Raw genomic sequence first — 72,089 nt, 5'->3', positions numbered from 1 at the left:
GTCCATAACAATTGACACCCTAAATGATTGAAACAGTGTGACAATTGGCGCTAACTGAGGCGAGACGCGAGGCGGCAGAACGTGAGGCGATGATAAATGCCCAAATGGAGGAAATGAAGAAGAGACAAATTGAGATGGAGGAAATAATGCGGCAATTGCTCTCACAGCAAGGGAACCAAACAAATAGTTCAATGGGTGGTGATGTGGATGATGATGATGATGATGTGGACGAAGCTATGAATGATGATGAGGATGATGATATTTGTTGATTTTTTTATTATTATTTTACTTTTAAATATTATTTTTTGTAAAATATTTGTAATTATTTTGAATTTAATCATTTTAAATTGAAGTTTATATTTTTAATTATTATTTGAAAATATTAGTATTTTTTATTATTCATTGAAATTAATATTTTTTATTGTAAATAAATTTAGAATTTTTTTATTATTAATTTCGTAATAAATAAGTTTATAAATAATTATTATTGATTTTGTAATTAATAAATTTATAAATACTTTTTTTAATAAAAAATTAATCTGTGACATGGAAAACACGAAGCTAATCATAAATAATTTTTCAAATTAGTGGCGTGGAAAACACGTCGCAAAAATGATATTAGTGACTTTAAATTCACGTGGCAAACCTACAATCATGACCTGCAAACCTAACATGCAACAGAGTAGAAGCAGAATTGCAGCAGGATTTTGTGACGTGAATATCACGTGGCAAATGTTTGTGACGTGAAAATCACGACGCAACATTGTGACGTGATTTTCACGTGGCAAAAAAGTGATCACAACTGCTACTGCCTCGTGAATAATACGATGCTAAATTTGCTTTGTGACGTGATTTTCACCTATGACGTAAAAAATTGCAACATACTATTTTTTTGTAGTGAGAACTGTACCAAGTCAACATAGCTTCATTTTATTTACATAGCATGAAAATTTTATCAGACAAAATTCTTCCACTCAATTGATTTATATAGTATAAGATACATTTCCTAACAATGACCTACCTCACAAAAATCAATGCCATGAAAATCAAAAATTAAGTATAAGCTAATTTCACAACTCCATATTAAGTAATGTTCATTTTACTTGAAGAAGAACATTATTAGTTTCAGAAACAACAATGGAGAAAAAATCCATATCTTAATTAAGTCCAATAACAATTGACTCAATGTTGAATCCTTTTCTCGCAAATACTCCAGTAATTTGGTTAATCATTTCACTCTCATCGCCTACTAACACCGAAATCGCGTGTCGTCGAAATCTGCATTACAATTCATTTATCGAGAAGGGGAATCGAACCCCAAAAATTAAAACCTTAAAACTAAAAAACTGAAATCTAAATCAAATCTGAAATCGAAATCGAAATTGAAATTGAAATCCAAAAACCGAAATCGAAATCTAGAACTTGGAATCAATTCATGGGAAGAATTTGAAGCTGAAGCAGTTACAATCACTCGGTTACGTGGGATGAATTTGAAGCCGAAGCAATTACAGTCACTCGATTTAGATTTTCAATTTCATGACCCATAATCTGAAATGGTGTTGGCAAGCGAAGGTTCACATTTCGTTCAATGTTCATCTTCAGCAACTTGTTGATTTTCCTTTTCTCCTAATTGACCATTCATATATTTAATTTGTAAATTATATCAAAAAATATGAAGTGGCCTAGTGGAATACTATCTTGCTTAGCAACTAACTTGACCTTGGTTTGAATCCAAGGTGAAGGCATGTTTTTGGAAATTATTTTTGGAATTTCGATGACCCTTGTGAGTTGGTGATTAGCATATGCCACATCAGTGTTAGGTGTATGCCAAGTGGCAATTTATTTTGACTTTGACTAATAGACCTAACGGAAAGGACTAATGTGACACTGTTTAAATACATAAGGGACTTAAATCGTCCTTTTTAAAATCGAGGGACCAAAATGAACCCCGGACTAAAGATACTGGACTAAAACGGGTATTTTGCCAATATCTAATTCATCTTGAATTTTGTGAACAAGATGATATAACACCGTACTTGACATTATTTGAAACAGAAAGCCATCAACAAAAATCAGATTGATCATAATGACACTTTTAATGTTGTTGACATCAGTACTAGCATCTTGACAGACTTCCACATAATCAACCTTCTCAATGACACCATCCATGTCAGTAACATCATTACTAACATCCTGATTGACTGCTACATTCAAGTAGCTATTGAGGAAGACACTTTTCACATCCTCCTAATAACATGTGAACATGATGAAAGTTCGCCGTTGCATGAATTTAGTCGAAGAATCGGATCAAAACAAGTGAAAGATGAGCTAAAATGAAGAAGGACCAAAGAATTAGGAAAAAAAATAGCTAAGTGTGAAGAAATTGGACTTAGTGAAAATTTGGGTGAAAAGGGGAGCAAAAGAGTGCAAATTTTTGGAAAATTACATGCACCATCAGGCAGCATCGCATATGATTCACACGCGTAATGGTCCATTTTTTTAGCTTTTTATGACGCATTTGATCCATTATGAGCTCTTTTTAAGGGGAATTTCTGCACTTTGATAAGGGTTTACGAATTTTGGAGAGCAAAGGACGATTTCGAGAGCATCAAGGGTGATTTTTAAGGCATTCGAAGTCATTGAAGTCCATTACTTCAAGGAAATTCATTTACTATTTTCATCTATCGACCGTGGGATTGTAATCTGAATTATGAGTAGCTAAGCTCCTCTAGGTTAGGTTGTGTTATGATGAACTTATTTCAATATTGTTGGGTAATATGTTGATTTGACTTTGTATGAACCTTTTGGTCTATAATGAAATTCAATTGTGTATTGTTCTTAATGATTTTTATGTGAGATACTCTTTTAAATTAATTTTGGGTACATAGGAAATACTAACCCTTAACCTATGTGTTGGACCTAGGGCAATTGTTATACTTATGCTGGTTGAATATGAATAGGAGATCCTGAGTAGTGGCACAGAGAATTAATGTTATGTGCATTGCCTAATCCTGCTTACGTTGGTGGATTAGGGATAGGAAGCTCTGAGTAGTGATTAGTGAATTATTTCGTGAGGGAACGGTTATAGCAACTTTGTTAATTTGCACTGGGGTTATAACGACAAAATAATTCATACAAGGAATCAAACATCAGCAATAGAGAAATATGGGATTCTAAACACAACATGGTCGCTTTCGTACTTATGTTTAAACTCTTATTTACTTTCCACATCCCATATGCTAACATAGTGGGTTCTTTGATGTATGTTATGGTTTGTACATATTAGGTTCTTTGATGTATGTTATGCAGTAAGTCTTGTAAGCAGGTACATGGAAAATCCTGGAAAGGCTCACTGGCAAGCATTGAAGTGGATTCTAAGGTACATTAATGGGTCTCTGAATAGAGTCCTGATTTATGGCGGAGCATGTGGTGAAAATAGTAAAGTAGAAATCAAAGGGTATGTCGATTCTGATTATGTAGGTTGTATGCATTCCAGAAAATCTATTGTTGGATATGTGTTCATTATGCTTGACACATCAATCAGTTGGAAAGCAATACTTTAAAAGGTTGTTTCCTTTTCAACCACTAAACTGGAATATATCGCCCTAACTAAAGTAGTGAAAGAAGTATTGTGGCTTGAAGGTTTTGCTAAGAAGCTGAAACTTCAAGGTCGAGTTATCACTGTTAAATGTGATAGTCAAAGTGTTATACACTTGTCGAAGAATTCATCCTATCATGAGCGAACCAAGCACATCGATGTGAGGCTGCATTTCGTCAGAGGGATAATTGAACATGGAGAAGTCCAAGTGCTGAAGGTTTCGGCAGATCACAATGTTGCTGATATGATCACCAAGGCATTACCAAGTTGCAAGTTTTTCCACTGTATGTAGTTGATAAAGTTGCATGAAGAAAGCTAGTTTTTTCCCTTTATGTTATAGATTTTGTTCCAAGGTGGAGATTTGTAAGATATTGGGTCGAACTCTAGTATGGTCTAAGGGTAGCTTCTTGGTTCGACAATTCGACAGAACCTTAGCATGTCTTCGAAGTCTGTTCACATGTTGTAGTCGAAATACGCTAGGATTATTAGCATGTCGAACTGGGACTGTTTGTTATGCTCAATTGTTTAAGTTAGCTTGCTCTCTAAGTTAGCTTGTGTAATGGCCTTGTGTGTAAAAGCTCATTAGTTTAGTGTGTTAGTTCTCTTATAAATAATATACTAGTCTTTCATCAATGTATAACGTAAATCCTAATTAGAGTGAGAGATGTTATTTGCTAATCTGTAACACTTGTAATCTTGTTTCAAAGAGAAAGTAAAGAATAACAGTTTATAACCAACTTGTTGTGTTCTTCCTGCTTCCCTTTTTTCTACCCTTGTGGGTTTCTTGTCGATCAAGAAACTAATTATACTTTGTTATCTCGGTATCATTTTCACAACAGATTTAATTTTTTTCTTGTATATGCAGAAGGACTTTGACACATTACTCGTAGAATTTTTAGTTTAAAATCCTCAGTATACTCTGATAAGTTCATACTCGATTGATGATCGTGTGGATCTTTATATTTGGAATTTAGTAATTGGAGGGAAAGGGCCTTACGGGTGTTTATTTGATGTTGGATCTTTGGTCGGAAACTACAGACCAGGAGGGAATAGAATATCATTTGAAAAAGTTGCAGATGGGGAAGGATCGTCACGTCCATAACAATTGACACCCTAAATGATTGAAACAGTGTGACAATTGGCGCTAACTGAGGCGAGACGCGAGGCGGCAGAACGTGAGGCGATGATAAATGCCCAAATGGAGGAAATGAAGAAGAGACAAATTGAGATGGAGGAAATAATGCGGCAATTGCTCTCACAGCAAGGGAACCAAACAAATAGTTCAATGGGTGGTGATGTGGATGATGATGATGATGTGGACGAAGCTATGAATGATGATGAGGATGATGATATTTGTTGATTTTTTTATTATTATTTTACTTTTAAATATTATTTTTTGTAAAATATTTGTAATTATTTTGAATTTAATCATTTTAAATTGAAGTTTATATTTTTAATTATTATTTGAAAATATTAGTATTTTTTATTATTCATTGAAATTAATATTTTTTATTGTAAATAAATTTAGAATTTTTTTATTATTAATTTCGTAATAAATAAGTTTATAAATAATTATTATTGATTTTGTAATTAATAAATTTATAAATACTTTTTTTAATAAAAAATTAATCTGTGACATGGAAAACACGAAGCTAATCATAAATAATTTTTCAAATTAGTGGCGTGGAAAACACGTCGCAAAAATGATATTAGTGACTTTAAATTCACGTGGCAAACCTACAATCATGACCTGCAAACCTAACATGCAACAGAGTAGAAGCAGAATTGCAGCAGGATTTTGTGACGTGAATATCACGTGGCAAATGTTTGTGACGTGAAAATCACGACGCAACATTGTGACGTGATTTTCACGTGGCAAAAAAGTGATCACAACTGCTACTGCCTCGTGAATAATACGATGCTAAATTTGCTTTGTGACGTGATTTTCACCTATGACGTAAAAAATTGCAACATACTATTTTTTTGTAGTGAGAACTGTACCAAGTCAACATAGCTTCATTTTATTTACATAGCATGAAAATTTTATCAGACAAAATTCTTCCACTCAATTGATTTATATAGTATAAGATACATTTCCTAACAATGACCTACCTCACAAAAATCAATGCCATGAAAATCAAAAATTAAGTATAAGCTAATTTCACAACTCCATATTAAGTAATGTTCATTTTACTTGAAGAAGAACATTATTAGTTTCAGAAACAACAATGGAGAAAAAATCCATATCTTAATTAAGTCCAATAACAATTGACTCAATGTTGAATCCTTTTCTCGCAAATACTCCAGTAATTTGGTTAATCATTTCACTCTCATCGCCTACTAACACCGAAATCGCGTGTCGTCGAAATCTGCATTACAATTCATTTATCGAGAAGGGGAATCGAACCCCAAAAATTAAAACCTTAAAACTAAAAAACTGAAATCTAAATCAAATCTGAAATCGAAATCGAAATTGAAATTGAAATCCAAAAACCGAAATCGAAATCTAGAACTTGGAATCAATTCATGGGAAGAATTTGAAGCTGAAGCAGTTACAATCACTCGGTTACGTGGGATGAATTTGAAGCCGAAGCAATTACAGTCACTCGATTTAGATTTTCAATTTCATGACCCATAATCTGAAATGGTGTTGGCAAGCGAAGGTTCACATTTCGTTCAATGTTCATCTTCAGCAACTTGTTGATTTTCCTTTTCTCCTAATTGACCATTCATATATTTAATTTGTAAATTATATCAAAAAATATGAAGTGGCCTAGTGGAATACTATCTTGCTTAGCAACTAACTTGACCTTGGTTTGAATCCAAGGTGAAGGCATGTTTTTGGAAATTATTTTTGGAATTTCGATGACCCTTGTGAGTTGGTGATTAGCATATGCCACATCAGTGTTAGGTGTATGCCAAGTGGCAATTTATTTTGACTTTGACTAATAGACCTAACGGAAAGGACTAATGTGACACTGTTTAAATACATAAGGGACTTAAATCGTCCTTTTTAAAATCGAGGGACCAAAATGAACCCCGGACTAAAGATACTGGACTAAAACGGGTATTTTGCCAATATCTAATTCATCTTGAATTTTGTGAACAAGATGATATAACACCGTACTTGACATTATTTGAAACAGAAAGCCATCAACAAAAATCAGATTGATCATAATGACACTTTTAATGTTGTTGACATCAGTACTAGCATCTTGACAGACTTCCACATAATCAACCTTCTCAATGACACCATCCATGTCAGTAACATCATTACTAACATCCTGATTGACTGCTACATTCAAGTAGCTATTGAGGAAGACACTTTTCACATCCTCCTAATAACATGTGAACATGATGAAAGTTCGCCGTTGCATGAATTTAGTCGAAGAATCGGATCAAAACAAGTGAAAGATGAGCTAAAATGAAGAAGGACCAAAGAATTAGGAAAAAAAATAGCTAAGTGTGAAGAAATTGGACTTAGTGAAAATTTGGGTGAAAAGGGGAGCAAAAGAGTGCAAATTTTTGGAAAATTACATGCACCATCAGGCAGCATCGCATATGATTCACACGCGTAATGGTCCATTTTTTTAGCTTTTTATGACGCATTTGATCCATTATGAGCTCTTTTTAAGGGGAATTTCTGCACTTTGATAAGGGTTTACGAATTTTGGAGAGCAAAGGACGATTTCGAGAGCATCAAGGGTGATTTTTAAGGCATTCGAAGTCATTGAAGTCCATTACTTCAAGGAAATTCATTTACTATTTTCATCTATCGACCGTGGGATTGTAATCTGAATTATGAGTAGCTAAGCTCCTCTAGGTTAGGTTGTGTTATGATGAACTTATTTCAATATTGTTGGGTAATATGTTGATTTGACTTTGTATGAACCTTTTGGTCTATAATGAAATTCAATTGTGTATTGTTCTTAATGATTTTTATGTGAGATACTCTTTTAAATTAATTTTGGGTACATAGGAAATACTAACCCTTAACCTATGTGTTGGACCTAGGGCAATTGTTATACTTATGCTGGTTGAATATGAATAGGAGATCCTGAGTAGTGGCACAGAGAATTAATGTTATGTGCATTGCCTAATCCTGCTTACGTTGGTGGATTAGGGATAGGAAGCTCTGAGTAGTGATTAGTGAATTATTTCGTGAGGGAACGGTTATAGCAACTTTGTTAATTTGCACTGGGGTTATAACGACAAAATAATTCATACAAGGAATCAAACATCAGCAATAGAGAAATATGGGATTCTAAACACAACATGGTCGCTTTCGTACTTATGTTTAAACTCTTATTTACTTTCCACATCCCATATGCTAACATAGTGGGTTCTTTGATGTATGTTATGGTTTGTACATATTAGGTTCTTTGATGTATGTTATGCAGTAAGTCTTGTAAGCAGGTACATGGAAAATCCTGGAAAGGCTCACTGGCAAGCATTGAAGTGGATTCTAAGGTACATTAATGGGTCTCTGAATAGAGTCCTGATTTATGGCGGAGCATGTGGTGAAAATAGTAAAGTAGAAATCAAAGGGTATGTCGATTCTGATTATGTAGGTTGTATGCATTCCAGAAAATCTATTGTTGGATATGTGTTCATTATGCTTGACACATCAATCAGTTGGAAAGCAATACTTTAAAAGGTTGTTTCCTTTTCAACCACTAAACTGGAATATATCGCCCTAACTAAAGTAGTGAAAGAAGTATTGTGGCTTGAAGGTTTTGCTAAGAAGCTGAAACTTCAAGGTCGAGTTATCACTGTTAAATGTGATAGTCAAAGTGTTATACACTTGTCGAAGAATTCATCCTATCATGAGCGAACCAAGCACATCGATGTGAGGCTGCATTTCGTCAGAGGGATAATTGAACATGGAGAAGTCCAAGTGCTGAAGGTTTCGGCAGATCACAATGTTGCTGATATGATCACCAAGGCATTACCAAGTTGCAAGTTTTTCCACTGTATGTAGTTGATAAAGTTGCATGAAGAAAGCTAGTTTTTTCCCTTTATGTTATAGATTTTGTTCCAAGGTGGAGATTTGTAAGATATTGGGTCGAACTCTAGTATGGTCTAAGGGTAGCTTCTTGGTTCGACAATTCGACAGAACCTTAGCATGTCTTCGAAGTCTGTTCACATGTTGTAGTCGAAATACGCTAGGATTATTAGCATGTCGAACTGGGACTGTTTGTTATGCTCAATTGTTTAAGTTAGCTTGCTCTCTAAGTTAGCTTGTGTAATGGCCTTGTGTGTAAAAGCTCATTAGTTTAGTGTGTTAGTTCTCTTATAAATAATATACTAGTCTTTCATCAATGTATAACGTAAATCCTAATTAGAGTGAGAGATGTTATTTGCTAATCTGTAACACTTGTAATCTTGTTTCAAAGAGAAAGTAAAGAATAACAGTTTATAACCAACTTGTTGTGTTCTTCCTGCTTCCCTTTTTTCTACCCTTGTGGGTTTCTTGTCGATCAAGAAACTAATTATACTTTGTTATCTCGGTATCATTTTCACAACAGATTTAATTTTTTTCTTGTATATGCAGAAGGACTTTGACACATTACTCGTAGAATTTTTAGTTTAAAATCCTCAGTATACTCTGATAAGTTCATACTCGATTGATGATCGTGTGGATCTTTATATTTGGAATTTAGTAATTGGAGGGAAAGGGCCTTACGGGTGTTTATTTGATGTTGGATCTTTGGTCGGAAACTACAGACCAGGAGGGAATAGAATATCATTTGAAAAAGTTGCAGATGGGGAAGGATCGTCACGTCCATAACAATTGACACCCTAAATGATTGAAACAGTGTGACAATTGGCGCTAACTGAGGCGAGACGCGAGGCGGCAGAACGTGAGGCGATGATAAATGCCCAAATGGAGGAAATGAAGAAGAGACAAATTGAGATGGAGGAAATAATGCGGCAATTGCTCTCACAGCAAGGGAACCAAACAAATAGTTCAATGGGTGGTGATGTGGATGATGATGATGATGTGGACGAAGCTATGAATGATGATGAGGATGATGATATTTGTTGATTTTTTTATTATTATTTTACTTTTAAATATTATTTTTTGTAAAATATTTGTAATTATTTTGAATTTAATCATTTTAAATTGAAGTTTATATTTTTAATTATTATTTGAAAATATTAGTATTTTTTATTATTCATTGAAATTAATATTTTTTATTGTAAATAAATTTAGAATTTTTTTATTATTAATTTCGTAATAAATAAGTTTATAAATAATTATTATTGATTTTGTAATTAATAAATTTATAAATACTTTTTTTAATAAAAAATTAATCTGTGACATGGAAAACACGAAGCTAATCATAAATAATTTTTCAAATTAGTGGCGTGGAAAACACGTCGCAAAAATGATATTAGTGACTTTAAATTCACGTGGCAAACCTACAATCATGACCTGCAAACCTAACATGCAACAGAGTAGAAGCAGAATTGCAGCAGGATTTTGTGACGTGAATATCACGTGGCAAATGTTTGTGACGTGAAAATCACGACGCAACATTGTGACGTGATTTTCACGTGGCAAAAAAGTGATCACAACTGCTACTGCCTCGTGAATAATACGATGCTAAATTTGCTTTGTGACGTGATTTTCACCTATGACGTAAAAAATTGCAACATACTATTTTTTTTGTAGTGAGAACTGTACCAAGTCAACATAGCTTCATTTTATTTACATAGCATGAAAATTTTATCAGACAAAATTCTTCCACTCAATTGATTTATATAGTATAAGATACATTTCCTAACAATGACCTACCTCACAAAAATCAATGCCATGAAAATCAAAAATTAAGTATAAGCTAATTTCACAACTCCATATTAAGTAATGTTCATTTTACTTGAAGAAGAACATTATTAGTTTCAGAAACAACAATGGAGAAAAAATCCATATCTTAATTAAGTCCAATAACAATTGACTCAATGTTGAATCCTTTTCTCGCAAATACTCCAGTAATTTGGTTAATCATTTCACTCTCATCGCCTACTAACACCGAAATCGCGTGTCGTCGAAATCTGCATTACAATTCATTTATCGAGAAGGGGAATCGAACCCCAAAAATTAAAACCTTAAAACTAAAAAACTGAAATCTAAATCAAATCTGAAATCGAAATCGAAATTGAAATTGAAATCCAAAAACCGAAATCGAAATCTAGAACTTGGAATCAATTCATGGGAAGAATTTGAAGCTGAAGCAGTTACAATCACTCGGTTACGTGGGATGAATTTGAAGCCGAAGCAATTACAGTCACTCGATTTAGATTTTCAATTTCATGACCCATAATCTGAAATGGTGTTGGCAAGCGAAGGTTCACATTTCGTTCAATGTTCATCTTCAGCAACTTGTTGATTTTCCTTTTCTCCTAATTGACCATTCATATATTTAATTTGTAAATTATATCAAAAAATATGAAGTGGCCTAGTGGAATACTATCTTGCTTAGCAACTAACTTGACCTTGGTTTGAATCCAAGGTGAAGGCATGTTTTTGGAAATTATTTTTGGAATTTCGATGACCCTTGTGAGTTGGTGATTAGCATATGCCACATCAGTGTTAGGTGTATGCCAAGTGGCAATTTATTTTGACTTTGACTAATAGACCTAACGGAAAGGACTAATGTGACACTGTTTAAATACATAAGGGACTTAAATCGTCCTTTTTAAAATCGAGGGACCAAAATGAACCCCGGACTAAAGATACTGGACTAAAACGGGTATTTTGCCAATATCTAATTCATCTTGAATTTTGTGAACAAGATGATATAACACCGTACTTGACATTATTTGAAACAGAAAGCCATCAACAAAAATCAGATTGATCATAATGACACTTTTAATGTTGTTGACATCAGTACTAGCATCTTGACAGACTTCCACATAATCAACCTTCTCAATGACACCATCCATGTCAGTAACATCATTACTAACATCCTGATTGACTGCTACATTCAAGTAGCTATTGAGGAAGACACTTTTCACATCCTCCTAATAACATGTGAACATGATGAAAGTTCGCCGTTGCATGAATTTAGTCGAAGAATCGGATCAAAACAAGTGAAAGATGAGCTAAAATGAAGAAGGACCAAAGAATTAGGAAAAAAAATAGCTAAGTGTGAAGAAATTGGACTTAGTGAAAATTTGGGTGAAAAGGGGAGCAAAAGAGTGCAAATTTTTGGAAAATTACATGCACCATCAGGCAGCATCGCATATGATTCACACGCGTAATGGTCCATTTTTTTAGCTTTTTATGACGCATTTGATCCATTATGAGCTCTTTTTAAGGGGAATTTCTGCACTTTGATAAGGGTTTACGAATTTTGGAGAGCAAAGGACGATTTCGAGAGCATCAAGGGTGATTTTTAAGGCATTCGAAGTCATTGAAGTCCATTACTTCAAGGAAATTCATTTACTATTTTCATCTATCGACCGTGGGATTGTAATCTGAATTATGAGTAGCTAAGCTCCTCTAGGTTAGGTTGTGTTATGATGAACTTATTTCAATATTGTTGGGTAATATGTTGATTTGACTTTGTATGAACCTTTTGGTCTATAATGAAATTCAATTGTGTATTGTTCTTAATGATTTTTATGTGAGATACTCTTTTAAATTAATTTTGGGTACATAGGAAATACTAACCCTTAACCTATGTGTTGGACCTAGGGCAATTGTTATACTTATGCTGGTTGAATATGAATAGGAGATCCTGAGTAGTGGCACAGAGAATTAATGTTATGTGCATTGCCTAATCCTGCTTACGTTGGTGGATTAGGGATAGGAAGCTCTGAGTAGTGATTAGTGAATTATTTCGTGAGGGAACGGTTATAGCAGCTTTGTTAATTCTCACTGGGGTTATAACGACAAAATAATTCATACAAGGAATCAAACATCAGCAATAGAGAAATATGGGATTCTAAACACAACATGGTCGCTTTCGTACTTATGTTTAAACTCTTATTTACTTTCCACATCCCATATGCTAACATAGTGGGTTCTTTGATGTATGTTATGGTTTGTACATATTAGGTTCTTTGATGTATGTTATGCAGTAAGTCTTGTAAGCAGGTACATGGAAAATCCTGGAAAGGCTCACTGGCAAGCATTGAAGTGGATTCTAAGGTACATTAATGGGTCTCTGAATAGAGTCCTGATTTATGGCGGAGCATGTGGTGAAAATAGTAAAGTAGAAATCAAAGGGTATGTCGATTCTGATTATGTAGGTTGTATGCATTCCAGAAAATCTATTGTTGGATATGTGTTCATTATGCTTGACACATCAATCAGTTGGAAAGCAATACTTTAAAAGGTTGTTTCCTTTTCAACCACTAAACTGGAATATATCGCCCTAACTAAAGTAGTGAAAGAAGTATTGTGGCTTGAAGGTTTTGCTAAGAAGCTGAAACTTCAAGGTCGAGTTATCACTGTTAAATGTGATAGTCAAAGTGTTATACACTTGTCGAAGAATTCATCCTATCATGAGCGAACCAAGCACATCGATGTGAGGCTGCATTTCGTCAGAGGGATAATTGAACATGGAGAAGTCCAAGTGCTGAAGGTTTCGGCAGATCACAATGTTGCTGATATGATCACCAAGGCATTACCAAGTTGCAAGTTTTTCCACTGTATGTAGTTGATAAAGTTGCATGAAGAAAGCTAGTTTTTTCCCTTTATGTTATAGATTTTGTTCCAAGGTGGAGATTTGTAAGATATTGGGTCGAACTCTAGTATGGTCTAAGGGTAGCTTCTTGGTTCGACAATTCGACAGAACCTTAGCATGTCTTCGAAGTCTGTTCACATGTTGTAGTCGAAATACGCTAGGATTATTAGCATGTCGAACTGGGACTGTTTGTTATGCTCAATTGTTTAAGTTAGCTTGCTCTCTAAGTTAGCTTGTGTAATGGCCTTGTGTGTAAAAGCTCATTAGTTTAGTGTGTTAGTTCTCTTATAAATAATATACTAGTCTTTCATCAATGTATAACGTAAATCCTAATTAGAGTGAGAGATGTTATTTGCTAATCTGTAACACTTGTAATCTTGTTTCAAAGAGAAAGTAAAGAATAACAGTTTATAACCAACTTGTTGTGTTCTTCCTGCTTCCCTTTTTTCTACCCTTGTGGGTTTCTTGTCGATCAAGAAACTAATTATACTTTGTTATCTCGGTATCATTTTCACAACAGATTTAATTTTTTTCTTGTATATGCAGAAGGACTTTGACACATTACTCGTAGAATTTTTAGTTTAAAATCCTCAGTATACTCTGATAAGTTCATACTCGATTGATGATCGTGTGGATCTTTATATTTGGAATTTAGTAATTGGAGGGAAAGGGCCTTACGGGTGTTTATTTGATGTTGGATCTTTGGTCGGAAACTACAGACCAGGAGGGAATAGAATATCATTTGAAAAAGTTGCAGATGGGGAAGGATCGTCACGTCCATAACAATTGACACCCTAAATGATTGAAACAGTGTGACAATTGGCGCTAACTGAGGCGAGACGCGAGGCGGCAGAACGTGAGGCGATGATAAATGCCCAAATGGAGGAAATGAAGAAGAGACAAATTGAGATGGAGGAAATAATGCGGCAATTGCTCTCACAGCAAGGGAACCAAACAAATAGTTCAATGGGTGGTGATGTGGATGATGATGATGATGTGGACGAAGCTATGAATGATGATGAGGATGATGATATTTGTTGATTTTTTTATTATTATTTTACTTTTAAATATTATTTTTTGTAAAATATTTGTAATTATTTTGAATTTAATCATTTTAAATTGAAGTTTATATTTTTAATTATTATTTGAAAATATTAGTATTTTTTATTATTCATTGAAATTAATATTTTTTATTGTAAATAAATTTAGAATTTTTTTATTATTAATTTCGTAATAAATAAGTTTATAAATAATTATTATTGATTTTGTAATTAATAAATTTATAAATACTTTTTTTAATAAAAAATTAATCTGTGACATGGAAAACACGAAGCTAATCATAAATAATTTTTCAAATTAGTGGCGTGGAAAACACGTCGCAAAAATGATATTAGTGACTTTAAATTCACGTGGCAAACCTACAATCATGACCTGCAAACCTAACATGCAACAGAGTAGAAGCAGAATTGCAGCAGGATTTTGTGACGTGAATATCACGTGGCAAATGTTTGTGACGTGAAAATCACGACGCAACATTGTGACGTGATTTTCACGTGGCAAAAAAGTGATCACAACTGCTACTGCCTCGTGAATAATACGATGCTAAATTTGCTTTGTGACGTGATTTTCACCTATGACGTAAAAAATTGCAACATACTATTTTTTTGTAGTGAGAACTGTACCATTTAATCTAAAACTCTCCCCACACACACACACACACACACACACACACACACACACACACACACACATATATATATATATATATATATATATATATATATATATATATATATATATATATATAATATATATATATTATATATATATATATATATATATATATATATATATATTTGAATGGAACATATAAAATTGTGTTGCAACTACTCAAAAGAAAATATAAATTATGCTACATAATTGTTTTTTCTCATGGCTGGCACAACATATTTATTTTTTGAAATTTCTTACTCCATCATATTAGGTGGAAAAACACCTTACAAAAAATCTAAATTGTCCTTAAGATTTTTTTTAAATGCATCTCCGGACACATCATGTACCACCTTATGACGTATCAAATGAGTATTATCCCAGAGTAAAACAAAATTTTATTCTGAAGATGCATCTTCGGGTATTTTCAACAAATATATTGATAGTTTAGCAATCCAGTGAATTTTTCGAAGACATCTACGAAGGTTTGGGCGGAATTTTGAAATTTTTGTGACCTTTACATGTCTGATATTTCCGAAGATGTATCTCCGAAATAATTTGATAAAACACTCACCTGCATGATCGCACAACCATACTTGTTTTCTACTCCAAACTTTTACGAAAAATCCTTCCATTCTCAATCCATATTTTCACTCCAAAACTTCAATCTTGTGTTTCATCACATCAAAGGGAAAAAAAGTTGTAATTTCAGGTAAAGATCATTTATTTTAGGCCTCATAGCTCACATTAATCTTGTTTTCAGTATGAAAAATGTGCGTTTATTTCGGGATACATTTTCTGAGTTTGTATGAACTCATCCGAAAATACATCTTTGGTATCTGTCTGGTTTTATTTTTTCAACTATGTTTAAAATATTAGTACTTGTTGAGTGTTTTATTGTAATTGTTTTTATTAGATATTGTGCACCCCGATGTTTTCCCCAAACATGTTGTTTCTCCGGATGCCAAAGGTGTTGTTGTGAAGGCGGCAATTTAAAAAAGAGCAACAGTTTTAATTTCCTGATCATATGCTTCAATGGATTCATACGGAGTCCTCCAAACTGGGATTTGGTGTGGTAATCAGAAGGTCTGGTAATGGTTCGGATAGAAGATGTGCATTTGTGACAATGACATGTAAAAGAAGTGGAAAATATATACCTCATCTTCAAAATTTAATCGAGATGGCATTGGTTCAAGAAAATGTGAGTGTTCCTTTAAGTTGTGTGGTTATATGTTGGCAAATAAGAAATTGAGATTTAATGCCATATGTGATTTATATAACCATGACTTGTGTGAAAAGTTAGTCGGTCATCTAATTGTGTGTCGCCTCATGCCGGAAGAGAAAGAATGTATTTCAGACATGACATTGAATTTGGTTCAATCGAAAAACATACTTGCAACTTTGAAACGTCAAAGACTCGAAAATATCTCAAATATCAAGCAAATGTACAATATTCGGTACCAAACTAACATGGCGCTGAGGGGTTATAGAACTGAAATGCAACAACTCTTAAAATTGTTGGACGATACAGTTATGTGTCTAGGTACCGAACGTGCGAGGATGGAGCAACTATTAGAGATATATTTTGAACTCATCCTAATTTCATTAGTGAGTACACGTCTTTTGCAAATCTGCAATACGAAGTGCATAATCTCCTACCTTACAAAGATAATCGTGAAGTTCGAGTATCGTTCACCGTCAATTAACAACAACGACAAGATTGAGTATAAAAACGATGAGCTGAAGACTGATCCAGATTGTAATAGCTATATGGAATACTTTTTTCCATTTCGAAACAAAAGTTCGGATCGAGTTGGAAGCGACGATTTCAATATCGATCGAAAATATTATTAAGATGTTGAAGCGTCCACCTGGATATTGAAATGTAATATTTGATTTTATATTGACTTCACCTACGTAATGTTGATTTTATGTTATGGATGATAAGTTTATTTTGTCTAAAAAATCATATATGAATCATATATGTTTGGTAATATGCACCGACAGTATAAAATATTTTTACATTATCAACCAATCACTACGTATATTCCGTCAAATCACACGTTTAATTTTAAAATACTAATATAATATGGTAGAAAGTTATAATATAAAATTAATTTTCACCGATAATGTAGTACTTTTAATCTCATATATTTATGATATTATTCAATGCAAGCAAAATTACATTTAAAAATAAAAGATTTTACGTATAACTCCGATTTAGTGATATATGATAGAGCATGAATTTGATTATGTTGTAGCTACTAGTCTCTCTTTTTTTAAGAGATACAACTTTTTTTGCAAGTATTTGTTAAGTTCAATTGTTTTCTTTCTTGAATTATGGAGGTATGTATCCCTCCATACTAAATTTAATTATAAAAATAAAAAATAAAAAAAATAAAAAAAATAAAAAGAGAATACTCATCATGCAAGACATTGAAATATTATATATTTATTGAATAATTGATAAAAATAATAAAACATTTTAAAAAGGAAATGCAAGGATGATAGTAAATAAACATCTAGAAGAAGGGGATTTGGGATTAGAAAATGTAGGGACTTAAATATTTCCCTTCTAGAAAAATGATAGTGAAAAATAAGAACATAAAATCTTTTATATAGACATTAGAAATTTCTAATCTATTGCAATTTCTCCTTAAGTTTTTTGAGACTCTGAATAAGTTATTCATAATTCAATCACGACAAAACAATTAAAGACTCTATTTAACTACAATATAACACTGATAAATATATTTTGAGACTCTACTTATCTACAATTTTATTTGAAAATTTTTAGACTATATACTATAGTCTGCTTTACACATCCTCATCCTCAAAGATGGTCTTAAATATTCTATGGAATTTCAAATGGATGGTTTGTCGCAGCTAGGTCAGTTTGAAGCTCTGATTGGAGGTGGCAGAGCATTTTCAAATGAGTTTGGTTCACATGTATGTGGAGTATTTGAAAATCAAGAAATAAAAAACTTTTCCAAAGTAAAGAAACATGCATTAAAATATGGTAGAGGGTGTAAAAGTGTATTCTTAAAATTGGTTGTTGAGAATTAGATCAAATAGCATTGATTACAACATCTTATTATGGTTGCTTAAATCCAATATGATATGATGTAAACTTACATAAAAGTATAAAATGTGATAACAGGCTATACAAATTAAATCTTATATATGTGATATACAATACAACAACAGGTTTCAGTACATCCAAGATAAATCTTGCCTGAAAGACACAAACTTTGCAACTCCTTGGATACCACTTTCAGAAACTTGAGGACAATCTTCAATGCCCAAGATATCCAACTTCAATGATCCAACAAGTGGCTTTAATCCATCATTTGAGATTCCCAAACACTTGCATAACCTTAAGCTACACAATCGGGGAAATCGACTCGCAAGCTGTAGCCCCTCATCAGTAATCTCTTGACACCTCACGAGTTCGAGTGATTCAAGATTTTCAGCAGTGCAGAGAGCTTCCATTCCAACATCGTTGAAGGAATAAACGTGATCGAGGGCAAGGTTCCGAATCGGGCACTTTTGAATCAAGCAAAGTATTCCACTCAATGTGAATGAGGAGGATGAGGGAAACTCCCCGTCAGAAAAAGATATGCTCACTGATTCAAGCTTTGAGCAGTTTTGAGCCAAGGCTTTCAGACTCTCATCTGTTAATCTCAAAGGATTATTCACCAAGGATGGAAGAGAAAAATCAGATGGAACTCTAAATGAAACCGACCGAAGATCACTCGATTTTCGAGACAAGCAAATTATGTCAACGTCCCTTACACCAACACACATGTCAAGGTGAACTTTTTCCAAGTTCTTGCACTTGCCTAACACGCAAGCAAGCCCTCTACCGGGGCTTATTATGCAATTCACCAAACTAAGTTCCACCATATTTTCACAAGCGACATGCTGCTTTTGCCACCTATCTACCGACAATCGATCATAAACCTTCATATATCGATAATTCGCATCCACTTCAAAATGCAACCTCTTAAGTTTTCCCCAACCAGAACCAAGCTTAATCAAATCACCTTCACCAATAGCTCTACAATTCCTAATAGACAGATCCTCAAGTGTTCCGAGTTTGCCAAGATATTCAAGCCACTCCACACTGCTCACATTGAGACACCTAATAAGATGAAGCCTCAAAAGACTCTTGCAACCGACAACAAGAGACAATACTCCACAACCCGTTATCCTCGGAGTAAAATTCAACCTCAACGACGACAACTCAGAAGAAGAAGCCAGGTAACGAAGACCGACATCAGTGATAAAAGTACAATAACTTAACGAAACATCACGTAGTAAAGGACAAAGATTTGCAAGAATGAAAAGACCGTTATCATCCAACTGTTTTCCTAATTTCGACATCCAACCAGAATACGTGATCTCTACTTTGGACAAATTTCGAAACCTAGTACACAAACATGTTAATGCTTGATTTGCAGGATCCATTCCACAACCAACCTTAAGAGAATCTCTCTGTGCATTATCTAAATAGTAAAGCCTTTTACAGACTAAAGAAACATTGTTTCTGTCACTAGTTTTCTTTATCCTACTCAATATTTCCCATACTATATGCTCTGGAATATTATCCATCAAATCAAATTATTCTCCACTGCAAAAAATTATCAACATAAAATCCTCATCACAGACTCATAATTGAACACTCATTATGAAAAAATAAACATTTTTTTTAAATAATCCAACATGTTGTAAATAATTCAGATCTGATCGAAATTTTGAAAAGGTTTGAGTAATGGTAAATTTAATTGGGATTGTAAAACTAACCAACTGAGTAATTGAATATTATGGTGTAAAATTGAAATTGAGAAGAATGAATGAAATTCATTACCTTGTTCATAAGATGAACTAGAATGCATCAATGTTTTGCCGAAGAACGAAACTAATCTAAAATTTGGATTTGCATAATATTTGGAACTATTTCGATTAGATATATTTTATTAAAATGCTAATTCTTCAATGGGCCTCTCGGTCCAAAACATCCTCTAATTCTTTGGGTCTATTTGATTTACTAAAAAAAAATGTTTTATAATTTTTTATATTTAATTGAAGAAAAATATTAATTTGTGACTCAATGTAAAAATATTAGTCGTGAGTAAAATGGATTGTAGAACATTTTCAAATTGCATTTGAATATTTGTAAAAAAATTCGACTCTATTAAATAGTTAATTGATCCCTCTATATAATTATTTAGTATCAATTAAATTTTCATGTTATACCATTTATTATTAATTTAGTGTTTTTATATTTAATCACATGCTCCTAATTTAACAATAAATATTAATATTGAAAAATTAATATGAATAAAATTTGATAAAGTGAATGATCTTTTAAAAATACACTTACACTTATAAGCCTAGTTGAGTTTATTTGAGACTACATACCATAAAAAAAGTGTAAATGTATAGCAATCCTTAATTGGTTATATCGAGAAATCATATCGTGTCTTTAGGTTCATTTCGTCTATGTTTTTATATATTTTATCGCCTTTTACTTTTGTTTTATTTGTTTTGTAGTTGTTATCCGATTTCATTGGAGTTTTGGAAGTCTCGCGGAAAAGGAGCGAAATAGGAGCTAAAAATGAGCAAAAGAGTCGGTTTTGACCATTATGTGCATATGGCGTTCGCCACCTGGTAGATGGCGTTCGTCAACGCCATTGCCTGTCACGTCATTTAAATATTGAAGGATGGTGATCGCCATTCTCCTAATGGCGTTCGCCATTATCATGCAGTAACAAAACTGCGCTAGTGGACAGTTCTGGATCGTTTTTCCCCACCTATTTTCTCTCCACTCTCCTTGCACGATCAAAGGAAGTTATGAGAATGCAAAACCTCTATAAATAGGACTATGGAAGGTTCTTGGAAGCATCCAAGTTATGTGGAAGCTCTGCCGAATCGCGTTTTAGTATTAAGCGTAAATTTACCAATAAAAGTGACAATAACTCACATCGAGGGATTGTCACACTTGTTTTTCTTTACTTTTCATTGTACTCTTGGATCAAGAACAAGCCTGCCGGCATTTTCAATTCAATTCAAATTTCCGTTCTCTTTAATTTCAAGTTCCCTTTTTACCGTTTTTAACATATGTATGTTTTACTACTTTTATTACTTGCATGCAATGTTGTTCTTAGTTTTGAATGATTTAATTATGATGTTTTCAAATAATATCATGCCTTGCTAAATTATTATGAGTTTGGAGTATGAGGATCATCGTTATCGACGGGACTCGGTAGAAATAATAGGCGCGAATATATGATTTAACTATATTATGGCTTTAGTTTCCCAATGTATGTTTTACTGTTTTGGCACGAGAGTGTGAGACAAATCAAGGTTCAATCCGATAGTGCGAGAGTGTGAGGAAGGAACCGGATAGTGGAAACTAGGCATCGATCCTAAAAACAACGAGAGCGCTTTAGGCATCATTTAGGATCTCATTTTCTTTCAACATACGCTTTCTAATTAGAACGGACAAGCGAGAGCGAAATCCTGCGGTTAGGAGGTGTGATCTTTGTCAATAGCGCGAGAGTGTGAGACGGGATCTTTAAGTTGATATTTTCTACATAACGCAATGGAATCGTATTTAGTGCCCGAATTCTACCTAAGCCCTTAGGAACGCGGAATCCATATTCCTGACTCATTTGTTATCATAACTTTTAAACCGTTAGAAATTAGTATTTTCATTTCTGTTCATAACCTTATAACCTTTAGCCTTAGCTTTTCACTGCAACAATAGATAACATTAGCTTGACCATTAGTCTCTGTGAGTTCGATAATCTTTTAAAACTACATGATAGGTTATGCATTTGCAATCATCATCTGACAGACACGTCCGTCACGATCAAGTTTTTGGCGCCGTTGTCGGGGACTAATTTAGTCAATATTATGATTCCTTTGTTGCGCAGTATAGACTAAGGCAACAAAAAAAAATTCTTTTTCTTTGTCGATTGTATGACAGACATTCACTCTCAGAGCAAGGAGTTAGAGCAACCAATTGAAGATAGCGAGCATTATCTTAATCTAAAATTTCGAAGAAATAATTTTCGTATTAAATATGATCTTCTAGATCCTATTATCCCAATTTCAGAAGCAGGACCAATTATGGGCGAAAGACCACAAAACCGTCTATTGAAGTATTATGTTGTTCCCTCGCAAGCAGAACCACATAACAGCATTGCTGCCTCTGCCATCAATCGGAACGATTTTGAGTTGAAACCTTCGCTATTATCAGCCGTTCAACAAAACCAATTTTCAGGTAGTCCTATAGACGACCCTAACTTACATCTGTCAATGTTTGTGCAGTGCGTAAACACTGTGAAAGCAAATGGTGTCAGTAAAGAAGCGATTAGACTGCGTCTTTTCCCTTTTTCCTTAAGAGATAGAGCTAGAGCTTGGCTCCAATCTCTACCTTCAAACTCAGTAACCACATGGGATGAGTTAAAGAAAGTCTTCTTAGCCCGATATTTTTCACCAAGAAAAACAGCTATGCTAAGAGCTCAAATCAACGGATTTAAGCAAAAAGACAATGAATCTATTTTCGATGCTTAGGAAAGATACAAGGACATGATGCGACTTTGTCCACACCGTGGACTTGAAGAATGGTTGATTATCCATACCTTCTATAATGGTTTGTTGTATAACACTAAGATGAGTTTAAGTGTTGCCGTTGGCGGAGCTCTAATGGACAAACCTTATGACGAAGCTTATGAACTCATAAAGAACATGGCTCAAAATCATTTTCAGTGGGGAGGAGAACGTGTTGCTGCAAAAAAATCAACTCCGAAAAGTGGAATTTACGAAGTTAATGGCATAGACCGCGTCAATGCTAAAGTGGATGCGCTTACTCAGAAGATTGAAAGCTTGACCATAACACCAGCAGCTATTGTAGCTGCTATAACACCAAACTCTGAATTATGTGGAACCCCTGGGCACACTAATGTTTATTGTCAGTTATTGGCTGGTATTCCCACCGACCAAATAAACTATGCTCAAGGAAACCCATATTCAAACACTTACAATTCTGGTTGGAGGAATTATTCGAACTTTTCCTATAAAAGTAACAATGCTTTGTTTCCACCAAACCCAACACCTGCTATTCCACCTGGCTATCAAAAAGGAGCCCTTGTTGCTCCACAAACACCTAAAAAGTCAAATTTGGAGATCATGATGGAAAACTTTATAAATGCCCAAGCTCAACAAAATAAAGAATTTGCAAATCAAGATGCTCATACGAGTGAACTGATGAAATAATTGTCAAATAAGTTTGATGTTATGGATATCCATAACAAAATGTTAGAAACCCAAATCTCCCAAGTAGCCCAACAACAAGCCGCAATAGCAGCCCCAGCTGGAGCATTTCCTAGTCAACCTCAACCAAACCCAATAGGTCATGCTAACGCTATCACACTTCGGAGTGGAACGGAATTAGATGAACCAATTGACCCCATAATCCAAAATCCGACCATGTATCAAAATTCTGGTAAGGGATCCGAAAAGGTAAACGAACCAACAAATGATGGAAAGGAAGACGAAAGCGGAGAGGCAAAAGATAAAGAACCACCTTATGTGCCACTGCCACCATACAAACCACATGTACCTTATCCCCAGAGACTTGTTAAATCCAAAAATCAAGGACAATTCAAGAAATTCGTAGAACTCCTGAAGTAACTTAACATAACCATACCATTCACATAAGTAATTATGCAAATGCCTTCATATGCTAAATTCCTTAAAGAGATTCTATCCAACAAGAAAAAGCTTGAGGATGATGAAACTGTTATGCTTACTGCAGAATGTAGAGCTATCATTCAAAACAACATGCCTCCTAAATTGAAAGACCATGGTAGCTTTTCCATAACATTTGTGATCGGAAAGTTTGTCATAGACAAAACTCTATGCGATTTAGGAGCCAGTGTTAGTTTAATGCCCTTATCCACATGCGAAAAACTCAATCTAGGAGAATTAAGACCAACAAAGATGTCTCTACAACTAGCTAGTCGTTCCATTAAATTTCCCGTATGTATGCTAAAGAACATTCTCGTTCGTATATGACAATTTGATATTCCCACCGAATTTGTAATAATGGATATAAATGAGGATTCCCACATCCTTATTATCTTAGGAAAACCCTTTTTAGCCACAGTCGGAGCCATCATAGATGTGAATAAAGGAAGGCTAACATTCGAAGTCGGAGAAGAAAAAGTTGAATTTCTCTTAGCTAAATTCCTACAAGCACCAGCTATAGACGAATTGTGTTGTTTCTTAGACGTTATCGACAAATATGTGAAAGAAATGGAGAAGGAATCATTTAAGTATACCGAACTACTGAAGATTCCAACACCTCCTATATTCGAAGACGATGATTGGAGTGAGCCGTACGTAGATGACAGTCTGAGAGAATGACAGACTGAGAGAATGTCTAGCACTAACACCAAATCCAATACTGTGCCTCGAGAAACCTTCAATAGAACTTAAAACACTACCCAAACATCTAAGGTATGAATTCCTAGATACCAAGCTTGAAAGACCAATTATAGTCAACGCTGACTTAGGACAGATAGAAACCGAAAAATTACTCCATGTCTTAAGAAAGTATCTGACAGCTCTAGGCTATAACATCTCCGACTTAAAAGGAATAAATCCCTCTATATGTTTGAATCGCATTATGCTAGAGGAGGACTCTAAAACCTCTAGAGAGCAACAGAGAAGAGTAAATCCCATCTTGAGTAACGTAGTCAAAAAGGAGGTGTAGAAGCTATTAGAAGCAGGAATCATATACCCGATATCCGACAGTAACTGGGTCATCCTGATACATGTCGTTCCAAAGAAGGGAGGTGTTACCATTTTTAGTAATGAGAAAGGCGAATCCGTTGCAAAAAGAACTTAAACCGGATGGAGAATGAGCATAGACTATAGAAAACTAAACAAAGTCACTCGTAAAGATCACTTTCCATTACCCTTCATTGATCAAATGCTTGAACGACTGGCTAAACATTCACATTTCTGCTATTTAGACGGATACTCGGGATTCTTTCAAATTCCTATCCATCCTGATGATCAAGAAAAAACTACTTTCACATGTCCTTATCGTACATTTTCCTATTGACGAATGTCGTTTGGACTGTGTAATGCCCCTGTAACATTTCAGAGATGCATGATATAGATCTTTGCTGATTTTATAGACGACATGATGGAAGAATTTATGGATGACTTCTCTATTTATGGGCAAAGCTTTGAAGGATGTCTTTCGAACCTATAAGTGGTACTTGAGAGATGTGTTAAGGTCAATCTCGTATTAAATTGGAAAAAATGTCATTTCATGGTCCGACAAGGAATTGTACTTGGGCATGTCGTATTCGATCGAGGGATTGAGGTGGATAAAGAAAATATCGAAATTATAGAACATCTTCAACCTCCAAAAACCGTTAGAGAAATTCGCAATTTCTTAGGACACGCCGGTATCTACTGACGATTCATTAAGGATTTCTCTAAGATAACAAAACCACTACCTTATTAATGAAAGATGTTGAATTCATATTCGACGAAGAGTGCTTAAAAGAGTTTTAACATATGAAAAATGCTCTTGTATCCACACACTGGATAACAAGGATAACACCTTACAAACTTATTCTTAACAATCCTAAGAATAAGTTGTAATCAAAGAATATAATTTTGAATGATTATAGAAGATGAAAGTATTTGGAATTTGAAGTATATCAATTAATCAATTGATCTTCTTGTTTGTAACACTCAAATCTCACAATAATTGTACAAGTGTTCTTTGTATGAAATGAAACTATAATGCTGAAAATGACAGTTTATGCAAGGTTCCATGAAGAGATGCATATATTTTCATTCTGGATCAGTGGTAATCGGTTACCTTAAATAGGATAACCGGTTACATGCATTCAACGTTTAAAAAATATTTGAAATTTACACAAGGTAATCGGTTACCTTATATTGGATAACCGATTACATGGTTCCAACGTTACAAAAATATTTGAAAATAACACCGAGTAATCGGTTACTCTAAAGTTGATAACCGGTTACTCTTTCACAATTTTGAAAAATAATTAACAGAGTGAAGTGTGGTGGTTTGTTTGATGTATAAAACTATTTTCAATGATTATGGCATGAATGCAACATGTTATGAACACTTGTATAACTATCTAGAGTTCAAGTGTTACCTTATCTATTTGAAAGACGATTCTTCATGTGATTCATCAAGACTTGATCATATGTTGGAAACTTCATTCACGAGCTTGAATCTTGATCAATCTTTTTGTTAATCTGTCTTTAGCTATGTAGCAAGGTTTGTCGTCATCAAAATATCTGAGAAGTCATGTCTTCACAATCTCCCCCTTTTTGATAATGACAACCCACAAAATCATGAAAGTTTGATCCCATGGTGTTTCTCTATCAAAAGCTCCCCCCTAAACGATGCTCCCCCTTAATTTATGAATTAATGAGTCTTTGAATTCTGCATATTTGTTAGAGAAACACAACTAATACGGAAATAACATAGTAATAGTTTCTTTTCTTCTCCCCCTTTGTCATTAACAAAAAGGGTGAAAAAGAGAGATAAATAACAAGCATTCAAACAGAATAGACTAAGCATCATATACCACACAAGAAAATTCAAACATAACATAAATCAACATTTGTAACATAGTCTGGAAATAAAACTAGAATTGAACTAAACACAAAACATAAGCTAGTGAAAAACAACAAACAACAACATGATCAAGCTTAATCACTTTCAGACATGTCATCTCCTTCATCCTCTTCATCTTCATCAACACTTTCCTCAGCACCTTCTTCATATGGGGTAGGTTGGAGGTTTAAGGAAAGGAAGATTTTTCTAAGAGACTTGATGCCACGTTGAGTGACCTGATGATTGTGGTGCATTATTGTCTCAATTGAACACATCTTACTATATAGCATTGCATTGGAAATTTCACCTTCGGGAATAGTTGGAGGAGCGGAAGGGGCGGCCGAATCTTTGTATCGATATACTCCATTTGGTCTGATACCAATCCCGGTATTCTTCATTATAGCCACCTCGTTGATTTCACCGTTCCTTACAGTCATGGGGGTCTTTGGTTCCCTTTGAAGCGGAACACCAGAAAATTCAAGAATTCTTGAGACAATTCGACCATAGCGAAGTCCACCACTCAGAGAAAGTTGATGCATCATGTGTTGGTAGATAACATATGCCCAGTTAATCTTCAAATTTAGTTTCATGGCTCTAATCAGCTACAATTCAAGTTCACTGACTTGAGAATGGTTAGAGTGCTTCGGTACCAACACATAGGCATGGACGTGGTGGAGCATCCTATCGCTCACAAACAGCATGTTAGCATACTTCAAAACTCTGGAAGATTATGTTCTTTGCCGGCTCATGAGGTTGGCTTGAGTTCCTCTAGAAATGGAAACAAAGTACTCCAGACTGTTATAGTTACTCCAAGCATCATTGTCAGGTTCGGTACCATGACGGAATGCTTCTCCTTCCGAAGGGATTTCAAGACATTGTCCCAGTTGAGTAAGATCCATAGAAATTTCCATATTTTTGACCTTTGCAATAAAAGCCAAATCTCCAAATTCATTTGTTCCAAACTTAATAGAGGAATAGAACTGTCTAATCATGTCTGGGTAATAATCTTCAATATTTGAAACTAGTTTATCTACGCCAGAGTTTCGTAACAAGGTTTCAAAATTAAAGTTGTGAGACGGAAAAGCTTGAAAATTTACATACTTTACCGACATTAGAGTCCGAGTCCGGACAGCATAGCTTAACCGTCTAGATTTTACACTGCCAGCTTTTTACTTTTGTTGAGAAGTCTCTTCACCCACTTTCTTCTTTCCCTTATCTTGTCTAGGAGGAGCCATGGAATTTGTGAAAGTTAGGGTTTTGGAAGGGTTTTCTGGATTTTAGTTGGATAGGGAATATGGTGAGCTGATAGTGAGAGTGTTGTAATAGCTTTGAGTGATGAATGGTGATAATGGAGATAGTTAGGGTTTTGGAAAGGGAGAAGGAGGGTTTTGGAAAGGAAGATGAATGAAGGTTGGAGAGAGAACTTAATGCAGAAGTGATTAAAGAAAAACTGAAGAAATAAACAATAAGCACTTAGCACACATAAAGTAATGAGTCACGTGTATTTTTTAAAAATAAAATAAATTTCTGGAATGAACAGTGTTAATCAATTACTCAATGGGGAGTAATCGATTACACAGAGTCAAAAACGCGTGAGAAAGGTGAAAAAGTGCAGGGTAATCGGTTATCCATAAGGGAGTAACCGGTTACACAGAAAGGAAAAATGTGATTTCAGGCAAAAAAATAACAGGGTAACCGATTATCCAAAATGATGTAACCGGTTACACAGAGTGAAAAATCGTGAATTTGGCAAAAAAATATGAAGGGTAACCGATTATCCAAATGGAAGTAACCGGTTACACAGAGGCAAAAAGCACATAGACAAATTTTCAAAAGAGAAATTTCACAAAAATTAAAAAGGATTTAGAACTTGTGTACCTTGGCCTCATGTAGAGAATAATTGTGAGATAGTTATATGTCACCTTCATCCAAAATGCCAAGTTCTCTTCGAATCTTATAGAATGATTCTTTTGCGAGCGGTTTTATGAAGATATCCGCCAGTTGATTATGAGTATCGACAAAGGTAACTTCGACATCTCCTTTAAGCACATGATCACGAAGGAAGTGGTGTCGAATGTCTATGTGTTTGGTCCTTGAGTGCATGACCGGATTCTTTGTGATATTAATCGCACTTGTGTTGTCGCATCGGAGTGGTATGCATCCAAGATTGATTCCATGGTCACTTAATTGTTGCTTTAGCCAAAGGTTCTGTGCACAGCAACTGCCCGTTGCTATGTATTCTGCTTCAGCCGTACTAAGAGCAACACATGCTTGTTTCTTACAGGACCATGAGACTATAGCATTACCAAGGATGTGACACGTTCCACTAGTGCTTTTTCTATCTGTTTTACAACCTGCATAATCCGCATCAGAATAACCAATTAACTTACAAACACTACCTTTAGAATACCATAATCCAACGTTGGTTGTTCCCTTGAGGTACTTCATGATTCTTTTGAGTGCCGCGAGATGTGACTCCTTTGGATTTGCTTGGAAACGAGCACATAAACACACGCTAAACATTAGGTCAGGACGATTTGCCGTCAAATATAATAAAGAACCAATCATACCTCGATACTTCGTGATATCAATTGACACACCCGATTCGTCTTGATCAACATAAGTTCCAGAGCCCATTGGTGTTGACATTGCTTTACAACCATCCATTTCAAACCTCTTTAACAGTTCTTTGCAATACTTTGATTGGTTGATAAAAATTCCGTCTTTTAGTTGCTTGATTTGCAACCCAAGGAAGTAGTTCATCTTTCCCATCATAGACATTTCAAATTCACCTTGCATTATCAACGCAAATTCTTCACATAGTTCTTTGTTGGTTGAACCGAAGATTATGTCGTCTACGTAGACTTGAACAAGTAAGGTATTCCCTTTTATTTTCTTGATAAATAAGGTCTTGTCTACTTTGCCTTTTTCAAAACCTTTTTCACATAGAAAATTACTTAGACGATCATACCACGCTCTTGGTGCTTGTTTTAATCCATAGAGCGCTTTCTTCAATTTGTATACATGTGAAGGATGCTTGAAGTCTTCAAATCCCGAGGGTTGTTTGACATAGACTTCTTCGTTGATGTAGCCATTTAAGAAGGCGCTTTTGACGTCCATTTGAAAAAGCTGAAAATTCATTGAACATGCGTAAGCAAGTAATAAACAAATAGCTTCTAACCTTGCAACCGGAGCGAAAGTTTCTTCAAAGTCGATTCCTTCTTCTTGATTATACCCTTGAGCGACCAATCTTGCTTTATTTCGAACAATTATTACATTCTCATCAAGCTTGTTCTTAAACACCCATCTTGTTCCAATGATGTGCTTACCATTTGGTCTAGGAACAAGTTCCCAAACTTGATTTCTCTCAAATTGGTTTAATTCTTCTTGCATAGCAACAATCCATTGATCATCTTCTAGAGCTTCATCAATTTTAGAGGGTTCTATTTGCGAAACGAACGCCATGTTTAAGCATGCATCCTTGAGATTCAATCTTGTAGCAACACCTTGACTAATGTCACCAATTACTTTGTCAATGGGATGATCTCTATGAGTCCTCCATTCCTTAGGTAGATCATTTTCATATGACTCTTGTTGAATCGGTGCTTCTTGATTCTTGTTTGAAGTATCTTCTTTAGGAATTTCTACAAAATCATCATCATCATCACAAACAACACTTTCCTCTTTCGAGGGGTTAGATTCGTCAAACTTAACATGCATGGATTCTTCTATATTTAAAATTCTTTTATTATAAATTCTATATGCCTTACTTGTAAGAGAATAACCAAGAAAAATACCTTCATCCGATTTTTCGTCGAACTTACCAAGGTTGTCTTTGTCATTGTTTAGGACAAAGCACTTGCATCCAAAGATGTGAAAGAAAGAAATGTTGGTTTTCCTTCCTTTGAAGAGTTCATATGGAGTCTTCTTTAGGATAGGTCTTATGTTAACTCTATTGCTTACAAAATATGTCGTGCTAACCGCATCCGCCCAAAAATACTTAGGAAGATTTGAGTCGCTAAGCATTGTTCTTGCAAGTTCCACCAATGACCTATTCTTTCTTTCAACTACTCCATTTTGTTGTGGAGTCCTTGGAGACGAGAAGTTGTGAAATATTCCTTGATCTTCACAAAAATCTTCAAAAGAGGTATTCTGGAATTCTCCACCATGATCGCTTCTTATGGAGGCAATTGTTAATGATTTCTTATTTTGAATCTATTTTGCATACTTCTTGAATGCTTTGAATGCATCACTTTTCTGCACTAAAAATAAAGTCCAAGTATATCTAGAATAATCATCAACAATAACTAAATCATATAAGTTACCTCCGAAACTTCTTGTTCTTGATGGACCAAATAAGTCCATGTGTAACAGTTGTAGTGGCCTAGAAGTGGACACCACATTTTTGGATGTGAAAGATGACTTGGTTTGCTTCCCTTTTTGACATGCATCGCAAAGCCTATCTTTGATGAATTTTATCTTTGTCAATCCAATGACAAGGTCATGTTTTACTAACTTATTCAAGTGCTCCATGTGAATGTGAGCAAATCTCTTATGCCATAACCATGAGTCGTTGTTATTTGCCACAAGACACTTAACCTTCAAAGAGACATTGTCAAGGGAAATCATGAAAATATTATTAATTCGCTTACCTATAAGCATTACCTCTTGTGTGACTTCGTCTTCAATTAAACATTCATCTTTTGTGAACCTTATTTTGAATCCTTTTTCACAAAGTTGGCTTATGCTTAAGAGATTGTGCTTTAGTCCTTCGACATATAGCACATCTTCGATGGATATGAAATTTGGTGCACCTACTTTGCCTATTCCAAGAATTCTTCCTTTGTTGTTATCTCCATAAGTAACATAACCCTTGGCCTTAAGCTTTAGATTTGAAAATTTGTGCACATCACCGGTCATATGCTTGGAGCACCCACTATCCAAATACCAAAGATTTGTTGTGGCCTTCAAGCATACCTACAAAACAAAGTTAAGTTTTGTTAGGTACCCAAATTGCTTTGGGTCCTTTATAATTAGTACCTTTTTCAACCGATACATATGCCCTTTTGCTACACTAAAGTTTCTAATGTAGCAAGCATTAGGTGTATGGCCAATAATACCATAATAAAAACATGTTGGTTCAAAATTGATTTTATATCTAGGAACAAAGGACTTTTTCTTTTTAGGATGTTGATGCACAACTTTTGGTGTGTTGACTCTTTCTTTTGGAGGTTGATCCTTAGGTTTTACAAATATAGTTTTACTTGTACTTGGTTTAGAAAATTTGGAGTAACCAAGTCCACTTTTTTCATTTGAGTACCTTTGTTGGCTAAGAACCCCTTCCAAACCAATTTGTCCTTTTTCATACCTTTCAAGGACTCTTTTAAGTTGGACAATTTGGAACGAGAGAGACTCACACTCTAGACATACAAAATTCTTCTTTTCACTAATCATCTTTTGTTTCTCATTTTCAAAATTTTCAATCTTTTCTTCTAAGGAAGAAATTTGTTTCTTTTGAGATGATATAGTTTTATAAAGAATTTTGCATTCATTTAACAATTCATTAATTGCATATTGTGCATCATCATCAAAAAGATAAAAATTATTACTAACCTCTTCTTCATCATCGGAATGATGTGAAGCCATTAGCGCCAAGTTTACACATTCCTCGCTATCCGATCCGGATGAAGAACTAATTTCATTGTCCTCCCATGCAAGATATTCCTTTTTATTCTTGAAATCCTTCTTGCTCTTGAATCCTCCTTTCTTTGAAAGTTTAGGACATTCCGGCTTTATGTGGCCTTGATTTCCACATTTGTAGCATGTTACATCTTGTGTAGATGTGGTGGCCTCCTTTTTCCTGAAATGTCTATTCTTTTTAGCACTAAAGGATTTATCATTTTTGTTAAAGAACTTACCGAGCCTTTTGACAAGGAGCATGAAATTCTCATCTTCCTCCAATGCGTCATCATCTTTATCTTCTTTTGAGTCTACCTTCAAGGCAATCCCTTTAGATTTCTTTTCTTGGCTTTCATGTTTCTCAAGCCTACTAAGTTCTAACTCATGTTCTTGAAGTTTGCCAAACAGTGATGCGGACGTCATTGTTGAAAGGCTTTTCTTTTCGGAGATAGCCGTCACTTTCGGTTGTCATTCTCGAGTTAATGATCTTAGTACTTTAAGATTGAGATCGTCATTTGTAAATGTTTTTCCGAGAGTAATCAAGTGGTTTGTCAAGTGAACAAATCTCTTTTGTAGCGCCACGATGGATTCTCCGGGTAGCATTCTAAACATCTCATATTCTTGACTTAATATATTCAACCTTGATCTCTTTACTTCGGCGGTGCCTTCATGTGTCTCCACTAAGGTGTCCCATATTTCTTTTGCCGACTTGCATTGAGATATGCGGAAGAACTCATCCATGATTAAAGCACTTTGAATAATGTTTAATGCTTTCTTTTCATTTAAGATTTTTTTCTTATCATCTTCATCGTACGAACTCTTTATCTTTGGAGTACCAACGCCATTGACCACACTCGTAGGATTATGTGGACCATTTTCAACGGCTTTCCATATGCCTTCTCCTTGGGCTTCTAGATGTGCCTTCATACGGATCTTCTAACAATCAAAATATTCTCCAAAGAATAGTGGTGGTTTGTTACTACTTCCACCGTCTTTAAAAACCGGATTCGTGCTTGCGGAAGCCATGTGGATCTTTTAGGAACAGGTTACATATAACCTGCTCTGATACCAATTGTAAGTTTAAGGAGTGCCTTAGAGGGGGTGAATGAGGCACTTAGAGTATTTTCCAGATTTTTGACGGTTTATGTCTTTTACTTTCTGAGTTGCTTATGTGATGAAAAACGATAAAGTGCGGAAAGTAAAGAAAACAGTGATGTATAGTGGTTCCCCTCACAGATTGAGAGTACTCCACTCCCCTTTCAACACGAAAGAGAATTTCACTATAATGTTAGATTCCTAGACAAGACATCTTAAGGTCTTTCTATCTATTCTAACACACCAAGAATAACCCTCTTGGATTTACAATGTTTAAAGTCCAATCGAGACTCAATTTCTCACAAATGGACCTCTTGTATCCACACACCGGATAACAAGGATAACACCTTACAAACTTATTCTTAACAATCCTAAGAATAAGTTGTAATCAAAGAATATAATTCTAAATGATTATAGAAGATGAAAGTATTTGGAATTTGAAGTATATCAATTAATCAATTTATCTTCTCCTTTGTAACACTCAAATCTCACAATAATTGTACAAGTGTTCTTTGTATGAAATGAAACTATAATGCTGAAAATGACAGTTTATGCAACGTTTCACTTTTAAGAAAGTTTGGATGAACACTTAGAAAGTTTGAGAGAATGTGTGTAAAATGATTTGAAATTTTTGCAAGGAGGTAATTTTGAAATCTGAAAAATGATGTTTATATAATGTCTAAAACACCTCCTCAAATGAATGCAATAATCCAAAGGTTGCCATGTTTCATGATGAAGAAAACATAAGAGTTTCCATGAAGAGATGCATATATTTTCATTCTGGATCAGTGGTAATCGGTTACCTTAAATAGGATAACCGGTTACATGCATTCAACGTTTAAAAAATATTTGAAATTTACACAAGGTAATCGGTTACCTTATATTGGATAACCGGTTACATGATTCCAACGTTACAAAAATATTTAAAAATAACACAGAGTAATCATTTACTCTAAAGTTGATAACCGGTTACTCTTTCACAATTTTGAAAAATAATTAACAGAGTGAAGTGTGGTGGTTTGTTTGATGCATAAAACTATTTTCAATGATTATGGCATGAATGCAACATGTTATGAACACTTGTATAACTATCTAGAGTTCAAGTGTTACCTTATCTATTTGAAAGACGATTCTTCATGTGATTCATCAAGACTTGATCATATGTTGGAAACTTCATTCACGAGCTTGAATCTTGATCAATCTTTTTGTTAATCCGTCTTTAGCTATGTAGCGAGGTTTGTCGTCATCAAAATATCTGAGAAATTATGTCTTCACAATAAGTAAGAAGGATGCTAACTCGTTTCTTCTTTCCGTGTATACAGTCTTCGCACGTGTCAATTTCTATTGACTGAAGACCTGATAGTTTTCCATTTAAGTGCATGACCTTCATCCCTTTCTCACTCATATGACCTAGTCTTTGGTGCCATAGATTGGGACTTTCATTTGTTTTAATTGCAATCAAATGACATGCTCCAGTTGTCTTGTAAAGAGTGTCACTCTTTTTACCGCGAGCAACTGTCATTGCACGTTTTGAAATCTTCCAATGATCTCCATGGAAGATTGTTGTGTAGTCATCACTGGTCAACTGACCTACTGAGATTAAGTTCTTCGTCGAGTCAAGAATGTGTCTGACATTCTCCAGCTCCCAAACATACTCGTTCAACTTGATCTCCATTACACATTTTTCCACAATCTCAGAAGATTGTTCATTACCAAGGTAAACTTTATCGAGGTTCCCGAGGACATAATTTTCGAAGAACTGTTTCTGTGAAGTTGCGTGAAAGGATGCTCTAGAGTCTAACACACAAGACTTTTCCTTGCTCTCCAAAGAACATATCAACGCATCACCTCATCTTGAGATTGAAGTAATGTTTGCCTCATCTTTCGCCTCCTGATTCTTCGATGCACTCATGCACTGATTTTTGTAGTGTCTGATCTTCCCGCAATGCCAACACTCAATAGTCTTCGAGCTATTAGAACTATGATGATTTCTGGACTTTGATCGTCTCACCTTTGATTTATTGTGTTCGCTTCCTTTGGTTAAACTTTTACCTCTTGACTTTGTATGCAATACTTAAGAGGTTGATGATTCACCCGACTCTCTCCGTCGAATCTCTTCACTGAGAACCAAATCACGAACATCATCAAATTTCAACTTGTTGCTTCCTGATGAGTTACTCACGGCTGTGACTGTAGCATTCCAACTTTCTTACAGGGAAGACAAGAGTATCAAAGCCCGTACTTCTTCATCGTCGATTCCAACTGAACTCAAGTGAGTTGTAGTAGTGTTGAGTTCATTCAGATGTTGCGCTGTTGACGTACCTTCTGTCATCCGTAAGTTGAACAACTGCCTCATCAAATGAACTTTGTTTGAGGTCGACGACTTTTCGTACATGTTGGAAAGATCCTTCATAAGATCAGTTGTAGTCTTTTCTTTTGCAATGTTGAAAGCAACATTATGGGATAACGTCAATCGAATGACTCCAAGAGCTTTTCTATCGAGAAGGTTTCAGGCACCGTCATCCATTGTCGCTGCTTTCGTGCCCGTGGGAGGTTCATGCATACCTTTCTGATACAAATAATCCTCTATTTGCATCTTCCAAAAGCTGAAGTCCGCACCATCGAACTTCTCAATTTTCACCTTTCATTCGTCTGCTTCCATCGCTCCCACTCGAGTCTGACTCCTCTGGATCGCTTCTGAAACGAAAAGAACCAACCAGCTCTGATACCAGTTGTTAGGAAACTACGCAATATTTTCTTATAGTCAGATTCGTGGAATAGCGATATAAATGCGAAATAATAACACATATAAATTGATATGGGCTACTGCAGACTTTTTATTTACTGGAAAGATAAAATACATATTGTATCAAGAATTTCTCTCACTCAAAATTTTTCTCGCTGATGGATTTCTCTAATTATTGAAAATGCTTTCAATATTGGAATTAATATTGTTTTGGCTATGGATTTCTCTAATTATTGAAAATGCTTTCAATATTAGAATTAATATTGTTTTGGCTATCTTCCGTTTAATTCTAAATAATAATAAAAACAATTATTTTTTCAACCAATTTCATAGATGTAACCTAGTATATAACATGTAACCATTCAGCTAATATACAAACTCATGACTGTAAAATAGAATTTGACATCAAAAATCTCTCTAATATGGTATCATTTAGCTGGTTTAATTCGTGACAAATCTTAATCCTCCTCCACAATGATTCTTGCCAAATCTAATCCTCATCCTATTCCGTCCCATATTATAAGCAAATATCACCTTTCTAGATTTATTAAATAATTAATCTATCTAATCTATATATATATATATATATATATTAATTATTTAATAAATCTAAAAATATGAAATTTAACGGGTAAAGGACAATTATGGAACGGAGGGAATACCTTTTGTTACAGTATAGCATCATCGAGTTGAGTTTTACTTCAACGCTCCAAATCTCATATAATCCATTGTTTGTCCACAAATTCCATCACAATTCTTGAATGAATATGATTGTCTCAATGGAATGATTAACCCAGCATCAATTCATGAATGAAGATGATTGTCGCAATGGAACGATTAACCCTGCATTTCTCTCATGGAGATCAATTAGATGTGACTATCTACACTTTCCAATAAAATTTAATTTCGTGTTCTTTATCGTTTGCTGGCGTATGAAAACTATGGGATAATCTTTTTGCTTACTTTCGAAAACACACCTGCGCTAAAGCGCGTCATCTTCGCATTGTGCGTGCTAATAAATTGGAAGATGCAACAGTGAAAATCTATCTTCTTCGTATTAAAAAAAACAGTCGATGCTAGCAACGATGGGAGATCATGTTCATGTGAGTCATCACATTGAAGTTTTACTTTCAGACTATGCACAGTTAATTTCATCCATTGGAAGTAAATTTATATATATATATATATATATATATATATATATATATATATATATATATATTAGGAACTAGAAGTATCTTTTCAACATTAATTAAAGTATGAAATATATAAAGTAAGTATTTGAAAGATAGGCACAAGCACTTGAAAAATCCTCTCTTAAAAGCTATCTATATATTTATCTATTTATTTACAAACATGCCACTTTAAAGTTTTAACAACACAAAAACAGGCGGAAGCATCTCAACTCGTGCCACCGTCCTTCAGTTTAGTTTTGTATGGTGCAGGTAAACCAACGCAATGCTTGTCTAGGAGGTGAATGAAAAATGGACTCTTTCCTAGTGTTTTTGGGAGAATTTTAAAGTAAGGGAATGGATGATTTAAAAAAAACCTCAAATGGCTTCACCTTAACTAATTTTCCATGTTCCCTCAAACGGGCAGGGGTGTGTTTTCTTACCTTGTTCCTGCCCTTTCTCTTTCTCTTTCCCTTTCAACTCCCAGTTAAGAACTACAAAGTTGATGAGGATTCTTTTGAAATGTCCGAGACAGTTGCACCAGTTGTATCATTTAACAATGGCAGCTGTTCTACCGCCTTTCCACCCTCAAGACAAACCATGAGATCACTAAGCTGCACAGTTTGAGAACAAACCAGACAGTAGTTTGATTAGTTTGATGTATGAACATTATACCCTAAAATCAAACTCCCACAGCTCCCCACAACAAACCCTCCACCGGGATTAGAAACAAGAGAGAAATGAAAGGGTTTATTTTACCTGCTTTTCTAGGCCCGTTATCTTATCGTCAGTCCGTTTTAAAGCTTTTTTCTCCCTGAAAAAAAAAAGTACATCACCTATCAGATTGCAAAAATCTGGAACTTTGCAATTACTTAGACATGAGAACTTAAAGCAGGACAATTACAAAGTGTAGAAAAGGAACATCTTTAAAAATGACAAACACGCATTAAATCAGCAATTGTTCACATTTTGTTTGATGGGACAAGACAACTTAACTACAATCTTGAGAAAACACATCAACAATGACGAGCAATAGACAACAAATAAAAGCATACCTCTCTTCAATCTCAAGCATCTTGGCTTTCCAAATCTCCTCATTCTTCAAAAGATTGTCATTAAGCTGCAGACATAAACATAATATAAACATTTGCAACAAGATTTCATGTCCTTGTGATATATTAATGAAACAACCCAAAATCCTATGACATGATTATAATTTATTTTTTGCCAAAGACATGGTTATAACTTGGGTATCATATTTTGTGAAAATAGATTCCTAAGCATGAATTAAACTTACCTCATCCATAAATTTCTTCTCTTTGTTACATCTATCGATCTTGGACTGAATCTTTTGCTGTTTGAGACTCACAGCCTTTTGAACAGCTACAGAAATTTTTCCTTCAGTTTCTTGTTCTACTTGTTGTAATAAGGATTCAAAATACTACAATTAAACAGGTTCGAAATTTTACTGTTTGTACAAGACAGGAGGAAATCTTGGCAGATAAACTGCAAATGGCAAATACACTCACCAATTTTTGGTTTTCGAGTTGAGTAGCAAGCAACTCATTGTATTCATTGACAATCTGTAAAAGAGAATGCATACATTAATATAATTTAACAAAAGTTAAAGCTCAATATATAAAACTAATATTTGAGAAAATTATTAATTAATGGTGCAGCATTACAGCTTCGACTTTACTATTAAGTATAGCCTCTCTCATGGCATTATCTCCACAGCTGCCACATCCACTGTCTGCGTGCACACAGTGGGAGTTCAGCTCAACTAACTTCCCATCAGTTTTGGACTGAATAAGTCTATGAACATAGTTGTCTCCCACATAATCCCAGACGCGCTTAGTTTCCACTTCTAAGGAATAGCAATGCTGCGTCTCTTTCCAGTGAATTATCGCATGCCCTCCTTTATATCTGAAGATACACATCGTTGCACCGAAATACATTTAAAAAGACAAAAACAAGGAATAAAATGCAACAAAAGAAGGGGCCGAGTGTCAAAAATCTCTCACCTTCCACAACCAACAAAACCACATATAACACATATCCAAAGGTTTTCGGTGGTTTGACAAATGAAACATATAGATTTTTCAGCCTGCTGTTGGCAATAGCGGCATACCTGAAAATATAAACAGGGGACTAGTACTGAATACTTTATTAACTAATAGAAGGATTCAAAAAGAAACCCATGCTTTCAAACTAATCAAGTAATCCCAGCTGAAATCAATTATAAACATGAAAACATTCAACTTGTTGAGACACCCCCAATCCTCAGAGCAGCTCACATAGTACAATTACAGTCAGCTGTTCTCACTTCTCGGGCATGCCCTACATAACACACACCCTCATACCTACATGAAAAGACAGAGGAAAAAGAGCAACTTACAGGACAAGAAGAATCTGCCCATTTTGAAATACAGGAACAATGGAAAGAATGATTGCATATGGTTGTAAGAATTCCACTTGTGTCTTGATCTAATCGCTCTATAAAATAACAAAATGAGGCCAATATTTAAAACTTTCTATTTAAACACTTAGCATATGCCAATGAGTAATTCATTAAGAAGGTTCCATACTTGCAAGACAAACAACAACAAAAACAACAACAAAGCTGAGAACAAAAAATATCTAAAATAGAAACAAAACATATATGAATAGTAATACTACATTATGAGCAAGTTTGAAAAATTCTCCAAACGCACCTATAGGAAAACAAGTTACAAAATTGCAATAACATTGAGTGTTATAATCAACTGATATGTAAGCATTGCATTACAATAATCTGAAATTAGCTTCTACATTTCAATTTTTTCATAAGCTCTATTATTTAACATCTTGAAATACATACTCCTAGATCTATAAGACCTTTCTCAGATTTCATCTATAAACTCCAATACTTTTGAAAGCAAGCTACACTATAAAGGGCCAAAAGCAATAGATGGGATATGTAATGTACCAAGGCAAACAGGACATGTAGGCTGTTCAGTTGAAGTGGCATTGGAAGGTTGTGCATGTTCAATGGAGCCTGTATACTGCACATCTAATGTAAAAACAACACGACACACCTCAACCTATATGCAAATCACACACAAGAAAATCAATAAATAGATAAACAAATACAAAAATGCATTACTATAGTAAAATCCATTAAGAAATGAATAAATAGAAACCTCAAGAGATGAGAAACGTCGGCCATTATAATGAGTGTAGAAAGCATCCGTGGATTCTTGTTGATCGAAGCGAATCAAAACACTGTATCGATCTTCCATTGAATCCATTCTGACAATTCGCATTTCAAGAATATGCTGAATAAACGAACCACAGAATTGGCAGAAATCCGCATATGTCATGTGATTTGGTACTCCTAGAACACATGCCAATGGTTTCCGTTCGACCTAATACACAGAAACACAAATTGGAAATCGGAAATGAAAATTGAATTTAAGAAGAAGATTGAATTGATTAAATACCGGAAGAGAAGGAGGAGATTCGTCGGGGAAGAAGTGCATGAGGCCGCGAGTTTCTTCGATTCTAGGGTTTCCGGAAGAGAAATTGAAGACAGAAGTTGAGAATGGAAAAGGTTCACTCTGTTCCTCTTCGGAGACTCTGCTTGAACTCCACATTGCTAATCTACCCTCAAATATGATTACGATTATCAGCTTTTAAAGTTTACACTTTTCAAATTATAAACTTTCCCTTTCAACTTCTTTATCAACTTTAACTTAATACTAATACTTTTGTTTTAAAAACTCTATTAATCTCTTTATCAACAAAAAATTACAATGCATAGCTAAGTTTCCATGTCAACGAGGCTTTTTGATGTCTTAAAAATGGATGTGAACTTTGTGATAACAATAAACTTTGGGTTTAATGCAAAATATATTAAGCATGGATTATTATGAAGCAATTATGCAGGAAAAGTCCTTCAATATTCAAATATTTTACATTTTTCAGTTGACTCAAAATTACAATTTACTGTACAAATAATTTAAAAATTAAGAAAAATATATGTTAGAAGTTTTTTTTACACAAGTAAAAAATTTAAATTATATTAAGATAAACTGTGTAATCTAAGGTTTTTTTTAGGAAAGCATGGTCTTTAACGTATAAGAGAACATAATAAAATTTTCTTGAGAGAAGGAATGTTAATGATTTTATAAAAAGAGGAATTCTAATAAAATAACAGAACTTTTTATACTTATTATTTAAGAATATCATTTAGGTTTAAACTGTAATACCTTCTTTTTTCATTTATAATGAAATTTTCATATAACTAATTATACAATTTTTCTAATAGAGTTTAGTTAAGCAGTGATGCTGAGTTGAAATTATAGTTTTAGCTTTCGAAAGAGAAACACACTTTTACACACACAGTAAACGATCTCATCGTTAATAACTTGAGATAGAATAACTCAGTGATTACACAACAAAATCAATTTGAAATGATATGGGGCAATTATTCAGATAAGACTGTGCATATGAAAGCCAGAGCTCTCATAACTATGGATATCTTTTCAGCTTTGATCTTCATGTTAATCTCCAAGACAAACTAGGCCTGCAAAACTTTATGCCGAATTGGTCTGAAAAATCACACTCCTGCAGTGGCGGAAACGTGAGATTCAACCGACTTGAGTATCTCTTCACCTAATTGTTTGCATCCTACCAGCTTCTGCATTAACACAGCAATCCAAACATCAAGTTTATTCAGAAAAATATAACCAATACACAGTCAATGCTTTCGTCGTGAAAACAATCATTTTTCACCATTGACTAATGCCAAAGATAACGAGGTAAATGCTTACCGTTCCAGCAGAATATATGTCAGCAGTTCGAAATCCCTTGTTTAGTGTCTCAAGAACTGCACTCTCTATTCTTTCAGCAGCCTCTGCTTCTCCAAGGCCGTATTTCAAAAGCATAGCAGCACTAAGAACAGTAGCAAATGGGTTTGCCTTGTCCTATATATAGATAACAAATATGCCATTGTTAGCATGTTACCTGGAGGAAAATAAAGAGCAAAAGTAGAAGAACCAACCTGTCCAGCAATATCAGGCGCAGAACCGTGTATAGGTTCAAAAAGTCCAGGTCCCTGATCCAATAAAAATCCAGAAGCCATGTTAGTGAAATCAAAGTATTGCAAGCAAACTTGAGAAACATGCTCATTATTTGTATTATAACCTATTAGGAACATTCATTTCATACCGAATCACCAAGGCTAGCAGAAGGAAGCATCCCAATACTTCCGGTGATCATTGAAGCCTCGTCAGATAATATATCACCAAAAATGTTGTTTGTTACAATAGTGTCGAACTGCAAAATTCGGTGTTAGATATTATAGTATTTGCATTTTCATCCTTCAGACAATTTTTCTTCTGTGAATATGGTGATGTTAATTTATTCCATAAGCAAACCTGTTTTGGGTAGCGGATTAGTTGCATTGCGGCATTATCAACATACATGTGTGAGAGCTCAACATCAGGATATTCTTGTGCTAATGCTGTAACTCTTTTCCTCCAAAGCATGGATGCCTGGTGAATTCAAATGTAGTTAGCATGCAGTAAATGGACCTAAATCTGTCAAAAGTATCTTCATGTCCATTTAAGTAGCCAAAACAGGTCTTGATCATTCAGTGGATGTGCAGTTTTCACATAAAAGTTAAAAATAAACAAAGACCTTTATAAGTTTTTAGAAATTTGCATATCTTGGTGATGCAAAAACTTTAAAACAATGAGTGTCGTGACTTCTAATACAGAAATTGCCTCATCTTACAGTTTACAGACTACTCAATCTAAACAATCAAACAAGAAAAAAAAAACAAATAAGAGATATTCTCCTTGCAGCATGGTTTAGTAATCTTCACAATTACAGGTTTAAGCACTTTAAGGTATGCAACTCAGTTCTAATTTTTGAAAGTATAGATTAGCACCAATCTTCTCGGTATATCAAACAAGACCATACTCATTCATAAGCAATCTGCTATGACTGTTCTGTACACATATCAATACAGAGGGGAAAAAAACTTCACAAAATTGTATAATGAGTTTCACAGCTTAGTCCAGCGATAAGTACCTCTAGTACATTAGCTTTGTCAACAGAGCAAAGTTTACCACCACGCTTCTGAGCAATGTTAAACGCAACACGAGCAATGCGATCAATCTGGTATACAAATGTCATCAATCAGAAAAATGCACATATGGAAATAATAAAGAAAATAGTTATAGACAAGAAAGAGACAACACTAAAGAAAACCAGTAAAATAAAAACTCCTTAAGACAGAAAGAAAAACTATGAAAATGCATATCTCTTATCCCTCCTCCTAGACAAATGTTAACTTCACAACAATAATATCAACAACAAAAAAGGACTTAAGATCTTCCGGAAACCCGCGCCAACATTTTATAATGGCAACATACCTCGTGTGCAGCATAAATCTCAGTATTAAAGCCAATCTCTTGGCCATGTTCATTGGTACCAAAGCCCCTAGGTTTTCCAAAATAGATACCTGGATAACAAACAGAATAGCAACAAGATCGTCACACAAATAAGTTTTCCATATTAACAGTCAAATGAAGAATCGATATTCAAAATTTTAAATATTAGGACCATATGAGACAATGTGATTTCTTTCAAAAGTAATCCGCTGTACTGAAACTAGAATGAGAACACCACAGACCTCCAGTTAGTTCCCGTACAACCATGAGATCAACCCCCTCAGCAATCTCTCTCTTCAAAGTTGAAGCATCCACTAACTACATAGGAATAAACCAAAATCAAAAACACACTAGAGACAGATTGAAAACTATTAAAAAAATGTTAAGAAAAAAAACACCTCTCTAACCATTCTGTTACCATATACTTATGGTCTATTTGGATTGACTTATTTGAACTTATATGGCATGTCCATACGTTCTTTTTCAGCTTATTTCGCTAAACTAGTCAAAATAGCTTATGAAAATAGCCAATTAGCTTATTTGAAAACAGATTGACTTTGCATGTGTTAGGTTCTGTCTGGCAAAAATTGTTTTAAAGTGAATATATTTTAAATGAGTTAAAGGTAAAGTGATTTATGTAAAAGTGAATTTGAACATAAATTTAAATGTAAAAAACAATTCTAGAATCAAAAGCTACAACTCGAACTGAAAATTTGCAGTATGAGGTAAATGTACCTGGGGGAACACTGTTGCCGGTCTAAGATTTGCAAATACTTGAAGCCCTTCTCGTAGCTGAAGCAATCCAGTCTCTGGCTTCAGATGTTTCTCATTTTTATCCCATTTATACCTTTAAAAAAAATCAAACAAAACGATTACACAAATCAGATAGAGAAAAAAAACAACAAAAAATGTGAAATTGATAAATACCCTCCAATGGCACCAAGGAGGATAGCATCAGATTGCTTAGCGAAAGAAAGAGTATCATCAGGTAAAGGTACTCCAGTAGCATCAAATGCAGCTCCACCCAAAAGCTTCTCTTGAAATTCGAACTTAATCCCTAATTGAAAAAACTAAAGAATCAAAATTTGGAGGCAATGTTGGGATTTGGGGAGTGGGAGAGAAAGTAAGTTACCGTGAAGGGATCCGGTGAGGAGAAGAACGTCTTTGGCGACGGAAACAACCTCGGGACCTATGCCGTCGCCGGGAAGGAGAGTGATTTTGTAGGATTTTTTGGTAGAAGGGGTGGCGGCGGAGCAAGTACATCTTAAGGAAGTTGGTCTTGAGGAAGATGTGGAGGAGCGAAAGTGAGAGGGTCTGGTTTGGAGGAAATGCGTTTGAAGACAAGCCGCCATTTTTGTTTGTACAGGCAACTCCCCTAAGAACTCGGTGTGCGAGTGAGAAGAAGGGTAACCAAAAATCTATTGACTTGTCTTTGGTTACTAGATCATAGATGTCATGTCACATGAAGTATTGGTGCAAATTTCTTATATAACTCAATGCTAGGGGTGGACAAGAAAAAACCACCCGAGAATAACCAACCGAACCGGTTGCAGAATGCTGTTTCGGGTCGGGTTAATTCGGTTTGACGGGTTGGACGGGTGTTGCAAACGGGTTTAGAGGGGTGTGTGTGGTCGGGTTCGGTTTTATTTTTTTGGCCCAATAAAATCTGAGCCCGACCGATATTATATTCAAACATAATCCATTATTATCAAGGAGAATTTTGGAACCTAGTAGAATTTTGGCCCAACAAAATCTGAGTTCTCCTCCAAAGCTTGCGCCGTCCACCCTGAACCCTAAAGCTTGCGCCGTCCACCCCTCTGAAGCTTGCGTCGTCCACCCCTCTGAACCCTAAAGCTTGCGCCGTCCACCTCTCTGAACCCTAAAGCTCCGTCCACCCCTCTGAACCCTAAAGCTTTAGCGCCGTCACCTTGCTTCATCTCCAAAAGTAAAACAAAATCGCTATCTATGTCTCTCCTCCGCCGTCATCACTTTCCTTTCCTCCTTCATCATCACTAAGCAGAGAATCATTTGTATCCTTATCCCTCTTAATCACGTTCTTTTATGTTCGTATTTGCTTTCTAAACACTAAGTCTTTCTTTGTTCTTGATTTCAGATTTTGTATTTTCAGGTTTTGTAATTTCAAGAGTTCTTTGAGTTAATGGAAGGTTAGATCATTGTTTATGTTTTTAAGAGCTTTAATCTTTTATATACTATTTTAATAACTCCATTTGTTTTATTTTTATCGAGATTTGGAAGAGGCTGTAGAAATGCAAGGAGTTGGAGAAATACAAGGAGCTGGAAATTTGCATAATAACAGTAAGTTTAGTTTATTTTATGTATGTTTTGTATGCCTATGTCGATATATCATGTTGAAAATTTTGCATAATAACAGTAACTCCATTTGTTTTGTATGCCTTATTAAAAGTTTAAGGTAATAGGTCCTTTAAGATTAAGACATATGACTACATAAAAATAAGATTAACAAACTTTGAAACTAAGCCTATAAACACTTAACGAGTTGATGATGTTGGTTGTGTGTTGATTATAATCTTCATTAATTTTCAGTAATGGTGAATGTTACTCAAAACCAACCTTCTTCATTAACATCTGGTGTTGGTGCAACTGATGTTGCTGCCAATGAAATTCATGTTGTTGGACTTCCTCCACTTGGAAAGAAGAGAAAACAAAATGCTAATGGTCCTAGGAAATCCTCTCCTGCTTGGGACCATTTTATTAAATTGCCTAATGAAATTGAAGCAGTAGCTGCTTGCAAACACTGTCATAAGAAATATTTGTGTGATCCAAAAACCCATGAGACATCTAACATGCTTGCTCATACAAAAGTATGTACCAAGATGCCACAAAATGATCCTACTCAAACTGCCCTCTCCTTTGTCGGTGGAGAGGGTGGTGGCTTGGTTGCCGCAAGCCAACGATTTAATTTGGCAGCTTGTAGGAAGGCTATTGCTCTCTTTGTGATCCTAGATGAACATGCTTTTAGGGTAGTTGAAGGGGAAGGCTTTAAGTTGTTATGCAAACAATTACAACCCCAATTAACTATTCCATCAAGGAGAACTGTGGCGAGGGATTGTTTTCAAATTTTTGTTGATGAAAAAGCAAGATTGAAAGGTTATTTCAAATCTGATTGCAATAGGGTAGCCTTAACCACTGATTGTTGGGCATCCATTCAGAATCTTAGTTATATGACCCTAACTGCACACTTCATTAACAATGATTGAAAGTATGAAAATAGGATTCTAAGTTTTTGTTTAGTTCTTAATCATAAGGGTGAGACAATTGGTAGAAAAGTTGAAGAGATTTTAAGGGAATGAGGAATAAGGAATGTGTCCACAATCACTGTGGACAACGCAACATCTAATGATGTAGTTGTTGCTTATTTGAAAAAGAGGATTGATAATATGGGTGGTTTAATGAGTGATGGATCTTCCTTTCATCTTCGTTGTTGTGCACACATTTTAAATCTGGTGGTTCGTGATGGTTTAAAACAGAATGATTTATCCATTTCTGCCATTAGAAATGCTATTAGATTTGTTAGGTCATCACCCCAAAGATCTACAAAGTTCAAAGAATGTATTGAGTTTGCTAGAATTAATTGCAAGAAACTTCTCTGTCTAGATGTTCCGACAAGGTGGAACTCATGTTATTTGATGCTAGATGCTGTTGAAAAGTATCAAGCAGCATTTGAGAAAATGGAAGGTGAAGATTTTAGCTATTTGGAATTTTTTGGATTAGTTGGCCCACCTACTCTTAATGATTGGGAGAATGTTAGGTGTCTAGTAAGTTTTTTCAAAATTTTCTATGATGCTACTATGGAATTTTCTTCGTCAAAACAAGTATCCCTTCATAAGTCATTCCACCAACTAGCTTCAATACATTGTGAGCTTAAAAGATCATCCATGAACTTGAACACAATTTTAGCCTCAATGGGATATGAAATGAAGAAGAAGTATGACAAATATTGGGGGGAAATTGAAAACATCAACAAGTTTATTTATTTTGGCGTGATTCTTGACCCTAGATACAAGTTAGGATATGTAGAGTGGTGTTTTAATGATATGTATAATGGCGAGTCGGTGCCTTTTACTAATATGATTAATGTGATAAAAAAGGAGTTGTTTAAACTATTCAATTGGTACAAGGGTATACATGAAAAGCAACATGGACCCTCTACTAGTCCTAATGAGGGTGGTTCATTTGGTGATGGTGTTCCTAATGTTGAAGTTCCATCTCATTCTGCAAGGGTTGAAGCTTTTAAAGAGCATCTTAAACAAAAAGATTCAATAGATAAAAAAAATGATCTTGAGAGGTATCTAGATGATAATTGTGCCGATGATTTTAACTTTGACATCCCTATGTGGTGGAAACAAAACTCTTGTAGATACCCTATTTTATCAAAAATGGTGAAGGATGTTTTAGCTAGTCCAGTATCCACTGTCGCTTCTGAAAGCACGTTTAGTACCGGGGGCAGAGTTTTAGACACATATAGAAGTTCACTAACCCCTGAAATGGCAGAGGCTTTGATTTGTCCACAGGACTGGTTGAAACCTACACTTAGTCAATTCAAGGACTTGAATATAAATGAAGAATTTGAGTTGTCTGCCACTATTGTTTCAGGTATGTAAGTATTTGAGTATGAGTATTTAGTGTATTAATGTATTGGCTTTGGTTTTGATTTAATTATTTAGTTTCTGTTTAATTTTATGCAGAATTTGGTGGTCCCTCTACTAGTGGATCAACATCTGGTGATGGATCTGATGCTGTTGGAAACGGAAATGAACCAGTTGCTGGTTCATCTCAATCACATACTTGATGATGGTTGTGGTTTTTGTATTTTTTTCATTTGATTTACTTATATCTATGTTTTTTTACATGTATTAATATATTTCTGTGTTTCGTTTCAGTTTGTTTTTTAGAGTCATTTGTGAAAATGACCTTATTTTGGGCTACTGATTATTTTGATGATGGTTGTGGTTTTTGTATTTTTTTCATTTGATTTACTTATATCGATGTTTTTTACATGTATTAATATATTTTTGTGTTTCGTTTCAGTTTGTTTTTTGGAGTCATTTGTGAAAATGACCTTATTTTGGGCTACTGATTATTATGGATAATCAGCTTATCTATCAGCTAATATCCTCAACAGTTATTTTTTGATGCTACTGATTAATATATCAACCAATAGTCCTGAAGAGGTTTTTGATGCTTTGAAGAATCAGACGATGGATCTGGTTTTAACTGCTCATCCTACGCAGTCGGTTCGTCGATCTTTGCTGCAAAAGCATGGAAGGTTTGTACTGTTTATGGAATTGTGGATTACTGCATATTATGCTGAAAATGATCACAATGAATTTGAAAACAGGTTATCACAGAAGAGCGCGGCATAGCTCTCAACAAAGTCCGACCTGAAAATGAGTTGTCTAAGATTTTAAAGTTTTCAGGATGGCAACACTTTGGAAAATGAGTTGGAAGTGGTGGAAGGAATGAAGTTAACTAGAGGCTACATATCTCCTTATTTTATTACAGACCAGAAGACCCAGAAATGTGTAAGCACGGACTTATTCTTTTGATACTAACATATATTACAAAAATTCTCAAAAATGCACTAGTATGTTAGTTATTGTATGATTGATTTACTTGGATAAGAATTTGATTGTGGCTTCATCATAAGTCGTATGATCAATCAGTTATTGTATTAGCTTAGTTTATTCAATTGTATATGACATGCATCACATATAAATGCAAGGCTTCATCCAACTTGTTTATTTTTGTGGGGGAGTTAATTTTTATTTGTGATGTTAACAAAGGTGATTTCCATTTTGTTAGGAGTTGGAGAATCCGTTTATCCTCATCCATGACAAGAAAATTTCCGACATGAATTCACTGTTGAAAGTATTGGAGCTGTCAGTAACGGTAGATAAGCTAATCTTGATTCATTGTGCTTATTTTCATTTACAATTTGAATATTCTCATGATTTACTTTTCTATTTTATTTTTTTAATCAGAATAAAAGACCACTCCTAGTTGTTGCGGAAGATGTTGATAGTGATGCATTAGCTATGCTCATACTCAACAAGCATCGTGCTGGGCTTAAGGTGATTAATGAGTTCATCTTGGTTATATTTCCTGCTACATCGTGGTTCAACAAACTTGATTACTGGTTTTGTTTTCACCCTGATTTCAGATTATTGTACAAGTAACTTGGATTTCTTTATTGTTGTTCAACATTTTATGTATATATAGTTTGTGTTCTTTGTTGCTGTTACATGCAACTTGGATTTTGCTTTCTAGTTTTGTTGTTTTTTATTTTTATTTTGTCAGATTTTGCAAGTCAGAAGTAATGCCAGACTTTCCCAATGTATTTTCGAGCTACTTGAAACTTGATTTTGTATATATTTGTAGTCCCCCTTATTTCAAATTCTTGTATTTTAGGTTTGTGCTATAAAAGCTCCTGGTTTCGGGGATAATAGAAGAGCAACTCTAGATGATCTTACGATTCTTACCGGAGGAGAGGTGATTCTCTATCTACATTTTATTAATCAGTTGTTGTGTTTGGGCTTGGCCTCCTTCTATAGTTGTACTGTTTTTCTGTTAAATTATTCAATGACGACCATCCCGAGGTCTAGCATTCGGGATTACTTCATATTATGCTGAAAATGATCACAATGAATTTGAAAACAGGTTATCACAGAAAAGCGCGGCATAGCTCTCAACAAAGTCCGACCTGAAATGCTCGACACTGCAAAAAAGGTATGTGGCTTGAACCATTATAACTGTTATTTGTTTCTTCTATTATGTTACAATGCTACAGAAACATCTAATTCAATGTGCAACAGATTACTGTCACCATTGATGATACTATTGTTCTACATGGTGGTGGGGATAAGAAGTTTATTGAAGATAGATGTGTGCAGGTATATTTTCCCCCTCTTTTTTTGGTTTTTTAAAATACTAAATTTTTACTCTTACTTTCTTTTGATCTTGAAAAAATTGCCATTAAGCCTAATGATTTTATTTCTATGTATGAATTTATCACAGAACTTCGATTTAAATAAAAATATTACCGGTTCTTAAGTTATAACTTTGTGCAGCTAAGGGAAGCAACGGAGAGAAGTTCTGCAACATTTGATAAAGAAAAGGCACAAGAACGGCTATCAAAACTCTCCGGCGGTGTTGCTGTTTTCAAAGTTTGTCATTCATTCTTAAAAACCGACGGTGTTGCTGTTTACAATAGCTGCAAATGCTGGTTTTGATGGTTCTTTAATTTACAGCAAATTGTTGGAATAAGATAATCTTAATTTGGGTTTCGATGCTGCTAAAGGTTAGTAACAGTGAAGGTTGTGATGTTGTATTGTTTATGATACCTTAACATTAAAAATGATTCTGTAGTAAAAAGAAGGTTGTTTAACTATGGTGCTTATTCTGCTAAAACAGGAACTTATGTTGATATGGTGAAGGCTGGGATTATAGATCCTGTTAAAGTTGTTATAACAACTTTGGTAGATGCTGTCAGGTAAAATCATATATCTTACAATGCAATTTTTTCTCTGCTTATATTTCACACATTACTATATGTTAAACTAGTTTTTGCTCTATTGCAGTGTATCGTTGTTACTGACGACAACCGAGGCATCTATTGTAGAAAATATGAGTGATAAAAACAAACCTCCTCAAGGGCAGATATGGATGATTTGGACTACTAACTTTTCTTAAATATGTTGAGAATATTTTGGCTTATAATGAACTTGTATATTAGGTTATTACTTGAATGATAATGTAATTGTAATATAATGCTAATACTTTATCACTTAGATGATTATGAAAATGTAATATAATGAAAATAGTTTATGGTTTATTAATTCTTTTAATTATGTAGAATGAAGTTTAATGAGTATTCATGTGATTAGTGTTATAGGAATGATAGAATTCAGGTTAGAATTTATTGGTCCAAACCGATTCAACCCAACCGAATGAACTGTATAAACCGATAATCCATCAACCGATAAAACCGAACTTAGTTTTGGGTGAAACTGGATTTAACTTTTTCAACCGTGGATTAGCCCGGGTTAGCTATTTCGGGCCCGAACCCACCCATAACCGACCGCCGTCCACCCCTACTCAATGCGGTGTAACATCTAAAAATTTTAAAATCTTTTTTAGATTTCGGAGAGGCATCTCTGAATATACGTTTTGTTGAGTTAAAATACTAACTGATTTAGAGATGTATCTCCGTAATATTTTAAAACACACATCATACATTTCTATCTGAATGATCTATTTTACACGTTTATTGTTTTAGAGATGCATCTTCGTTTAGGATTTACGGAGATGCATCTCCGTAAACAGTCAAAATAGTGTAAGTTAAGTTAGTTTTATGGTTACTCAAATGAAAATGATGATGTTAAGGCCTTTGTTATTAGCATTAAATCATTCAATCGATATGCAAAATATGACATATATAAATCCAGATGGTCAAAATAAGTCATCATCCGATACACAGTATAGTAGAAATAAATCAAAATAAAATACAATCGATAATAAATCCAAAATACAGATATTATCAACTAATATGTATGTCGAACTAGAGCATATCTGACTCATCGATCTCCTCTAACCCACCCACCCCGGTCCTCTAACGTTGTCTCTGGTACATTAGTATCTCTCGTGCCTCCTTCATAATGGCATCTAGGACCTACCTCACCTCAAAACCATTGAAAAAGACACATCTGCCAATGTCTTCCTGCGCAATCTCCACAATGCAACGCCATATAGGCAATACATCACGAGCATGATCTAAATGTGTTTGCTTCTCCTTTAGTATCTCCTGATGAGTTGACCTTAGTGGATCTCTTGGAGCAGCCTGCACCATATACGAATGTGACACTCTGATGAGCTGGCATCGGTCGCCAAATTCCCCTTGAGCGGGATGATCGAGCACACATGTGGTAAAGCCTTAAAGTAGTTTTACACATATGCCCAACCGACGAGACTGAAAAATATTAGTGGTTTCATGCCTGAAAATGGTTCAGATAAAATATTATTAACAATGTAGCAAAAATATTATGAAATTAATATTAGTCAGGGTGCAAAAATGTTATCGTAAATAGACAATTGTTTTCTGTCAACTATCGAGTATTCCATAAACTACAACTAACTTGAAATAGAGGTACACCAACACAAGGAACTCCCCCAATTATACTCGTGAATCCTCTCAAAGTCAATGAAATGTCTAAGGTAGATAACATCGATATAGGTCACACTTTTGTCCATAAATATGAATGTGCTAACCAAAACCAAAAAGTATGACCTTGATCACAGTCTGTCATTGCATATATTTAGTCAAAGAATCATAGAAAAATAAGTGAAAGTCGAGCAAATACGAAGAAGAATGATCAAAGAATAAGGGGAAAATAGCTAAAGTGGACTTAGTAAAAATTTGAGTGAAAAATGAGCAAAAAATGACACAACTTCGGAAATAATTACATCCACCATCGTGCACGTGATAGGGCATTTAAAGTCGCATCGTGCGACGCAGGGTTTCACGCGCGATGGTCACCTTTTAATGTTTTTTCTGACGTGTTCTGGTTCATTTTGACGCCTTTAAAAAAGGATTTTTTGCACTTTCACAGGGGTTGCGAAATTTGGAGATTTAAGCACGATTTTGAGGGCACACGTGGATATTTTTAGCGCATTTGAAGCCATTGGAGGCCATCACTTCAAGGGATTTCTCATGTTATTTTCATCTATCAATTATGATATTGTTAATTGCACTATGAGTAGATAGGCTCCTCTAGGTTAGATTAGGTTATGATGAACCTATTTCTATATTGTTTGATTCTATGTTGATTTGACCTTTGTATGAACCTATTTATCTAGAATCTTATTTAATTGCTTCTTGTTTGTAATGCTTTTTATGTGAGATACTCTTTTAATCTTATTTTGGACACATAGGAAATATTGACCATTAGTTTATGTGTTTGACTTATGGCAATTGTTGTACTTACGCTAGTTGAATAAGGATAGAAGACCCAGAGTAGTGGCATGGATAATTAGCATTATATACATCGTCTAACCTTGCTTAAGTTGGCTGACTAGGGATAGAAAACTCTGAGTAGTGGTTAATGAGTTATTTCGTGAGGGATCGACTATAACGATTTTGTTAATTCTCCGTTGGGTTATAGTGATTAGATAAGGAATATGGGATTCTAGAACACAACCTGTCCGCTTTCGTGACATTATTTATTCGTTTATTTACTTTTCGCACTAAAACTCGACCCCTACCTCCCTTTACTAGTTTTTATACATTACACGCATTTTGTCTTGCTTGGAGGCAGTCCCTGTGGATTCGTGTAAGACCCTAATTTTGACCCTAAGATCCCCCATGGCATCATATCATTGCACAAGTGCATTGCCTCAAGGATCATAGCATGTTTGGCTCCTTAACCCTAGGGTGGGATTTGTGTGAGTGGTTTGAGGCCACCAAGCATGCTTGTATTGTATATTATTGATTTTATTATTTTGATTACTAACCAAAAGCACAAAAATATGTCACTAACTCTTTTTGTTTTGAAGCTCAAGTGATCATGTGCTCCCATGCTCCTAGAAGGCTCATAAGCTCAATGAAATGGCTAGATGAAGATGAGAAAAAGCATGACAATGGTCCACAAATCTCCTAATCATCATATATGTATCCCAAGTATCTCAATTTTCCAATTTGATCAAGATAACCCAAAGGGCTTGAGGATTGTTTCCCAAGGAAACCCTAATTCAACTGTGCTTTGATTGTGCCTTGCTCATGAAGCAACCTCAACCTATGATCAAATTTAATCAAGGTAAGTTATTTAGTTCATCATTTTATGCATATATAATCCTATTTGAGGATCCTCAATCATTCATTCATCAAGTTGGAAGTTTGACCTTGAAAAGTTGACCAGTCAAGTCATCTAACTAAGCTGAGGTCTATTGAGATACAACTTTTGATGTGTTTGTCAAATGAAGATGACACAAAGATAAAGTATGTTCTTAATAACCATATGAACAACTTTTATGTTCATCAAAAATCCATTTGAAACTTGGAAAGTCATCATTCATTTCAAAACATTATAGGTCATTTTGACTGAAACCCTAATTTTAGGTCAACTTCCCAAGGGCCTAACTTCCTTAACTTTTATGGTTTTGAGGTGAGACCAAATGAATTGGAAAGCTTAAGATGTCTACTTCAAATGTTATGTTGGACAATATTTCATAATCCTAAAATAAATACATGTGATAATACAAAACATTATAGGTCACTTTGGACCTAAGTCATTGAATTTGAAAAAAGTTCCCAACTTCAAGTGCTCATAACTTTCTCATGAAAACTCCAAATAATACAAAATTTGAGTCTAAATTGATCATCTTGAAAAGATATATAACTTTTATGTTGGAGGTTTTTCATTTGAAGCTTGCATCATGGAAATAGAGGGGATTGAAGAGGCTTACTTTTGGTGAAAATTTTCAAAGGGTGACTTAGACATGTTTTGTGCCCAAACTTTCACAGCCAGTTTTCACTAATTTCCAAATGCCAAATGAATTTTTGTCCAACATGACTTTTTTTCCTTATTTCAAGAGATTTCTAACCATTGCTCACATTAATTTTTTGGACTTTCCATGTGTGAGTTTCGAAGGGCTTTCTCTTTATGTTCATTTTTTGCATTTCATGTTGAAACTTCACGTGCAAGCTAATGCCACTTCAATTACACATCCAATTCAATTCCAGTTGATCTCAGCATGGTTTATCACCCATCATTAGGCCTTACATGCGCCTGTACAGGCCCATGCAAGGAAGTTTCAAATCCCATGCACACGAGGGAACCATGCCTTACAACCCTCTTCAGCTATAAATAGAGTTGCATTCTCATTCATTAGACAACCAAGTGGAGACCTGAAGTGCTGCAGAATTGAAATCCCAACCCTCACCAAAAGAATTTGCAGTTTTCTTTCTCTTTTTCAAGCTTGAAATTCAACATCATTAGTTGATTTTCAAAGCTCAATTCCTTAACCTATCATCTCCATCACACTTCCAGAGCAAAAGCAGATCAAGATCTTGAAGAATTCGTGGCATTTGAAGCTTCATTTCAGAGGTAGAACCTCAAACTTTTTGGATCTAGATCTTGCAATTCAATGTGATTTTCTTTGGTTTGTGTGGTTTTCTGAAGTCCTCTCACTTGAGGTGGGCTAGTGGTGGTCTTAATTGTTCAAATTGTGTCATTCCAATTGACATACCATGATCTTCCATCTCACATTTCTCTCTAAATAGGAAGAGTGAGGATGATCCATGGTTACAGTGGTGATGTACATCACCTGAGCTTCATTTTGATGTCCTTACATTTCATTTTCATTACAAACTTTTTCCCTGCGCGTGGTGGCCGGAACTTGTTGGATCGCCGGAGAAGATGGTGGTTTCCACCACCATCCCCACGTGTTTGCTGTACAGCCCTTGGATCGTGTCTAAATGTTATAATCTTGACCATCCAATGTGATTACTTGTTTTAATGCCATGTGATACGCGCTTGACTTGAGTTCACCATGCATCCACGCCTTTGAGCCTTTGATCCCTTGCCACGTCAATTAATGAATTGATCTGATGGTTGTGCATTTTCCTATTATTCCTATTTTCTTTTAATTTTTGTTAATTCCTTTTATTTTCAAAAATTCATAAATATTTTATTTGAAGTCACAAAAATATGAGACCAATGTCAAAAAAATTCTTGAAAATCTAGTTTCATATTTTGATTATTTTTGTGACTTCATTTAATATTTTTTGTGAATTATTTGGTTTTTAATAGTTTTAATTCATTTTAAAATACCTTTTGATGTTTAAAAAATCCAAAAATATTTTCCTAACACCTATGGATCATGATAAGTCAATGAAAAACAGTCTCATCAATTTCTTATTTGATTTGAGATTTATTTGAGATTTTAATTCATATTGTGTTATTTTTCATTGTTTTTAATTGTTTTTAAATAGTTTCTGATTTCTAAAATTGTTGAGAAAATTTGTCAAAGTTTGTTTGACCATGTTAGACCTATGAGAATTTAATTGGACTTGTTGAAGTTGATTTGAATTAAATTTGAGGTTTGACCATATTTAGTTTATTTTATTTTTGCATTTATTTTTAATTCAAAAATTACCAAAAAATTATGGTTGACTTGTTGACTTGTAATCTTCATTTCTTTTCTGTTTGACATTGATTGATGATGACTTGGTTCACATTTGATCAATTGAGTTTGATACTTGAATTCTCTTTCCATCCATTCCATCTTCATCCCTTTCTTTTCATCATTTAGCCAATGAGTTAATGTCTTATGGTTGGTCTTGACAAATGAGAGGTTTAACCTTCTTTGATCTAAACCAAACTCAACTTGATCCAAGATCAAGTGAGTTGCTTTGTGTCCAAGATAGGTTGCTTCTTGGTCAAGCAAAAAACCTAAAGTTCTTACAAGGCCCTTCCCCTTTTATTTTGGCATGGCAAGTTTGTGGATCTTGGCTTACTAGTCATGATCTCTAACTTGTGTTTATTTGCCTATAGTTTTATTGACCGGCCTCAGATAGGTGTGACTACTACATTAGTCCACTTGCGATTGCTTAACATAGCGCTACATTATCTTATGACAAACTAACATAACTTCACTAATTACTAACTTTAATTTGAGCATTTAATTTCTTGCCCTTTACTTTAATGCAATTTATTTCTTGCTCATTTATTCATATTGCTTTTCATTTTGCTCACTTGAGCACATATTTTTATGTTTATGTCATTTTTCTTTTGCTCATTTGAGCTCATTATTGTATATAAATATATTGTTGTCTTGTGATTATTTTGTCTTTGTTTTGTGTGAACCTAATGCAAAAAGGAGAAAGGACTTAGAATTAGGACATACCTATGCTTAAAGGAGTTCAAGAGCAACTAGGCCTCATGCCTTTAGAATGCTAAACTTATTGAAGAGCAACTAGGCCGCATGCCATTAGAATGCTAAATTTCCCAGTTGATCTTAAAGGACTTCCTTTCCAAAACTTATTCTTTGTCCATTCCTCTTATTTTGTTGTGAACTTTTTTATGTTTGCTCTTGTGTGATAGGGATTCCATCTTGAGATGGTAAAGAGGATCATTGTCATGAATAGCCAAGTTAAGAGAGACAAGCCAAATGGAGATCCTAGGAGCTTGAATCTAAATTGTTTGATTGCTTGATTGTGTGCTAAGTCCAAAGGAAAGGAGCATCTTGAATCATCTCTATGATTTCAAGAAAAGGAACTCCAAGGGTTTTATCTTCTCCCTCTTATCTTTGCATTGCTTTAGGACTAGCCCTTCTCTTCTTCTCCTCACTCTAACCCAAGCCAAAAATCATTTTCAAAACTTTGACTTTGTTTCAAATTAGAAACCTAGGCCTTATGCCTTTGACTTTTCAAAACCATTTTCATCAATACTCATTGTGAATAAATCTTAATCCAACTTTGACTTCATTTTGTAAATAAATTTAACTTGTAAATATAACTCACTTCAAGTTGTTTCTATGGTTCCAATGGTCACCTTATTAAAACCTTTTCATAAACATTAGCCATAAGTTTGAGTTATCATATTGGTTGATGTGAATCTCACCTTATCTATAGTGATCGGATTATAAGTCTCCATACTTATTATAGGGTTAACCCCTCACTAGTATGTTGAAGCTCTCCTCACATGGTGGATTGTTGGTTTAGGTTAAGTTTTCTCCCTTTGATAACAAAAGACATTAAGGCTTGTGAGCAAATCAATTCACCAATTTTTAAGATTTTTACCCCGAACTACTAGGTTTTGATCCTACCTTTGTGATGGTACGTAGACAATGGGTTTATCCATTCAAACAACAAAACTTATAAATATAATCTATTCTCTTCTCATCCCTCCAATCTCTTGCACAAATCTTTTCACAAATACCAACCTACAACACATATTTGCAAAAAGGGTTCCCTTAGAGTACAAAGGATGTTTTGGGTGCGTAAAACCTTCCCATTTCATAACCAACCCCATTACCCAGATCTCTGACATTTTTATTAGTTTTTTATTTGATAAAACTTCTTACTTGGCTTTTGTTCGCTATTTAGCCTTTCCTTTGGACAAATAAAAGTGCGGTGGCGACTCAAATTGTATGTTTACTTTTGGTTTAGTCAATAAATCTAAAGGTAACAAAAACCCCGCTACAGAAAAGTGGCGACTCTGCTGGGGAAACAAACGCTCTCTAGTAGGTTTAGCCTATTTTTTGCTTATGTGTGTTGTATGTTTATATTTGTTGGCGACATATTTTTGTGCAAATTTGGGATGACTGTATTGTTTGTAATGTATGAATTTCTTGATATATTAATTGCTTGTATGCTTGGTGGTTTCTTGTGAGATGAGTTCTATACCCGAACTACGAGGTTTTGATCCTATCTTTGTGATGGTACGTAGGCAATGGGTTCATCCATTCAAACAACAAAACTTGTAAATATAATCTATTCTCTTCTCATCCCTCCAATCTCTTGCACAAATATTTTCACAAATACCAACCTACAACACATATTTGCAAAAAGGGTTCTATTAGAGTACTAAGGATGTTTTGGGTGCGTAAAACCTTCCCATTTCATAACCAACCCCTTACCCAGATCTCTGAATTTTTTATTAATTTTTTATTTGATAAAACTTCTTACTTGGCTTTTGTTCGCTTTTTAGCCTTTCCTTTGGACAAATAAAAGTGTGGTGGCGACTCGAATTATATGTTTACTTTTGGTTTAGTCAATAAATCTAAAGATAACGAGAACCCCGCTACAGAAAAGTGGCGACTCTGCTGGGGAACTTTATATGCGTATGATGATGCAATGTTTGTGCATATGGTTTGTTTTTATTAGAGGAACTTTATATAGATCTATTTGCAAATATTTGAAAATATTAAACTTTTAAGACATATATGGAATACTCATAGTAATAATATTTGTAAACTTTTTACACCAAAGAAGTAATATAGTTTTGATAACCAAATACAATACAAGAGAAAAGGAGAATAAACATCCTATGGAGCCCTAGAAACAATCGTCCAAAGCCTTCGAGATTGGAAGATAGGTTGCACGAAGCTTCTTCACCTCTCTCTCATAAGCTGCTTCCATATCGGTTTTCTCCTTGGCGAGCTGATCATACTTCCTCTTCCAAAACCTAGATGAGTGAGGAAGAAGAGAAGTAACCACATCATCAGGCTCATCAATAACCTGATGCTCTAGAAACTTTATCACTGCATCCTTATCTTTGAGCTGCTGAAGAAGTTTCTCACGCTCACGAACCCATGCACGCGACCGGTCTTCATCTCTCAACTCCTCTACTCCTTGGTTAGGAAGGGTTGAAGGCCCAACCATAACCATAGGGGTAGGTCTTGGATACTCGTACGACATGTGGTACTCAAGAGCTCTCTTCCTCACCCAAGCGGTGTAAGGTTCCAAAGCAATGTAATTCTTCGGACCAAGCTCATTCCTCCCTTTCTTATGAACTTTGTGCCAGGCGCGGACCATCATATCCTTCAAGTTTTGAGGATCTTTACCCTCTTGAAAGAACAATCCTTCCAATAAAATGTTGTTAGGTTTATCCTTTAAGGGGAACCCAAGCCGACGGCGAGCCAAAGCAGGGTTGTAGTTAATTCCACCACATGTACCAAGAAGAAAGACATTGGAGAATTCACCACAAGAATCAATAATCTGAATGCCATCATAAACACGATTATACTAAGAGATATCATCATTAGTGAGAGACATGAGTCTCACAGACCACCGTAGACATCCCTTGTTCTCCTTGAAGGCGAGCGTTTGAGGCAAGTATTCGATCTTTTTATTACTTCGACATTATCGATACACTTGTCAAGATGTCATCAAGTTTTTGGCGTCGTTGCAGGGGACTGTTGATATCTCAACAAGTCGGCGCTTGTGCAACACTTATTTTTATTTTTATTTTTGTTTTCAATTGTAAATATTTTATTTTTGTTTCTTCTTAATTTTTCTTTTCTATTTCTTTTTCTTTTTAGTTTAATTTTTTTTATCCAATGCAATACTACTAAAGTATTCTTCTTTTTGTTTTGTATACAATGTCAACACAATCATGCAAGATGACATATATGTTACCTTTGTAAGGTTTGAAGCTTTTTCAAAGGAGTTTGTAGCAAAAACGCTCATTTGGGAAAATGCTAGAAATTATTCAGAGTCAAAACCTTACATCAACACTGGTCATTCGTAGGAGGAGTGTAACACCCCATTTTCTACCCACGAGTTATAACAACAAAATCAGAGTCGTAAAATTTTCTATAAATGGAATATTACATGTTCAACTTTAAACAATTCCCACTTTAAGGAATCATAACAATATGTAACACTTTTCTTAATTCGACAAAATAATGTCATTCACTCCAATAATTCAACTTCATAAAATCTTACGCAGCGGATTCATAAAAAAATTCTTATCATCTTTAAGCAACATAAATACGACTTAACTTAAAGAGTAAACAACTATAATCCTTCAAACAATTTAAATTTTAGTAACAATTAAAAGATCCACAAAGCAGACACGCGACAATCCCCCCGAGTGCTACGTATCAGAGCGACTGACCACTGACCCGACTAACGGTAACCGGCTACTTCTCAGGATTACCTGCACGTTGTCACATAAGGACAACATTCAACATAAGGGGTGAGTTACAATAATTATAACCAGTATATGAAAAACAATACAGTAATTAAGAATCGTACACAAACACCACTTCTCAATTAAATTAAATACCCATACAATGAAACAACAAAAATGCAACTCTAATGAGACTCGACTCGTCATGCATGTGGTACCATTCGGAGTAAAACTCCCAACTTAAAATTTGCCGATTTAACGAGGCATCAAGGCTTAAGCCTTCAACTTTCAACTTTTGCCAATCCAGGCCAACGTGGTGTGAGCAAAGCTCCGACTTAATGCATATGAATTTACATGACATACACGACTTTAAAATTCCGACAACATAATAATAATAGCAACACAACAATGTTTTCAACATAATCAACTTATAATCAACTTTGGCTCACCAAGCTTACAACTCAGTATCTTTAACAACTTTCCGTACACGGAATAACTTAACAACTCAGTCATACTTGTATCGACATTTCATAACATAAACCCAACAAAATTACTCATCAAAATTAACTATAATATTACCCGACTCACCCCGACGAACTTCATTAAATTCTGAGCAATTCAATTTTTTTTCACTTTTCCAACAGTGTTAACCGGTTAACGCCCTGGGTTAACCGGTTAACGCAACACAGAACACGCTTTCTGGCAAAACTCAACAGTGTTAACCGGTTAACGCAAACAGAACAGCAATTTTCATAATTCACAACAGTGTTAACCGGTTAACACCCTGGGTTAACCGGTTAACGCAAGACAGAAAGCTGTTCCTGCGCTAACACAAAGCAGAATGCAGAATTCTCCGCATTTTCCGCCGTTGGAGGACTTTCGGACCTCCGATTCCGATTCCGTAAAAAGCTATACGTTCGGAAATCACTACCCATCCAATTACAGATTCAATTACAGTTTTTACATAGTTTATTCATCACAATTTTTCAGCACTCATCATCCCAATTAGGGTCAATTCGACGGTTTATCACTACCCATTACATGTTAACCCATAATACCCATTAAACGACGATAAACCCCCTTACCTTATTATTTTGGATCGAAGGTTGCTCTAAGAATCGGATTCCGGAAGTTTTTTTCTCCTTCCCTCTCGTTCGTACAACAGTTCTCAAATTCCTCTTCTGCTAACTTCTCTCCACTACCGTTTCTTTTTTTTTATCCCTTCTTTTATTTTCTCTTTATTAAATTAACTAAATATCCTAATCTCTAATGGCCTAATATAACACCTCTCATTTTACTAAATAGCACACAATGATAAGCCCACTTACTCAAATAACACCACAATTATATTATTATTTCTTATAATAATTTCTACGACTTTCGACTAATTTCCGACTAACCACAATAATTACGTAAATATTAAAAATAACAAATAATTATTTTTTTTTTGGGCGTTACAAGGAGGATTCATCATCTCAACTTGAAGAAACTTTGACTCAGTTTATAAAGATGACTCAACTCAATTTCGAGAAACCAACAGGCTTCAAGAGATTGTGCGAAGTAACATGGAATCATCCTTCAAGAACTTAGCTACGTAGTTTGGTCTAGTAGTTAGCCAGTTAGCATTAAAACTGAGCTCTTGTGGGGAGTTCAATGAGGAAAATTTAGATAGTATCAGAGATAAGGAAATTGAAAGAGAATTCAAAAAGGAATGTGAGGTCGTCGATGGAGGAGGAATTGAAAAGGAGAAAGAAGAAGAAAAATGCACACCATCTGATAAAGAAATAAAAGTAAGAATAGAACAAGCGGGGGTGAAAACCATACAAAAGAAAAAGAATGCAATATTAATATTATATAATTTTGGATGAAGCTCCAAATGCAATAACTTGTTTAGACTAAATGTTCAACTACAAGATCTTCAACAAAAGAGTAGTCATACATCTAGCAATAAGGCTGATAAAAGAGGAGAAATGTATGATGTATTGGATGAGATTTATGCCTTGTTCGATGCTATCAAGCTAAAGAGAATATGAAAAAAAACTTCAATTCTTGAAAGTGATGGAATTTCTACCAAACAAAAGAAAGAAGAAGGATGGTGTATTTTTCTTGTCATATATGTCGCTCTAACACAAAAATCGAAAGGTCAAGCTTATGACCTAAAAGAAGCGTTGGATAGGAGGTAATCCATCATTTTTTTATCAGTTTTGTTTTGCAGAATTGACTTTATTTTTATTCAAGACCATCCACAAGAGAAATTAGCTACTCAAGCATAACCCTTCCATGAATATCTATATTGTCTTTAATAAACATGTTTGTAACTATTTGTTTTTTCCTTCAGATTTGTAAGTTCAGCACTTTAACATTGGACAAATGATCCAAAAGAAACTCGATCATCACGATAACAACTAGCAACTTGAAGGAGAAAGGTGATAAAAGAATCAATGGACTTGTACTCAACCTACAAATACATCATATAGTAAGGTTTGAGCCAAATAATTTCCATTATTCACTTTTCTTTCTTTATGAGTGTATCGATGCATTATTCTCTTATCTGGTTTGACCAACAGACACTGAGGCAATTTTTTGTTGATAACTTTGAGCCTTTGTAAACCACCTTATAGTAATAGTTATATCCATTGCTAGCCACTTTAAGCCTGAGTCTTTCTTTCGGTGACATGGCATAAATTCTTAGCCATATTACTTGAAAGATCTTTTCTTTCCACCCCCTCTTTGGAATTAGGTAGAAGTATAGTTCATAAAGTATATGAAAAATATTAAGTTTGGTGTTGCTTTTGAAAATGAGAAAAGTTTTAAGTTTGGGGTTGGGGTACTAGAAAATATGATCCAAAATTTAAAAATTATTGTGAAAAGAAGTGAAAAAAAGACACTTATTCAAAAAAATGAATGAGAAAAGAAAAGAATGATATTATAAGAAAGATCAAAACTCTCTAGTATTATAAAAAAAGAACAAAGAGGTAAGATAATAGAAGAAGAACTAAGAACCTAACTCCAAAGGTTTAAACCTACTTTCCTTAAAATATCATACCCTAACATAACTCAAGTTACAACTTGAAAAGTCATATAATGTGTGCGTTGTGATTTCTATGATGAACTCTATTAGAACATGATCAAGCTAAGCTTAATTAATTATGCATGTTGATTAAGAGATCACCATATCCATTGAGTGAGTTATAGTGAGCTGAGAGATAGGTTGAGTACTCGTAAATGTTGAGGATGTTTTTTCGAATTCGTCGGATAGAAGTTGGGATCTAAAACAATGGTGAGGTAAAATAAATATTTAGTTTGGTGATGTTCGATTATTGTTGTGTGACTTGTTGTCTGTTGAAATATGCAGTTGTAGGCGAGTTACTTGAGGACAAATAATGATTCAAGTTTATGGTTGTGATGACAGTCTGTAATTGTATACATTTAGTCAAAGAATCAAAGCAAAATAAGTGAAAGTCAAGCAAATATGAAGAGGAATGGCTAAAGAATGAGAGAAAGATAACTAAGTGTGCAAATTGTGAACTTAGTGAAAAATTGAGTGAAAAAAGAGCAAAAAATAGTGCAGTTTCGAAAATAATTACGTCCACAATCGCACACGCGATATGACATTTAAAGTTGCATAACACGCGTAATGCAGGGTATCATGCACATGATTGTCACTTTTCTGAGCTTTTTCTGACACGTTCTGGTCCATTCTGACACCTTTAAAAGAGGATTTTCTTCACTTTCACAGGGGTTGTGGAATTTGGAGATTGAAGCACGATTTTGAGGGCACACGTGGAGATTTTTAGAACATTTGAAGCCATTGGAGGTCATCACTTCAATGGACTTCTTATGTTATTTTCATCTATCAATTGTGGTATTGTTAATTGCACTATGAGTAGCTAAGCTCATTTAGGTTAGATTATGTTATGATGAACCTATTTTTATATTGTTAGATTTTATGTTGATTTGATCATTGTATGCGTTTATTGATCTATAATCTTATTTAATTGCTTCTTATTCGTAATTCTTTTTATGTGAGATACTCTTTTAATATGATTTTGGACACATAGAGAATACTGACCATTAGTCTATGTCTTAGGCCTAGGGCAACTGTTGTACTTACGTTGGTTGAGTAGGGATAAGAGACCCCGAGTTGTGGCATAGAGAATTAACGTTATATACATCGCTTAACCATAATTACTCTGGAAGACTATGGATTGAAAGCTATGAGTAATGATTAGTGAATTATTTCGTGAGGGATCAACTATAACAGTTTTGTTAATTCATCGTGGGGTTATAGTAATTAGATCATTCATATAGAGCATCAAACATCAATAATAGAGGAAAATGGGATTATAGAACACAACCTGTCCGGTTTCGTGACATTGTTTACTCGTTTATTTATTTTTCACATTAAAACTCGACCCCCTTTTTACTAGCTTTTATACATTGCACACATTTTGTCTTGCTTAGAGACAGTCCATGTAGATTCAATCTTTTTATTACTTCAACATTATCGGTATACTTGCCGAGAAGTCATCAGACATCAATGCACAAACTTTGTAGTATGCAACTCGTGCATCATTATCATCAACATCCATAACCACAAACATGCAGTGTTTATACAGATCCACAAAGAATGAAAACCTAGCATGACATCATTTGGCGTCATCTATCTCTTGTTGGGCTTTTCCCAATTCAACTCCCAAATAAGTCACCATCATTGTCCAATGCCTCAGATCTATTAGTTATATAGTATTTTAATAATTTTACGATAATCGAAAGATGTATGAGGCATGATATATCATTAAGTGTGATGGACATCTCACTAATTAGAAGATAAAATGACAATGTCTTTGTTGCCATCTCTCCACAAAAATAGACATTAACCTATGGCTAATATAACTTTATCCCCGTCCTGTAACACCCCGATAAAATAAGATAATTATTTAATTTAAGTTAATAATATATTTATTAATTTAATTAAATAATTGGAATATTTTTATTGGAATTATTATTATTGGATTATTTTATTATTATTATTATTGGAATAAAAGTTGGAATTAGAAAAGGTCCCATTTGGTAAAAGGGTTATTTTCACGTGAAAAGGAAAAGAGACAGAAAAGTGGAAAAAGAGCCAGAGAACAAGGGTTGAAGAGAGGAAGAGCTTGAAGCTGAAGGGTTGCCGGATTAACTCAGGTAAGGGGGGTTTATCGTCGTTTGATAGGTATTATGGGATAACATGTAATGGGTAGTGAGAAACCATTGATTTGACTCTAATTAGATGATGAATAATTGTGAAATTTTGGATGAATGAGATATGAGTATGATTGAGGAAATTCGTAGGAATTAGAGGTAATAAGGTTAGAAATTGTGAGATTGAATGTGTATGATCGGTGTTAAACAATATGAATGAATGTTGTGTAAAAATTGGACTGTGGGAGGTTGGATCTGAGGAATCTCGTGGTAGAGAAAACCATAGCAGATTTGGAAATCTGGTTTCTGGTCATACGCGTATGGCACTAGGCAATACGCGTATGAGATGGTCTGGTACGCGTATGGCACTAGGCAATACGCGTATGGATGAGGAAGATGATGTTTTGAACGTGGTTTGGCCTCTGTTGGTACGCGTATGGGGAAGTAGTACGCGTAGCATACGCGTATGAGATAGGTGGTACGCGTATGGGATTGGCTGAGAATTGGGCCATACGCGTATGGGACTAGGCAATACGCGTATGGGCAGGATTGTGATTTTTCTGTGCTGTTGTTGTGCAGTTTTTGGTTGTTCAGCTGAGTAATGTAATTTAGCTGATGTATGATAGAGTAGGGATCATTTCCCGTTGTTTTGAGTAGTATAGGTATTAGTAGAGTGTGCTAATGCTGTGATTGACTATGTGGTATGACATGATATGATTATGTGGTGAATATGTTGATGATGTATGATGATATGCATAATGTTGTGAATGTATCTATCATGTATGAAATTATGAACGGACTGTTTATGGCTTAGAGTGTGAGCATATGTCCATTGTGGATGATTGTTGATGTTGCATGACTAAGTGATTTAGCTTGCATATTGTGGCCTTTATGGTGGTAGCTAATTCCCATGGTGAGGAATTAGTGAGTTAGTATTGTGGATTGTTGTTGATGTTTGCATGCTAGGTGATTAGCGTGCATATCATAGCCCTTGGGGTGGTAGCTAATTCCCATGGTGAGGAATTAGTGAGTGAGTCACTAGGTCTCAAATGAGTGGGACTAGTGAGCTTGGTAGCCGTATCTGGATTTGATCGGTGAGGTTGAACTATATGTTCACGAATAGTCGGTACCGCATGCATGGAGTCTCATTGCATAATGTATGTATGGCGTATAATATGAATGGATGTATTCCAATATTATACGTGTGTTGTGTGGTTGTGTTGAGTATGATTATGATATTGAGTTGATGTTGCTGTTGCTGAATGTGTGATCTGATTAGGGTGATGAGATGTGTTAATTTACTTAGCATTACATGATATGTTATAATGCTTATTATATCGATTGAGGAACTCACCCTTACAACTATGTTTTCAGGTAACGAGTAGTGATTGAGTAGAAGCTAGTCCTTGGAGTCTAGTGTAGTTCCTTAGTGGGTCATGCTCTGGTAGATGTAACATCGGGATGGGATGTTTTACTATGTTTTCATTTGGTTGTTGAACAACTTTACATGTAATGTATTACATGGTTTGCATGTTGTTGTTAATTTCTATCCGCTGCGAATTATGCAAATGTTTACTTTGATAAATAAATGAGTATGACCAGATATTTTGGAACACGGTGTGAAGTGTCAAGTGTGACACCCTTAGTTGCATATTTACTCTGATTTATATTTTGAGGTTATAATTTATTTTTGGGGTATTTTAGAAGGGTGTTACATTAGTGGTATCAGAGCATAGTCGGTCGAGTCGAGTCGTAATTATTTTGTTCCCCTGTACGGGATAGGTGTTGTGTAACCCTATCAGTACTTATTGTTTAGCTTGTTGGGTTTTCAGAATAGAGATGGCTGGAAGAGGTAGAGACGATGCTGCGATTGCTGAGGCTCTGGGTATGCTAGCTGGAGTACTTGGAGGGAATCCGAATGTTGTGGGAATGGGAGCTGCTCGTCAACTGAGTGAGTTCCAGAAGAACAATCCTCCAATGTTCAAGGGAGCATACGATCCAGATGGCGCTCAGAAGTGGTTGAAGGAGATCGAGAGGATCTTCCGAGTGACTGAGCGTGCCGATAACCGGAAGGTCAGGTTCGGTACGCATATGCTGTCAGAGGAAGCAGATGATTGGTGGGTTGCTACCCGCACTGAGTTGGAATCTGCTGGGAATGCTGAGATCACTTGGGTTGTGTTCAGAGAGAGATTCCTGAGGAAGTATTTTCCAGAGGATGTCAGAGGAAAGAAAGAGATAGAGTTCTTGGAATTGAAGCAGGGCAATCGGTCTGTCACTGAGTATGCTGCTAAGTTCACAGAGCTGTCGAAGTATTACACTCCCTATAACGAGGCTACTGGGGAATTTTCAAAATGTGTGAAGTTTGAGAACGGGTTACGTCCCGAGATCAAGCAAGCTATTGGGTATCAGCGGATTAGAGTGTTTTCTGATTTGGTTGACTGTTGCAGGATTTTTGAACAGGATACCAAGGCCAGAGCGGAGAGCTATCAGCAAAGGGTTGATAGGAAAGGCAAGAATCAGAATGATCGTGGGAAACCGTATGCAGCTGGCAAAGGTTTCCAGAGACAGAGTGGGATGGAGAGACCTAGTGGGGGAGACTCCAGTGCCCCTGCTAAGTGTTACAGATGTGGTCAGGCGGGACATCGTATCCATGAGTGTACCAGTAATGAGAAGAAGTGTTTTAAGTGTGGAAAAGGTGGGCACTTGGCTGCAGAGTGCCGGTTGAAGACTGTGACTTGTTTCAACTGTGGAGAAGTGGGTCATATCAGTCCACAGTGTCCTAAGCCGAAGAAAGAGAACCAGTCGGGAGGCAAGGTCTTTGCTTTATCGGGTTCTGAGACTTTTGCAGATGATCGTTTGATCCGAGGTACGTGTTATATTAATGGCTTTCCTCTTGTAGCTATTATTGACACAGGTTCGACTCATTCCTTTATATCTTTGGACTGTGCTGTGAAACTTAAATTAGAGATATCTGAGATGCATGGAAGTATGGTAATTGATACTCCTGCGAAGGGTTCAGTGACTACTACTTCAGTTTGTTTAAATTGTCCTTTGAGTATTTTTGGTAGAGACTTTGGGATGGACCTAGTGTGTCTTCCACTAGTGCAGATTGATGTTATCCTGGGTATGAACTGGTTGGTGTTTAACCGAATCTATATCAACTGTTTTGATAAGACTGTGATCTTTCCGGAGATTGAGGAAGAAAAGAGTTTGTTTCTATCAGCAAGGCAGGTGAATGAGGCAGTAGTAGATGGAGCAGAGTTGTTTATGCTGTTAGCGACTTTGGAGGCTAAAGATAAACTGGCGATTTGTGATCTAGCCGTGGTGTGTGATTTTCCTGATGTGTTTCCTGAAGAAGTGAATGAATTACCTCCCGAGTGTGAAGTTGAGTTCTCGATTGATTTGGTACCTGGTACTAGGCCGATATTGATGGCTCCGTACCGTATGTCTGCTGTTGAGTTAACTGAATTGAAGAGTCAGCTGGAAGATCTGTTGGATAAGAAATTTATTCGTCCGAGTGTGTCACCGTGGGGTGCACCAGTGTTATTGGTTAAGAAGAAAGAAGGTACTATGAGGTTGTGTGTGGACTACAGGCAACTGAATAAAGTGACGATCAAGAATCGGTATCCTTTGCCGAGGATTGATGATTTGATAGATCAGTTGGTTGGTGCGAGTGTGTTCAGCAAAATAGATTTGAGATCTGGGTATCATCAGATACGTGTGAAAACTGAGGATATTCAGAAGACTGCTTTCAGAACAAGGTATGGACATTATGAGTATTCTGTAATGCCTTTTGGTGTGACTAATGCGCCTGGAGTATTTATGGAGTATATGAATAGGATTTTCCATCCGTACCTAGACAAGTTTGTTGTGGTGTTTATTGACGATATTTTGGTGTATTCGAAATTTGAAGAAGAGCATGCTGAACATTTGAGAGTGGTTTTAGGAGTTCTACGCGAAAAGAAGTTATTTGCTAAACTGTCTAAGTGTGAATTTTGGTTAGAAGAGGTTAGTTTTCTTGGTCATGTGATTTCCAGAGGTGGTGTTGCTGTTGATCCTTCTAAGATAGAAGCGGTATCTAAGTGGGAAGCTCCGAAGTCAGTTTTTGAGATAAGGAGTTTTCTTGGACTTGCAGGTTATTATAGGAAATTTATTGAGGGATTTTCTAAGTTGGCATTACCGTTGACGATGTTGACTAGAAAGGGGCAAGCTTTTGTTTGGGACTCAAAATGTGAAGAAGGTTTCCAAGAGTTAAAGAGAAGGTTGACTACTTCTCCTATTCTGATATTACCGAGTCCGTCAGGACTATTTGAGGTTTACTGTGATGCTTCATTGTTGGGTTTGGGTGGTGTTTTGATGCAGAATAAGCAAGTTATAGCTTATGCTTCGAGACAGCTGAGGGTTCATGAGAGGAACTATCCGACACACGATTTAGAGTTGGCAGCTGTGGTATTTGTTCTGAAGTTATGGAGGCATTACTTGTACGGGTCAAGATTTGAGGTTTTCAGTGACCATAAAAGTTTAAAGTATTTGTTTGATCAGAAAGAGCTGAATATGAGACAGAGGAGATGGTTAGAGTTTCTGAAGGATTATGACTTTGGTTTGAATTACCATCCGGGTAAAGCAAACGTAGTGGCTGATGCACTGTCGGAAATCATTACATATGTCTATGTTAATGGTTAAGGAACTGGATTTAATTGAGCAGTTTAGAGACTTGAGTTTGGTGTGTGAGAGTACTCACAATAGTGTTAAATTGGGAATGTTGAAGTTAACGAGTGGTATTCTGGATGAGATTAGAGAGGGTCAGAAATCCGATGTGCTTTTGGTTGATAAGTTGACTCTAGTGAATCAAGGTCAAGGTGGTGAATTCAGAGTTGATGAGAATGGTGTTTTGAAATTTGGTAATCGGGTGTGTATTCCGGATGTTACCGAACTTAAGAAGAGTATTCTTGAGGAAGGACATCGTAGTGGCTTGAGTATTCATCCTGGGGCTACGAAGATGTATCATGATTTGAAAAAGTTATTTTGGTGGCCGGGAATGAAAAGAGAAATTGCGAGTTTTGTTTATTCTTGTTTGACTTGTCAGAAGTCAAAGATTGAGCATCAGAAGCCATCTGGGCTAATGCAACCGTTGGCTATTCCAGAATGGAAGTGGGATAGTATCAGTATGGATTTTGTTTCTGGTTTACCGAGGACAATTAAGAATTGTGAAGCTATTTGGGTGATTGTTGACAGATTGACAAAATCGGCTCATTTTATTCCGATTAGAATGGATTATCCGTTAGAAAGATTAGCTGAGTTGTATATTGAGAAGATTGTAAGTTTGCATGGTATTCCGTCGAGTATTGTTTCGGACAGAGATCCTAGATTTACATCGAAGTTCTGGGAAGGTTTGCAGAGGGC

General features: G+C 35.2%; 5 protein-coding genes, 1 non-coding gene and 1 pseudogene across 6 annotated transcripts; 3 read left to right on the top strand and 4 right to left on the bottom strand.

Annotated features, from left to right (window-relative positions):
- Positions 1-18,021: 18,021 nt before the first annotated feature.
- LOC127087616 (F-box/LRR-repeat protein 14) lies at positions 18,022-20,047 on the bottom strand. Its single transcript, XM_051028536.1, has 2 exons — positions 19,877-20,047; positions 18,022-19,639 (listed from the first exon to the last, which is right to left on the bottom strand). Exon 2 carries the CDS (start codon positions 19,618-19,620, stop codon positions 18,217-18,219), a length of 1,404 nt encoding a protein of 467 aa, XP_050884493.1. The 5' UTR covers positions 19,621-19,639; positions 19,877-20,047; the 3' UTR covers positions 18,022-18,216.
- A 2,480-nt stretch (positions 20,048-22,527) lies between these two features.
- Positions 22,528-22,634, bottom strand: LOC127089733 (small nucleolar RNA R71). Its single transcript, XR_007791290.1, has one exon. It is a non-coding gene; the product is annotated as a small nucleolar RNA R71 (small nucleolar RNA).
- Positions 22,635-23,742: 1,108 nt separating this feature from the next.
- Positions 23,743-24,093, top strand: LOC127082660 (uncharacterized). Its single transcript, XM_051022887.1, has one exon. The coding sequence runs from the start codon at positions 23,743-23,745 to the stop codon at positions 24,091-24,093; it is 351 nt and encodes a 116-aa protein (XP_050878844.1).
- A 13,424-nt stretch (positions 24,094-37,517) lies between these two features.
- On the bottom strand, positions 37,518-41,177 carry LOC127087614 (BRAP2 RING ZnF UBP domain-containing protein 2). The gene is made up of 11 exons (XM_051028534.1): positions 40,870-41,177; positions 40,570-40,794; positions 40,356-40,470; positions 39,786-39,883; positions 39,412-39,518; positions 39,073-39,313; positions 38,917-38,970; positions 38,685-38,828; positions 38,443-38,507; positions 38,147-38,201; positions 37,518-38,001 (listed from the first exon to the last, which is right to left on the bottom strand). The coding sequence occupies exons 1-11, from the start codon at positions 41,020-41,022 to the stop codon at positions 37,882-37,884; spliced, it is 1,377 nt and encodes a 458-aa protein (XP_050884491.1). The 5' UTR covers positions 41,023-41,177; the 3' UTR covers positions 37,518-37,881.
- Positions 41,178-41,717: 540 nt separating this feature from the next.
- On the bottom strand, positions 41,718-45,293 carry LOC127087615 (3-isopropylmalate dehydrogenase, chloroplastic). The gene is made up of 11 exons (XM_051028535.1): positions 44,960-45,293; positions 44,755-44,884; positions 44,563-44,674; positions 44,070-44,145; positions 43,810-43,898; positions 43,466-43,552; positions 42,808-42,924; positions 42,599-42,706; positions 42,432-42,485; positions 42,202-42,354; positions 41,718-42,068 (listed from the first exon to the last, which is right to left on the bottom strand). The coding sequence occupies exons 1-11, from the start codon at positions 45,177-45,179 to the stop codon at positions 41,988-41,990; spliced, it is 1,227 nt and encodes a 408-aa protein (XP_050884492.1). The 5' UTR covers positions 45,180-45,293; the 3' UTR covers positions 41,718-41,987.
- Positions 45,294-47,244: 1,951 nt separating this feature from the next.
- On the top strand, positions 47,245-48,877 carry LOC127087612 (zinc finger BED domain-containing protein RICESLEEPER 2). The gene is made up of 3 exons (XM_051028533.1): positions 47,245-48,462; positions 48,555-48,663; positions 48,750-48,877. Exons 1-2 carry the CDS (start codon positions 47,247-47,249, stop codon positions 48,656-48,658), a joined length of 1,320 nt encoding a protein of 439 aa, XP_050884490.1. The 5' UTR covers positions 47,245-47,246; the 3' UTR covers positions 48,659-48,663; positions 48,750-48,877.
- Positions 48,878-48,999: 122 nt separating this feature from the next.
- On the top strand, positions 49,000-51,704 carry LOC127087613 (chaperonin CPN60, mitochondrial-like; annotated as a pseudogene).
- Positions 51,705-72,089: the final 20,385 nt, after the last annotated feature.

Source organism: Lathyrus oleraceus, chromosome 5 (assembly GCF_024323335.1).
Source record: "Lathyrus oleraceus cultivar Zhongwan6 chromosome 5, CAAS_Psat_ZW6_1.0, whole genome shotgun sequence".
Classification (NCBI taxonomy): domain Eukaryota; kingdom Viridiplantae; phylum Streptophyta; class Magnoliopsida; order Fabales; family Fabaceae; genus Lathyrus; species Lathyrus oleraceus.
The sequence above is the reverse complement of the archived record's forward strand: the minus strand, read 5'-3'. Positions and strand labels throughout refer to the sequence as shown.

Bases quoted from the DNA above. Each gene is read 5' to 3' on its own strand.
- LOC127087616 (XM_051028536.1), bottom strand. From the start codon at position 19,620: ATGGATAATATTCCAGAGCATATAGTATGGGAAATATTGAGTAGGATA.
- LOC127082660 (XM_051022887.1), top strand. From the start codon at position 23,743: ATGCAAATGCCTTCATATGCTAAATTCCTTAAAGAGATTCTATCCAAC.
- LOC127087614 (XM_051028534.1), bottom strand. From the start codon at position 41,022: ATGTGGAGTTCAAGCAGAGTCTCCGAAGAGGAACAGAGTGAACCTTTT. The intron at 39,519-39,785 runs GTAAGTTGCTCT...TTATATTTTCAG, and splicing joins GGGCAGATTCTTCTTGTCCT to GTATGCCGCTATTGCCAACA. The intron at 39,314-39,411 runs GTGAGAGATTTT...GTGTATCTTCAG, and splicing joins GGTTTTGTTGGTTGTGGAAG to ATATAAAGGAGGGCATGCGA.
- LOC127087615 (XM_051028535.1), bottom strand. From the start codon at position 45,179: ATGGCGGCTTGTCTTCAAACGCATTTCCTCCAAACCAGACCCTCTCAC. The intron at 42,925-43,465 runs GTACTTATCGCT...TGAATTCACCAG, and splicing joins ACAAAGCTAATGTACTAGAG to GCATCCATGCTTTGGAGGAA. The intron at 42,069-42,201 runs GTAAGCATTTAC...GTGTTAATGCAG, and splicing joins ACATATATTCTGCTGGAACG to AAGCTGGTAGGATGCAAACA.
- LOC127087612 (XM_051028533.1), top strand. From the start codon at position 47,247: ATGGGTGGTTTAATGAGTGATGGATCTTCCTTTCATCTTCGTTGTTGT. The intron at 48,463-48,554 runs GTATGTAAGTAT...AATTTTATGCAG, and splicing joins GTCTGCCACTATTGTTTCAG to AATTTGGTGGTCCCTCTACT.